This window comes from Rhinatrema bivittatum, chromosome 11, assembly GCF_901001135.1.
Source record: "Rhinatrema bivittatum chromosome 11, aRhiBiv1.1, whole genome shotgun sequence".
Classification (NCBI taxonomy): domain Eukaryota; kingdom Metazoa; phylum Chordata; class Amphibia; order Gymnophiona; family Rhinatrematidae; genus Rhinatrema; species Rhinatrema bivittatum.
This window is the reverse complement of record NC_042625.1, coordinates 90,173,188-90,240,062: the sequence shown is the minus strand read 5'-3', so window position 1 is coordinate 90,240,062 and position 66,875 is coordinate 90,173,188. Positions and strand designations below refer to the sequence as shown.

General features: G+C 46.0%; 2 protein-coding genes across 6 annotated transcripts in view; both read left to right on the top strand.

Annotated features, from left to right (window-relative positions):
* Positions 1–8,107: 8,107 nt before the first annotated feature.
* On the top strand, positions 8,108–53,918 carry MAN1C1 (mannosidase alpha class 1C member 1). Of its 3 annotated transcripts, none has more exons than XR_003859199.1 (13): positions 8,108–8,503; positions 10,066–10,829; positions 29,548–29,644; positions 32,448–32,563; positions 32,920–33,000; positions 33,903–33,997; positions 36,900–37,023; positions 39,873–39,966; positions 45,068–45,183; positions 46,485–46,704; positions 47,608–47,680; positions 50,261–50,376; positions 51,379–51,517. XR_003859199.1 is itself a non-coding variant. In XM_029619844.1 (13 exons), the coding sequence occupies exons 2-13, from the start codon at positions 10,203–10,205 to the stop codon at positions 51,497–51,499; spliced, it is 1,980 nt and encodes a 659-aa protein (XP_029475704.1). In that variant the 5' UTR covers positions 8,110–8,503; positions 10,066–10,202; the 3' UTR covers positions 51,500–53,918. The 3 variants fall into 3 exon arrangements, 2 of the variants coding, with proteins under 2 accessions (XP_029475704.1, XP_029475705.1); XM_029619844.1 differs by having other exon boundaries at positions 8,110–8,503; positions 47,608–47,780; positions 51,379–53,918; XM_029619845.1 differs by lacking the exon at positions 8,108–8,503 and adding an exon at positions 9,353–9,880 and having other exon boundaries at positions 47,608–47,780; positions 51,379–53,918.
* Positions 53,919–65,169: 11,251 nt separating this feature from the next.
* Positions 65,170–66,875, top strand: part of MTFR1L (mitochondrial fission regulator 1 like) — a 10,229-nt gene continuing 8,523 nt past the window's right edge. For 2 of the 3 annotated variants that reach the window (XM_029619417.1, XM_029619415.1), the window contains exons 1-2: positions 65,170–65,291; positions 65,557–65,666. In XM_029619417.1, the coding sequence (XP_029475277.1) occupies positions 65,598–65,666 (69 nt within the window). In that variant the 5' untranslated portion in view covers positions 65,170–65,291; positions 65,557–65,597. The other variant, XM_029619416.1, reaches the window with a different exon arrangement.

The window sequence follows — 66,875 nt, the reverse complement described above, 5'->3', positions numbered from 1 at the left end:
TGACTGCTGCAGCACGCTGAGCTGACAATGTCAAAATATTATCCAGTGTGATGCCTAGGTCTTTTTCCTGGGTGGTAGCTCCTAATATGGAACCTAACATCGTGTAACTACAGCAAGGGTTATTTTTCCCTATATGCAACACCTTGCACTTGTCCACATTAAATTTCATCTGCCATTTGGATGCCTAATCTTCCAGTCTTGCAAGGTCCTCCTATAATGTATTACAGTCTGCTTGTGATTTAACTACTCTGAATAATTTTGTATCATCCGCAAATTTGATAACCTCACTCGTCGTATTCCTTTCCAGCACATACTCTGTAAAGCTCACAACTCTACTAGAGACTCATCTGTTTGGTGCTGCCAGATGTCACCGATGTGTAATGGCTAATTCATCCTGCTATTTATGGAAAACACAGTTTATGGGAGCAAGCTTGCTTTCCTGCATGCACCCACCTTACTGCATTGCCCTATAAGATAGCTAGAATTTAAAAAAGGAAAAAGATGGAATATGCTTGCTAAGAATGAATCAAAAATCAAGATACTTGCTCTGACTACAGCAAGTATTGTTTTGAGTGAATCAGAGCAAACTTGTGGAAATGTGTACCTCTGGTATACCAGATGTTAACACTGGATGAATTATGAATTTTTATTGGCGTCAGAGCTACACTCAGAATTGTAAACTACCACAAATGGAGTATTGCAATTGATAAATTTGTTTTAATAAAAAAAAAAAAAAAGGGTAATACAAAGTATTAAGACAAATGATTTGTATTCCACTTTTATTCAATTTTTTTTTAAAGTAAATTTGTATTCTTCAGAGCTCTAGCTGAATGGAAAAGCATAAACATTGCCATAACCTTGACAGTGAGCATTTCACCTGCTGATGATACAATACTTCTGGTATATGATAAAGAACTCAGCCAAGAGAAACACTGTGACCTGTAAGGTCTATATTCTGAGTGCGTATGTGCAGGAGACAAATTTATAAGTGGCAACAAAAGAAATATTTGCTGAAGGAACAAGTTAAAGAATACAAAGATTGATGGAAAATGTTTAACAGAGTGAAAAAAAATGGGTAAAACTGAATTGGGTGGGGGAGGACCATAAAAGGTTCCTTGGAAGAACTTAGTGCCTTGTAAAAGTCATTACATGTGTGTGTGTGTATTTTCACATTCTGCTTTATTTTGCACTTTGAAGAAAAGATGGATGGTAACATTGTAGCTTGTATCCCTGATCTAAACATGTTAATTGTGAAAGACCAATTATAGAAATATTCTAAAAGTAATTAAGACTAATAAAACAAACAAACCCCAAAGTCTTGATTGCAGGTGTCTTTGCACCGTTTGACCCTATGCTTGGTGGAAACTGTTTGCAGCGATAATGGGCCTGGGTCATTAAGGAGTATCTATCTACCACCTTTGTACTGAAGGATGGTGTCGTTTTTGCTCATTCTTCTTGGCAGAAGAGTTGAAGCTCTTTCAGTTTGGTTGGAAATCATCTATGGATTGCAGTCTTCAGGTTTTGCCACAGACTTTCTATTGGATTCAGGTCTGCACTTTGCCTAGGCCACTTGATGTTCACTTTCTTCTCACAGAAGCACTATTCTTGCTTTTGCTTTGCGTTTAGGATCCTTTTCCTATTGGTGGAAGAATCTTCCTAGTTCCAGGGCTCTGGCAGAGTGGCACACGTTTTCTTCCAGGCTCTGGTTGTACAATGAGGGAAAGATGGATGGTGCAATCTTTGCAAACCTCCCTGTTCCTGCTGCTGCAAAGTATCACCACGATATTTATTTATTTTTAACTTTTATATACCGGTGTTCCTGTATGACACACAAATCCGGTTTACAATGAAACTGCAACTTCGCACGATGGCAATACATAGAACATGAAAAACGAGTAACAGGGAAAGGAACTCAAATGGTATAATCTATACAATGAATCGGTCCATGAGACCTTCTAAAAGATTACAGGAGAGTAAATATAATCGTAAAAGCTCAGGTAAAATAAAATAGAGTAGTAGTTACATTCATTAAGCTACGGGAATGGGTAAATACATTTAGGAAAAGTAATCAAAGGAGCAATGGGTAAATACATTTGGGAAAGTAATCAAAGGTGCAACATTAGAAACGAATCGAGAGATGGATTACATTAGTAAACTTTTGACAACGCCTAATATAATGCTTAACATAACAAGTGTGTGGCTATATATATATATATATAATGCTGCCACCCAGATGCTTTACTGTAGGGAAGGTGTTAGCAGGTTCATGTGATGTTTTATGCCACACATGTCGCTTAGGATTGAGACAAATGTTCCACTTTAATGTCAGCATCTCCCACATGGGTGCATTGTCTGAGTGCATCTGTGTAAAGTCACGGTGGCACGTCCTATGGCTTTACTTCACTAGTAAGTTCCTTCTTGCCACTCTCCCATGCAAGCCTTGTTTGTGAAGAAAACTTGAAATTGTTGAGCAGTCAGAATTTTCTAGGGATGTGCATTCATCACATCTATTGCGGTGGGTATGGGTGTAGCTTGCCGACTTTCTAGTACACATGGTAAATGGAGAGTACGGTAGGAGTCTAATTTTAATAATGATACATGCATAATGCTGTCTCACTTATACCCACCAAAACTATTTTGTTCCAGAAGTTTTGAGGCTTCTCTAGGGTGCTGTCTGGCATATTGTAAGTGGGCTGTTTAGTGGTGATGGGGCAGCAAAAGCTTTTTTTTTTTTTTTTTTTGGCAGCTCTACCATGCAGCCCATTTTTGTTCAAGTAGCTCCTTGTTGTACACGCCGAAACACCCACTCACCTTTAAGAGAAGCTTTTATTTCAGTAGAAGTTGCTTGTGGGTTTTTATTTGGATCCTGACACATTTTCCTGGCAATTGTCTGAAATCTTTCTTAGTCTAGCTTGGTATTAACCAAATCCAGAATTTTCCATTCTTGAGCAGAGTTTGAGCAGTACTGATTGGCATTTTCAAATCTTTGGATATCTTTTTATATCCTTTTCCTGATTTATAAAGTTGAGTTAGTTTGGCTCGCAGATTCTGACAGTTATTTTGCTTTCCCCATGCTTCAGAAACCAACAAAGTCAGTACGGCTCTGGGTGAAATACACAAGGGTTTCTCAAGAGCTAAGAAACTCATTGCAATTACTGTGTATAAATAGTCAATCAAACAAGGCTCAGGGGTGGATACCTATCCTTTATTGTCATCTCAACGTGTGTGTTTGTCAAATTGAATGTATATTATCAGCCCAAACATTCAAGAGTATACAAACTTTTGAACAGGACCGTTTTATTAATTCCTTTATTGCTATGGTTTGTCTAATGTTTGTGTTATTCTGTGATGCATGCTAGTTTAATTTGGAACACATTAAAAATAGATGTTTTCTGACTGCTCATGTTTTCTTAAAATGCTACACATTTTACAGATTCTACCAGGGGTATGTAAACTTATGAGCATAACTGTGTAGGCATGTTTAGTTGGTAGGGCTGTGGCCAGTTTTTAGTGCATAATTTTGAAAAGGTGTGTAAAAAATGAAATATACAAGCAAAACCACACACCAATGAAACATCCAAAAACCCCTCTGCCTACTCCTACTGCAAATGTGAGGGAGAATTTTGAAGAGTGGCTGGAAGGTCATGATCTCAAATGAAAAGGTGCAGAAGCTGATGGAAGATCTGGTCAAACTAAGATTTGCGGGTTAGGGTTGGAGTGTAGGCCAGAGGCAAGCAAAGAGCATTTGTAGATAAGGTTAAAAAAAAAAAAAAAATTGTCAAGATCTGGAGAAACGGGTGACACAAAGAGGCAGGTTTCCATTTTCAGCACTATGCCGGTTCCCTTTAAAATAAGTGCAGCTGCTGCTGTTGTTCTACTTATGTGGTTGCAGCAACTCCATATTACATGCTGTGTTTGTGTTGCCCCATGTAGAAAGCTTTGAAAATCCTTCTCCCCAAACCTGTCTTTTGAAAGATGCTTTTAAATTTATAAATCATGGCTCTTCCCAATCAGCCTTGTCAATTTTAACTATGTTTAATACATTTTCTGACTCATTTTAGCAGCATGGTTTGAGATTATAAATGTCATACAGCAGGGATTGTCTCTAAGGTGTATCTGTGCAAGGCTGTGTACATCTAGTAGTGCTATACAAATAAGTAGTATTAGAGCGGGTAGACAGACTGGGGAGGAAATGTCAGGTGTAGCTCTTTGTGGTGCTTCACAGGATTTTGGAGAGGCAGGTTTTGCTATTAGCTGTGCTGTACCAATCTATTTCTCTGCTGTGCCCTAGCTAATCAGGGCACCTTCATTTTTTTTCTTTGTGCATGCCATATTCAAGGGAGAAAGAACATTTTTGGCAAAGGATGTGCTTGTTTTGTTAGTTTGGTTTTGACTAGAAAATAAAATATGCGAAGCACACAACAAAAGAAGGGAGGGGAAAAATGAATGAAAGCGCAGAGAAATAATCCTCCTGCTCTACTGAGCACGGATGGAGGTGATACAAGAAGAGCCAACTTCAAACCAAGCTGTTCCCATTTCTTTAGGCTCTTCCTGCTGTAAATTCCCATGGTTTAACCCTCTTCTGTGGGAAGTTGCAGTATCGCCATTTCCACTCAATCTCCCCCTGAACAAAATAAGTCCTTCGGAGAGAATAAAGTGTCATCACCACCTAGAGAAAGCAGCTGCCAAGACAAAGTGAAAGCTGACATGGTACACAGGCCCTTGTATCCTCCACCCCAGCGTATTATGCACCAGTATGGACCAGAAGCGCTTGCACACCTACGGGTTAATATCCAACTGCCCACAGCCATGGGCTGCAGTGCCAGAATCCCTAATTTGGCTCAATGCCCTGGCTGCCCATACAATGTTTTGGGAGACTGCAATACTACGGGAAGTTAGGTGAATTGAGGAAAACAAATGTATCCCCTTCCACAAGTGCCTCAACAATTCCCCTGATGGCTTTAATCACACAAACTCGACAATGCAACATCAACCCTGATGAAGTTTGGAAAAGCAAATGCAGTTCAGAGGAAATCCCAAATAATTTGTGATCATCTGTGTCCTTACTGAGTAGCTCTAAATCTTATCTGCACAAACCATGGTGATAAGGATATTTGATGCACAACTTGTGCATAGTTACCTATGTTGTTGATATGGATGTTTTATTATCTTGTTATTTTATATTGGTTATTATGTTAAATTTTGTTTTTCATTAAAATCTTATATTGTAATTTTAAATTTTGCTTATGTAATCTGCTCTGAAACTGGAACGTGGAGGAGCAGATCATAAATGCTCTACACAAATTATCACAGCAATATACTCGGCAAATCCTGATGTAATTGTCTGGCTTAGGTTCCACATAAATGTAACATTGTATTCATTTTATATCCTGCAAAATCCAATGAATTGATCTATGTGGCTTACAATAGGAAGATCATAATCATAAAACAGTTGACAATGAAAATAAAATACATATTAAAACATTGCTGAAGCAAATAAAACTAAATAATTGATCATATGCCTGTTTCTAAAGCAGAGCATTTACTTCCCCCCCTGAAACCTAGATCATTGGGATCCTCTCTTAACATACATGGCAATGCATGTATGCTAGAGTTGCTGTATCTACATCAGCCATAAGACAGAAGATCACATAGCATAGTATGACAATTTTACAATGGCAACAAAATGAAGTGAGTGTACTGAAGAAGGAAGAGCATGAGAGAAGATTCACTAAGGTATTCAAAGACTTTGACATAATATGCATTCTATGACTGATACAGACCAAGGCTTTGCTTCCCACCTTACACTGGCTTTCTGATGCTTTGTAAGAAAACCGTGGCGATCATGGTTTTCAACTTGAAGAATAGCACAAAAAGAAGAGACAGGTAACAGAGGTCTGGGGAAAGCTGGTCACCCCTCCATTCGTTCTGGATCATCTGTTAGCCCCTCTGTACACAAATACTGCCAACATCAATATCAACAACAGAATGTGCATTAAGAGGGCTGGCATTGCTCCACTCGAAGACATGTGCTGGGAATTATTCATGGCTTTCTACATTATATTGGAGATCTATCAGGACTTCTGCAGGAGATGGGATTTTACTAGTGTCTCCCTTGGATTAGTACAGTTACTGACTCTTTACAAGTACAGAATACACCAGCTGATAGCTTCTGAGTGTGTGGTTTTTTAACCCTTCTTCCCATGTTGAGGCAGCTCTGGGGTCCCTCCCAGGATGAGGGATGCTTCTTCTGAGATCCATCCTCATTGTGGCTCTTTGGCTGGCACGCTGATAGAGGTCATCTCTCCTCCCTTGCTGGGCATAAGTGCACCATCCCTGCAGGGTGTTCTTAGACCCTACTTCTTCCCAGCCTTTACCCCTATTAATCTGCAACTGAGGATCCTCTCTAGTTGACTTTTTTTTTTTTAGTCTACAGGGGAACTGGCCTTAGACAACCATCCTATCTAAGGGACTGTGTCCTCTCCTCTCCCTCCCCAAGACTTTTGAACTGTGAGCCCAATTTCATTCAAATTTCTGTTATAGATAAAAAGAGTATTGCAGGGACAGAACTCCCACTTTTCATGTGTCCCTGACTCTCCCCCACCTGTTCAGTGATAATCTCCTGTAGTAAGTTAAAATAAAAGTGTGTGAGAGAGAGAGAGATCCACACATACACGCACATGACCAAAGTGAGACGAGAAAGTGGAGAAGGTACAGAGAAGGGCGACCAAATGATAAAGGGGATGGGACAGTTCCCCTATGAGGAAAAGCTAAAGAGGTTAGGACTTTTCAGCTTGGAGAAGAGACGGTTGAGAGGGGATCTGATAGAGATCTTTAAAATAATGAGAGGTCTAGAACAGGTAGATGTGCATTGGTTATTTACACTTTCAGATAATAGAAAGACTAGGGGGCATTCCATGAAGTTAGCATGGGGCACATTTAAAACTAATCGGAGAAAGTTCTTTTTTACTCAAAGCACAAACTGTGGAATTTGTTGCCAGAGGATGTGGTTAGTGCAGTTAGTATAGTTGTGTTTAAAAAAGGATTGGATAAGTTCTTGGAGGAGAAGTCCATTACCTGCTATTAATTAAGTTGACTTAGATAATAACCACTGCTATTACTAGCAACAGTAACATGGAATAGACTTAGTTTTTGGGTACTTGCCAGGTTCTTATGGCCTGGATTGGCCACTGTTGGAAACAGGATGCTGGGCTTGATGGACCCTTGGTCTGACCCAGTATGGCATGTTCTTATGTTCTTAAATGGTTGAGAATAAAAATCTCCCTGGATAGGTCTGGGCACATTGCGATGTAACTGAGCATTTGTAAAACTCTGCTGCCATTGGTTTATGCCTGAATGTCCCCAATCGCACAAGTTTGCTAGCAAGCCACCTCTCTCTAAAGAAAAATAAAAAAAGCTTGTAATTTGTGAGGCCAGAACATATTTATGTAAACATTTTATATTTCACCCTATCCTCAAGAAGCAGTTCAAAGCGGATTACAACATCCAGACCTGCTAAACATGACGTCATCAAGGATTCTGAAAGAAGCCCTGTCATTGGGTGACACTGAGCACTTTGAAAGTTATTCTGCCATTGGTTAGCAGTCATAACCGTATGCATGTTTTGTACCAAAACTCAGAAAATGAACCTATCTAGCTGCCCACACGGCTCCATGTTTATCTAACAATATCTCACAGTGTACCCTGCTCCTTCCCTGAAGTTCCGAAGGTTATGACTTTCTCTTCAGATCGCTTAGGAGCTGAAAATCTTGCATCCGTTACTAAATAGCCGTAAATGCTGGAGATCGCGATTTTGGATGCAATTACTCCCCCTTTCCCATCGGAGCCGAAGGCCAGTTGCAATTCAAGTACAGTAGATTGCAGCGGAGGGGGGGGGAGATGCTCCGGATTCTGCTGCTCTGCTCCAGCTACGTGAGAACAAGAAAACAATGCGTTTCCTACAGCAGCGGGAAATCCGGAGTTAATTGTCAAGAGGGGGGGAAGCAGAAAAAGAGCAAACGTCGGGGGGGGGGGGGGGGCAAGGAACTTGCAGCGACCAATGGGAAGGGAGCCTGCAGGGCCCAATCGTGGCCAATGGGAGGCAGGCTTACGTCTGGACGTGGCGAAGGGCTGCTGACAGGGCTGACTGTGCGGGTCCTGCAGCAGCAGCAGCAGCAGCGGCGGCGCGCGCAGGGAGAGGCTGAGGCGGAGGGGATGTGCCTGTGAGGCGGCGGCGGGAAGGCTGTAGCAGGGACCCGGACCCAGGCAGCCTCCCCCCCCCCCCCCCCGAGTGCTGGCACCTTTCCCGGGGGAGGGGGACTTGGCAGTGCATTTCTTAGGGGGATGGTGCTCCTTGCTGAGGAGTTGCTGCCGAGCAGATCCCCCGCAGGCAGGAAGCCTCTTTTCCGCAGGAAACTTGCCGAATTGGGGTGAAGGAGGAAAGGAAATGCACCTCGGCGCTGGATTCCCAGGCTCAGCCCCCCCTGCAGGAGAGCGTTTGCGGGTAAAAACCCTGTCCTATGCACTGATGTATTGGGGAGGTTTCCGGTTTTTTTGCTCGCCCTCCTTTTCCTGGCCATCGCGTTGCCTTCTCTGCTTTCCTGACGGTGTCTGCACGCTTGGCCAGGGGGCTGGAAAGTTGAACGCCAAGCAGGCGATCGTGGTCCGGGGGAGCGGGGTCTGAACCGGCGGGAGATGGTTTCCGGGAGGGCTGACGTGGGCTTGGGTGCTGCAGCCCTCAGTCGGTGCTGCCCCCCTCCCCCTTTCCGTTTCCGAGCCCCCCGGGGGGGGGGGGGAGGGTTCAGCCGCTCTCGGTTTCTGTTCCACTTCGCGTTTAGCATCAGAAACCTTCCTGGGCTGGACCAGCCTTGAAATAAAGACCGAGCCGGAGCCGCTGGACCGTGCTGACAGCTCCCAGCATCGGATGAAAGCTTTCTCTAATTGTCCTCGCGCGAGACGGGGGGGACGGGGGACGACACCCCCCCCCCCCCGCCCGGGCTATTAAAGAAAATCCGTGGCGTTTCCCACGGCGAACGTCAAATGCTGCCCCGTGCTTGCCTCTTCCTTCTGCCTCCGGCTAGATGGAGCCCCCCCCCCCCCCCCCGAGCCCTGCCCGTTTTGATCTTCGATTCGTGCACTTGGGGGGGGGGGGTAATAAAAGTGTGCGCCCCCTTTCGGGTGTTCTCATTCTGCTTCCTTTCCTCTTGAGGTCCTCGCTCTGCTCACCCTGCCCAGGTGCCCCTATGCCAGCACCTATGTTAAGGCGCAGCTTGCCTAGCTTTATAGCAGGATGAGGGTTCAAAAACTTTAAAGGCTAATATAGCCCCCCCCCCCCCAGGAATTCAATGCAGAGCAGGAGCAAGCTCTTACTTTGATTTGCTTCAGCTAGCAATTAAAATATCTGGGGGACACCGTAACTGGCTGACACTGCTGCTCTGAATGAGCCTGGAAAAGCAGGTATTGAGAGCAGGAGGTGGCTTCCTGTGTTTCCTGGTATCCCCTGAACTCCAGAGGTGCTTGTCTCAATCTTGCTTTTCTCTGTTTCACACCTGTAGGAACTGTGGTTTCTTTTGCAAGTTCACCTCCAGTTCCCGGGATCCCCTAGCTACCTCCCCCTCGGGTTTCTCAGCTTATCTGTGCTTGCCCGTTTCTGAGGCTCTCGGCGCACCTGAGGAAGGTGGCGGCGGGCGCTCTCTCTGCTTTCCACGCTGCCAAACAAAGGCAGGAGAGAAGGTTCCCTTGCTGGAATGTTTGGGCTGGCAGCGGTTGCTATGATGGAAGCGCAGAGAGCGCGGCTCCATTTTCCTCAGCTAGGTTGGCTCTGCAGTCGATGGCAGTAACTAGAAAGCAGCATGGATGCGAAACCCAGCCAGCCCAGCAGGTGAGGTGGAGAGAGGAGGGATTCCTTCCATACCTGGCTCCGAAACTCCACAGCGGGCACTTCCTCGTGTTGCTTCCCATTGTCGTGTGTGTGCGTGCGTGTGTGTGTGTGCGCGCGCGCGCTCCGCATTACATTCCTGTGGGATGCGTAACAACCCTGTGTGCTATCTGTTTCCCCTCTTACAGCATGGACCGGCCTGGTCTGACGTTATGGGATGCCAGAAACGGTGGGCGCGATAAGTGATGTCCATTGACTCCCAGAGGCAGTGGCCGCCTCACCATAGACTGCCAGTCCCCTTTTAAATGTGACGGGTGAACAGGCTATGCAACCAGTCCCATCCAATGTGCTTGAAATTATGCTCATCCGGAAATTTTCCGGGATGTCTCCGGCTGGGTTTGGTCTCCGCCTCTCTCAGAAGTTTTTGTTCCTGCTGTTCCTGTCCGGATTGATCACCCTCTGCTTTGGCGCACTCTTCCTTTTACCCGATTCGTCTCGCTTTAAAAGGATATTCCTGCCCCGGGCACAGACGGCGGAGGGCGAGCCGGACACCTCTGCCAAGAAGGTTCCCGGGAAGGCGGTAAAAGGGGTGGACAGAAAGCACGAGATCCACCCACATCAGTGGAAGACCAGAGACAGGCTGAGGGACAGCTCAAAATTCATCACCAGTGCGGAGAAACTGGGTCTTAAAGTGCCACCGTATGGGCAGGAGGGTGGCAGCCCCAGGAGGGGCAGACAGGAGGAGGAGGAGGAGGAGGAGGCGGCGGTGGCTGAAAACGGGGCCGGGGCTGCCGCCGCGGGGCAGGACGAGACGCCCTGGGCCCAAAGAAAGAGACCCAGCTTCAAGTTTGATTACCAGAGGTTCCGACAGGCTCTCCAGAACCCGCCGCTTGGGAAGGGAGCCGAGGCCGAGGACGCGGACATCTGCACGAAAAGGCTGAAAATCAAGGAGGTAAACTCGCTGCTTCTGCCGGCTAAAATCGCCTGACTTTTGGGATGTTTGCATGTCTGGCTGTATGTTTATCTAACGTGGGAACATGTATGTCGTTTGTGTGCGCACAGTGTTGGAAAAAAAAAAAAAAAAGCACTGCCTCCGTAGCGTTCTCATTCAGATATTTTAATGTGAGGATGTTTGGCTGTGGTGTAGGATTCTTATAATCCCTTTCTAGATGCAGAATTTGATGCTTTACACAGGAAGGCCCTTCCTCGCCTGCTTCTGGAAGCAGCACACAGCCGAGCTCTCTGGCAGGTCTGAAGCCCCAGGCTGAATCCTGCCAGAGAGTTGCGGCTCCGTGAGAAGTATAGGAAGGGTAGGTTGCCCACCTGGTCGACTGATCCGGTCCACCCTCTCCTTTGAGTCTCTAGTAAAGGCAGGAACTACCAGCCCCTCGATGTTCTGGGGCAAAAACCCAGGACCGCTTCAGCTGATGAAGTTAGCAAAAAAAAAAACCCCCAAACCCTTGCTAAAGTGAGCACCCAGCTTCAGGTCGCGAGCACTAAGCAAGTCAGTTCTGGCTTTCCAAGCGCTCTTGGAAAGAGATTTTTTTGTTTGTTTTTTTGTAATGCAGATTTAGAAATTCTCATCATGCTCTGAAATAGGAGTTGAAGCTCCAGGTGAGACCTGAGCACTGTTAAAAAGACCAAGTAACATTATGGAAATTGAGAAAATACATTTTTTTCCCAAAAAACAATCTTTTATCTTTCAAGGCAGGGATGCATATCGCTACAAAGCGGCCCTGTTGGTCGGCTCAGCCGGGTGAGTTTGCCAGGTGCCTCCAACCTGTCTCTCCCCTGCCCCCCCCCCCCCCCCCCCATGCCCTTACATCTAAGGAGTTGTAGTCCCGCTGTCTCTACAGCAAACAGAAAGTACAAGTGCATGGATACGATGGCGTAAAGGCAAGATTGGCTCAGTCTGTGCCCTCTGACATGGCGACTGGTCAAGATTGTCCCAGAGTAACATGGTGAATGTCGGTCTGCCCAGCAAGCTTCTTCTTGGGGTAATTGTTGCTCTGTTCCCCTCCATCCTTTTCTGCTTACCCCGTGCCCTTGTCCTTAGTACCTCTCCTGGGAGGGCATTCCAGGCATCCATGGGAAAATACCTCCTGACTCCGCCCCTCTCCATTGAAAGCCATGATTTCCTTGCATTATTAATACCCACCTGGTATTTAAAATCCCTACCGTATCGCGCCTGTACTGCATACGTGTTTAGCTCCTTCACTCTCATCTCATAACGCTCTTGGTGCAGACGCCACACTATTTTGGTGTCTTCTCTGGACCACTTTGATTCTTTTTGAGATCCGGTCTCCAGAACGGAACAAGGTACTCAAGATAAGGCCTCGCCAATAACCTGTACAGGGACAATATCACCTCCTTTTTCCTGCTGGTCATGCCTCTCTGTACAGCCTGTCATCCATCGGTCACTCTCACCCCGAGGTCACTCTCCTGCTCTCCCAGCCCATGCACCCCAAATGCATGACTCTGCACTTCTTGACACTGAATCCCAACTGCCAAAACTTAAACCTCGAGGTGTCTTAGGTTGCTTTTCATCCGTACTACTCCTTCAGGGGTGTCCACTCTGTTGCAGGTCTCAGTGTCATCCACAAAAAGGCAAACCTTTCCTTCTCACCCTTCTAAGATATTAAACAGAACTGGCCCAGATCCAATCCCTGAGGCACTCCACTTATTACTCTTCATTTCTCAGAATAGGTTTCATTTACCACTACTCACTGTCATCTGCCAGTCTACCGATATCTGATCTATTCCACCACCTTGGGACCCATTCCCGGGCTTTTCACTTTGCTCATGAGCCTCCCATGTGGGACAGTATCAAAAGCTTTGCTGAAATCTAGCTAAATCACATCAAGTGGCAGTCACCCAATCAAGAAAGTCAATCAGATTTGTCTGAGAGGACCTTCCCCTGGTAAAACCGTGTTGCATTGCAGATAGTTCCCTCTCCTTTCCTTCTGCAGAGTCTCCATTAGCTTTCCCATCACTGAGGTCAGGCTAACAAGCCTGTTCTTTCAGGCTTCACCACTGTCCTTCTCCAATCCCGAAGCACCACTCCTATTTGCAGGGCTCTATTGAGCAGGTCCTTCAGCAGACCCATCAGCACCTCTCTGAGCTCCCCCAGTAGCCTGGGATGTACCTCATCCAGCCTCATGGCCTTGTCCACTTTCAGTTTCACTAGTTCCACCCCAAAATTCTCTTCTGTAAATGGAGTGGTATCTACCCCATTCCCATCCATCTGTGCCCTTACTCACCAGCAGTGGTCACCCCTCCCATCTGTACCCTTACTAGCAATGGTCACCCCCTTAAATCCATGCCCTTACTCACCAGCAGTGGTCACCCCCTCCCATCCATGCCCTTATCAGCAGTGGTCACCCCTCCCATCCATGCTCTTATCAGCAGTGGTCACCCCTCCCATCTGTGCCCTTACAAGCAGTGGTCACCCCCTCCCATCCATGCTCTTATCAGCAGTGGTCACCCCTCCCATCTGTGCCCTTACCAGCAATGGTCACCCCCTTAAATCCATGCCCTTACTCACCAGCAGTGGTCACCCCCTCCCGTCCGTGCCCTTACTCACCAGCAGTGGTCACCCCCTCCCATCCGTGCCCTTACTCACCAGCAGTGGTCACCCCTCCCATCCATGCCCTTGCTCACCAGTAGTGGTCACCCCCTCCCGTCCATGCCCTTACTCACCAGCAGTGGTCACCCTTCCCATCCATGCCCTTGCTCACCAGTAGTGGTCACCCCCTCCCATCCATGCCCTTGCTCACCAGCAGTGGTCACCCCCTCCCGTCCGTGCCCTTATTCACCAGCAATGGCTCTTCCTTATGGTCTTCTTTGCTTAACACTTATATGAAGGGCTTGTTTAATGTTTCTGCTTTTTTCTCCTCTTTTTGCACACCATGACCCTTGTCTCTTTCAATCTTACAAATCTACCTCTGGCCTCCCTCCTTTCTCTGATACATCTGAACAATGTTTGTCACCTCGCTTTACCTCTTTGATGATCCTTTCTTCTGCTTGAGCTTTTGCCATCCTGATTGCTTTCCTCGTCTCTTTCAGCTTCACCAGATATCCTTCCCTGTGAGCCTCTTTTTCTGTTCCTTTGAACTTTTTAAATGCTGATCTTTTTGTCTTTATGTTTTCAGCCATCTCTTTAGAGAACCAGATCGGTTTCCTTTTCCTCTTACTTTTATTCACTTTTCTTACACAAAGATTTGTTGCCTTTCTTATAGCTCCTTTCTTATAGCTCACTTTTCCCATCTCCTCCCAGCCTTCCAGTTCCTCCTCAGGTAGGCACTTCCCCAATGTAACAAAGTCCTGTATTTCTGAAAGCCATGGCTTTCATCTTCGTCTCTCTGTCTTAGCTGCTAGATCAAACCAGACCAAAGCGTCTGATCACTGGCGCTCGATGGGCACCGACCCAGACGTTAGAAATACTGGCTCCATTTGTGAGCAGCAGGTCCAGTATCGCTCCTCCCGTCATGGTTCTACTACTACCATTTGTCTAAGCAAATCCCCTTGAAAGACATCCACAGTCTGTCTATCCCCTACAGATTCTGCAGCAGGGATGCTTCAATCCACATCCGGCAGATTAAAAATCTCCCTTTTACCCACCTTTTGGATGCCTTCGGCCAGATCTCTGTCCAGTTCTTCTGTCTGATTTGGAGGCCTGTAGACCACGCCGCTGTAAAGGGAAGTGCCGCCATCTTTTTTTTTTTTTTTTTTTTTTTTTTTTAAGACGGCCCACAGCGCTTCCTCCTTCCCCCAAACCCCTGCATTTCAGTTCCTAAGATATTGTTTTTGACATAAACTGCTGCTACTCTCCCTTTTTTGCCCTCTGCATCTTTCCTGAACAGGTTATAGCCTGGGATGGCCGTATCCCGTTCATGAGCTCACTGAAGCAATGATATCCAAGTCTGCCCCCAGTGTCAGGGCCTTGCCGATCTGGAACTCTGTGGCTCAGGCTGTGAGCTTTCCAGCTTTTTCCCTTGGCTTGCTGCCATTCTCAGACACTTTGGGGGGTTTGATGGTGCTGTGAGGGTCTGCCCATGAAATCATGAAGCAGGAGCTGAGAGGGCAGAGGAACGATTCACACTGGAGGGCTGAGCACGTCTGAGCTGGAGCTTTTATATTGCGGACAGGCAATTAACACAAGCCCCTGGATTTTACGGTGATGTGAGGCATCACAGAGCCTCGGTAAGCGTGATTTCATGTTGAAAATAAAAGTAGAACAGGGGACCTGAGGACTCTGGGCACAAACATACATGGCCAGTCACCTCTAGGACTGGAGGGCTCAGGGATGAACACAGGGAGACAACGCCTGTCACCTCTAGGACTGGAGGGCTCAGGGATGAACACAGGGAGACAACGCCTGTCACCTCTAGGACTGGAGGGCTCGGGGATGAACACAGGGAGACATCGCCTGTCACCTCTAGGACTGGAGGGCTCGGGGATGAACACAGGGAGACAACGCCTGTCACCTCTAGGACTGGAGGGCTCGGGGATGAACACAGGGAGACATCGCCTGTCACCTCTAGGACTGGCTAGCTTGGGGATGAACACAGGGAGACATCGCCTGTCACCTCTAGGACTGGAGGGCTCAGGGATGAACACAGGGAGACAACGCCTGTCACCTCTAGGACTGGAGGGCTCGGGGATGAACACAGGGAGACAACGCCTGTCACCTCTAGGACTGGAGGGCTCGGGGATGAACACAGGGAGACAACGCCTGTCACCTCTAGGACTGGAGGGCTCAGGGATGAACACAGGGAGACAACGCCTGTTACCTCTAGGACTGGAGGGCTCGGGGATGAACACAGGGAGACATCGCCTGTCACCTCTAGGACTGGAGGGCTCGGGGATGAACACAGGGAGACAACGCCTGTCACCTCTAGGACTGGAGGGCTCGGGGATGAACACAGGGAGACATCGCCTGTCACCTCTAGGACTGGAGGGCTCGGGGATGAACACAGGGAGACATCGCCTGTCACCTCTAGGACTGGAGGGCTCGGGGATGAACACAGGGAGACATCGCCTGTCACCTCTAGGACTGGCTAGCTTGGGGATGAACACAGGGAGACATCGCCTGTCACCTCTAGGACTGGAGGGCTCAGGGATGAACACAGGGAGACAACGCCTGTCACCTCTAGGACTGGAGGGCTCGGGGATGAACACAGGGAGACAACGCCTGTCACCTCTAGGACTGGAGGGCTCGGGGATGAACACAGGGAGACATCGCCTGTCACCTCTAGGACTGGAGGGCTCAGGGATGAACACAGGGAGACAACGCCTGTCACCTCTAGGACTGGAGGGCTCGGGGATGAACACAGGGAGACAACGCCTGTCACCTCTAGGACTGGAGGGCTCGGGGATGAACACAGGGAGACAACGCCTGTCACCTCTAGGACTGGCTAGCTTGGGGATGAACACAGGGAGACAACGCCGGTCACCTCTAGGACTGGAGGGCTCGGGGATGAACACAGGGAGACAACGCCTGTCACCTCTAGGACTGGTTAGCTTGGGGATGAACACAGGGAGACAACGCCGGTCACCTCTAGGACTGGAGGGCTCAGGGATGAACACAGGGAGACAACACCTGTCACCTCTAGGACTGGAGGGCTCGGGGATGAACACAGGGAGACAACGCCGGTCACCTCTAGGACTGGCTAGCTTGGGGATGAGCACAGAGACCCAGAGCCCGTCGCCTCTAGCTCAGTGCTTTAGTAGTGACCTGCATGAAATGAGTCACTGATCGGAGTCCAGTTCCCAGTGGAGCAATGTCCACCTAAGAATAAAATCCATTGCATCGGGCTGAAAAGATGTGCAAACAAGAAGACCGAGTCACCCTGTCGCCCCTCAAGGGTCGAGGCACATTCAGGCTGATGCATTATTAGCCCGTGATTGAGCGCCCTCTCTCCTAACGCACACCCTGCCACCTCTCCTGGGCGCACGATACATTATTTAAATGAGGGGTTGCGCTAAAAAGGATGCGTTAGGGATACATTGTGCATTCCTAGCGCGTCCGTGGCATTGGGTGCCCAGGAGAAGTGGCTGGGCGCCGGTTAGAAAAATGGACGCTCAGTCAATGGGCATCCATTTCCCTAACCTGTCCACAGGCAAAATGTTTTTCTTTGCGTGCTGCTTCCTGTGGTTCCTCTGCTAGGTATCGAGGCAGTACGTACAGAAAAGCAGTATTTTAGGATTTTTTGTGGCTTTGTGGGATTTTTTTTCTTTTGTTGTTAAAGACGGCTCGGAACACGTAAAGACAACGCCAGCCCTGGAGTTGGCGTTAAATTTCTGTGTTAAAACGTGCGCATCGGGTGCACGGTGAGTTTTGGCATCGGGGGAGGGAGGGTAATAGCTGCTAATATCCTCATATCCATGCATTTACATGTGATGAGCGCTTTTAGCTCCGCGCTAATCCCCTTATTGTATCGGATGCTAGCCTAGAGCATCCAGGACACCTGTCCAAGAGCTCGTTAGCCTGTGCGCTAGGCCCGGCGCACAATATATTTATTTATTTATTTATAACTTTTATATACTGGAGTTCAATCAACAGAGTTAATTACCACTTCGGTTTACATTACAACCAGCAAAAAATAACAGAGACAAAGTCTTGTTTTACAATGAACCGGGTAGAAGTAACTTGGAATAACTCATTGAACAGGGTAGAAATACTCTGGAAAAAAACATATTCTGTACAATGTACTATGGGTGGAGCAAGTGTTGAGAATTGGGACTATATAACTTGTGCGGGAGACCGCACAAGTTATATAGCGTCGGCCTGATTGACAGCGCAGTGCATATGCAAGTGAGAGGGATAAATTGGGCTTTGATTTCCAGTGCTGGCCCCTTAGTCATAAACAGGAAATCTGGGTGAAAGCAGGAGAACAAAGGATCACTCAGAGCAGTGGTTCAGAACACAAAGTTAAGAAAAACATTAATGATTATTAACGACCTTGTTTAGTAGCAGTTGAAGCGTTTGTCCAAGACATTGTTGAAAGTGTGTTCCTTGGGGCTTAATGCATGCAGTGTGTTGTGGTGGTGATATTTTGTACTTAAATGTTGTTGCCGGTGCAGATCTCTGATGCTGATCAGCACAGCAACACCCTGGTTGCCTTTTATACCATAAATGATGTCTGTGTCAAACGCAGGAGGTGCTTTTGAGAGCATCACTCAATCATTTCAGCTCTGAAATGAAAATTGGAAGGGAAGCTAGGGAACCTTAATAATTTCATTTGCTCTAACTGCTGACTGAATTATTAAAAATGGTTTTGGTAGCTCTGCTGTTACAGCATGCATAATCAATTTAGACTTCACCTGAGGCTTGTTTTTCAGGCAGCTAGTGCTGCAACGCCAGATGAGCAGAAAACAAGGGCTGAATGCATAGGCTTTCTGAGGGCAGCCAGCGGGTTTCCTCACTCAGTGTTGAAAAATCACCTCCTTTGGACTGGCTACAGATGTTGGGGGTGGGAGTGGCGATCCACAGAGATGGCTTCCCCAGAGCAGGGGTGTTTGTCAGGGTTTCCTAGTTCGTGGGTTACTCAGCTTAAAGTGGCGAGGTTAGCCGCCAGGGACAGGCTCTTTGCCACGGATTCAGATGGGCATGGCTGTGTGCTGTTGCATGACAGTAGCCCACTGAGAGGTAGCAGCTGGTCTGTGCTTGGCAATATGAGCCAGAGGTGGCAAGCAGAGGGCCTCAGTAAAACCAACAGCTTGGGTTTTTGCCTTTGCAGAAAGATCTCGAGAAAAGTCCTATTTCCATTGATTTGTTTATAGAATTTTTACAACAATTTTTTTTTTTTCTTTTTAATAAAGATTACCATTTTTTGCATGGGCTGGGGGAAGGATATTTCTTTTGGTTCTTTGTTCTATTGCTGCTTGCAGTGTCCAAGCATCAGCAGTAAACTCTCTGGGCTCACAGCACCACTGAGCTAATAAATAACTTTTTTTTTGTTGCAAAATGCAACATGAAGCAGCAGCGGAAAGCTTAAAACCAGAGATGCAGCACCACTTAGCTTGGGACCAAAAAATATTTGCTTTTTTTTTTAACCAGACTATCTGAGTTCAGGACAGGAGCAGTAGGTCTCGGTTTTGCAGGCTGTCCTGGCCGCTGACCCTGGGCATAGTCAGGACCCTGTCCGGTTACTGCTGCTGTGCTTCGGCAGTAAATCAAACCCCTCACCACAGCCGCCCTGCCAGTCGGCAGTACGGCTCCACTGTTGTGAAGGAGGAGCCGCTGCATGTGTGGGTATCGCCCAGGTCAGGTACCCTGGGTTCCTCCAACTCGGAGCTGTACTTACTGGTGAGAACCCCAGCTCCTGGATCGGGGGAAATCCTTACTCTGGCTGGCAGGCCGCGCCTGAAACTCTGTTTGGGATGCGACGGCTTTATTCAGGATAGTGACATCACAATTCTTGCAGAGAGCTGGGAGCATGGGCACAGACCTTGGTGGCATGCTACACTATCCGTTCGGCCAGTTCGAGGTCTGTCTCTTTATTTATAATCCTTTGATAGTCCGCTTTTTACCAAGAATGGCCTCAAGGCGGGTTACAGTCAAAATTGAATCAAACGGTTTTACAGTAACCGTGATTGAAACGGTGGGGTTGGCCAGCTCCCCTGAATCTTCTGTCCGGATCGAGGCACTCACAATTCCTGATGTCTGTGATCACCGACGAGCTTCAGTCACCTGGGTCAGGCTGAGCCAGCCCGGTTTTCCACCGAATGCATCTCTGAACTTTGGGAAGGGGGGGATAGGCCCAGTCGCAGCTCACCCCCCTCTCGGATGGAGAACGCCGCCATGGTCTTTCTGAGCAGCGAGGAGTGGTTTGTGCGTTTCAACATCCGACGAGGAGGATTTTCACAGTATGTTTTTGAAGCTATCACGGCACTCCCAGGGGCATAAGCGCCTGCACCCCGATGGTGTCTCTCCGCTGCGAGATCTCACCCAGGCTCTGGGCCACAGGCACCGAATGGAGAGATTTTAAGACACCTTTTTTTTTTTTTTATACAATGATGTCTTTTCCACAGCACAAATGCTTGAAGGCAAATCCACAAATGCCTTTTGTTTTTGGATTAAGCTTCTGGGTTTCTTCTCACGGAGACCAGAGAGCGTGAAACTCTGGTAACCGTGCTGAAGTTATACAAGATGTGGAAAGCGAGAACATGGGGAGTTGCTGTCCTTTGTCGCTCAGCTTGGCTGTTAGGTTGAGGGGCACAAGGCTCCTGCTTCTAGAAACTTTTCTGAAAGGTTTGTTGGGAGGTGACAGCTTATAGGGAGGGAGCTTCAGATCCTTTGGACATGACTGTGCCAGTATTTCAAAATGTTAAAATTCATGTTCAAAAATGTGAAACTAGTCCAGCAGGAAAAGTACACGTTTTGAAATAGATTTTATTTTGGGACTGTAAGCTGAAGAATTAGTGGTTTGAGCTCTTTGGGGGAGCTGGGCGGAGAGCCTCGGTGGAATGGGACTGTGAGTGCTTTCAGATGCTGAGCTTCACGCTCTGCGCTGTGCTGTATTTTCCCTCCAGTGGTTCTGGCCAGGTGGCAGGTTGATTCAGTTTGGGCCAGTCATAAGAACCTAAGAAGAACCTGTGCTGGCTCAGACCAAGGTCCATCGAGCCCAGCATCCTGTCTCTGACAGCAGCCAGCCCAGGTCACAAGTACCTGTCAGATCCCCAGTCGTCGATCCGGTTCTTGTATCGCACGCCCAGGTTTAAGCGTCTGCCAGCCCTCTTTTTGACCCCCACTATGTGAGTTGCCTTGAGCACGTCCTCCGGCAACAGATTCCAGAGCTCGATTGTGCATGGAGTGAAAAAAACTTGCTACAACTTGTTTTTTAAATCTGCTCGTTGCTAATTTCATTCAGTGTCCCCTAGTCCTACTGTTGTATGGAAAGGTAAATAACCGTTCCCTATTTACCCATTTCACCCCACTCGTGATTTTATAAATTTCAATCCTATCCCCTCTCAGCAGGGATGAATTTAGGGTTTTGCTACCCCTAGGCACTATTGGTGCTTTCACCCCCTCCCCTACCTCCTGTAAGGCTCTGTTGCAGGGTAGCAGAGGGAGGTTCTCAGCTGAATGAGATTCTGCTGCCCCTAAATGTTTGCCACCCTAGGCACAGGCATAACGGGTGCCCATTGACAAATCCAGGGCAACTTCTCGGTCTTCTGTATGCCAAGCTAGGCAGCTTTTCCATCCCTTTTATCACTTTTGGTGACCTTCTCTGTTCCTTTTCTGCGTCCACTCTGGCTTTTTTTTTTTTTTTTTGAGATGGGGGGTGACCAGAACCTCATGCAGTACTCCAGGTGCGGTCGCATTGTGGATTGTGATTCTCGCCTTCCACATAATTCCTAACATTGATTGTCGCCACTGCGCACCGAGCCGAAGGTTGCAAGGTGCTGTCCAGAAGGATCGGGTTTCGAATTCTCCTCTCCCAGGACATCGTGGAATACAAGACCCAGGAAAGCTGGAGTTTCAAATCCCGCTGCCGCTCCTCGTGCCCTCGGGTACAGATTTAGCCTGGGGCAGGGACATAGCAACGGCACCAGGAGGGAGTGTCTAGGAAGAGCAGAGCAGGAGGCCTGGCAAAGGAGTCCCCAGTACCTCTGACCACAGCCGAACGGCAGCACAGGCTCCAGTTATTGTAGGTCTCGCATTTACCATTAAAGGTCCAGATTGATTTTTAATTTGCGGGAAATATTTCCAGGAATATCAGAGGGGCAACTGCTTCCCAAGACTGCAGCTTCAGATGTTGAAGTGCTTCTGTGAAAGCTGGAATTAAAATAAGTGCAGCTTTCAGAAATGCGGTTAAAACAAATGACAGCCCTTGAATGTCCTGTGCCGACGGAAGGTAATGCTGGCACCATTACTGCTCCCCTGCTATAATTAAGCACACAAGACCTTAACATGAAAGTTGAGCTGATTTAGTAATGATCCACTTTATAATTAAAATAAAAAGAAGTGTAGGGGAGGATTAAAGCTCTCCTAGACCTTTAGCAGACATTTATCTACTCAGGTTTATCCTGGCAAGAAATTAACTGCGGCTCTCTGAAGCTCTCATTGCCATGGCTAAGACTGATGGGGTCCTGAGTGTTGCACTGCTAGGACGTCTGCCTAGCATTCTTTAAAAAGAAAAAGCCAGATTCGAAAAACCTTCCAGGCCGAACTAATAGCCGGGAAGTTTTACCTTTTAAAGGCCCACAGTTCCTTGTGGCGCTGCAGGCTGGCTCTGAGGTGGAGCATAGGGGTGTGCAGAGGAAAGAAAAATGCCATTTCAGTTCATTCATTCATTTCTTAGGGCTCCTATGTTTGGTTCATTAGCTTAAAAAATGAAAAAAGATGTACGTTCATTTTATTTGTTCACTCATTTATCGTTAAAGTTGATGAGGGTAAGCACTGCAACCTATTTTGGGCTCCAAAATTGCAGTGGGAAATTATCTTCAGAAAGCTGAAGGCATGACAACGCATCAAGGCTATGCCAACCTGGCACCAAACGTGGCAACAGGATACCAGCAATGGCAGGAGCTATCCAAGGCATCGGCAGAGGAGCAAATCAGCAGCAAGAACCCCCCCAAGGCTTCAAAAGAGGGCACCAACAACAGTGGCATGAGGGGCAAAGTGGCACCAAGAGTGGCTGCAAAATCTTAAATCACCATGAAAGGAGAATGAAGTAGAAAAGGTGGCAGGAAAAACCCCGAGGCACTCATAAAGGGGAAAAGCAACAAAAAGAGTGGCATCAATACATCAAAGCAGCATAAGAGGTGCAAATCAGCCCCCTAGAGTGGCAAGAACACCCCAAGGTGTGGCAGAAAGATGCCAAGTAGAGCATGAGAGATCTAGCAGCAAGGCAGAATGGCATGGGAGATGTTAGATTTATTACAAGAGAATGATCTGTCACCACTTTTATGACCTAAGCATTTCTTACATTCCCTACTTGAAATTGGTCTTGCTGCTGGATGAAATTTTGGGTTTCTTGTGAAATTTCCTTTCTGATTGAAACTTGTATCACAGTCAGAACATGGATGTGGTCTTTCATCAGTGTGGCTTTCCTGGTCATTTTAGAGGTTTGCTTTATTCTTATATTCTTGAGCTGAACACACTGTTCCCTTTGTTGATACTCTGTTGCTGTATTAGTTCTATCTTCCTACTGAAATCTTTACCACATTCAGAAGATGTAAAAGATCTCTCCTGTGCATCTTTTATCTTGTGCCTGCATTAACCAAGAAAAAAGAAGGGTGGAAGAACTAGGCTGGGATGCTAGAGATGTACAACAAAACAATTAGGTAGAGAACCAGAAAAGAGATGGGGTGGGAGGAGAAATGTGTAATTTTTTTTCAATTTTTTTTTCTGGGGGAAAAACGCCCCAGCATAACAAACAGGATGGGAGAACTAGGCTGAGATCCAAGCAGCAATCATGGAGGCACCAAAACTCCTATGTTCTACATAATAGGTAACTCAGGTAGGCAGAGTGGTAGCAGCAAGAACCCTGAGGTGATGTAAGGGGCATGGCAGGTAGGGATAGTGGCATCAAGGCCTTCAAAATGCTTTCAGTCATCTTGCCACTCAGATGGAAATTCTGGAAAACCAAGCCAAGTAAGATTGATTTTCAAAAAGATCAGCTTTTCCATCAATGTTGGCACCAGCATTGAGTGATGAGGGCTCACAATGTCCCCTGTTATTGGTCTGGTCTAGGTCTAGTCAGACTGCGGACTTGTGTGCCAGCCCGTCAGTGTCCATGTCCTCGATGGGCTCTGTGAGATAGGGCATCACAGGAATTTGTGCTGGTATGTCCTTTTGCTGGGGTGGGTCGAATGGCTCTCTTGCCAGTTGCTTTAACGATAACCTCTGTCAGGAGAGATGGTTCTTTGCAGGCATCGTGGCTTTGCCATTTTGAGGTGGAGGAGGAAGTGGTAGTTGACAGGGTGCTGCTCCTGCTTGCACTATTCTCTGAGGTGGCCACCCTTTCCTGTGCTACATCCCCACCGTGCCTCAGCCTTTGCTGCTTCTGTTCACATGCTCTAGCTTACCAGCATTGCTTTCATGAATGTGATATGCTGGAACTGGATACCCTTTCACCCATGGATCGAAAAGTGAAGCAAGCATGTATGTATTGTTTTGTGTGAGAGATTTTAGCCTCGCTTGCACCTGGATGCATCTACAGCACTGGTTGTACAGGGTGGGGATGATCTTCCTACTAAGTGAAGTACTAGAAGGCACTTTGTAACTGGGGACTAACACATGCAGCATTGTGAGCTTAAAGCTCACATTCTCCTCTACTTGGTCATCGAGGGCAATCATTTCCCTGCTTGTTCTTGTTACTATTTTAGATGCTGTCTGCCTCTTGTCCCAGGACAGTGCAACGGAACACCACCCCGTTTCCTCTATGGTGGGTTGCCACTTCAGATGCATGGCTGGGGACTGCTGGCTTGCCACCTGACTTCTGGAAGGGTCCATGGGATCAGCTTGGAGAAAATTATCTCCCTTTTCCTCTGGCTTTTTCTGGAGTGGCAGAAGGGATCCCCATGCTAGTACTGCCACCCTCCCTGATGCCAGTGCTAGCAGGAGTTGCTTCTGCAGGTGATGCTGCATATCAGCATTTGTGAGATGCCCCACTTGCTTCCCTCATGGATATCTTTCCCTATAGTGAATATACTGAGCAAAATATGGGTCCTCCTTTACTTTAAAGTGCTTGCAGATCAGAGATTTCATCTGCACTCCCTTCTCTACATCCTTAGAGGCTGATGCTTGCACTGGAGTTGAGGTAGAGGGTGGTCTCTGAGGAAAGATGTCAGAAGCATCGCTCATGCTTTCTACTTATGCTGCTTGCTCTTCCTAGGAATTGCTCTCAACATCGTCAGTATCATCTCTCTCCCAAATCACTGAACTGGAGGCTGAGATGCTACTGATTAAAATTCCCAAATTCTCTTTGGCTACTAGCTCTTCCATATTTTTAGATTCACGGTCTAAATTCTTCCTCTGAATCAGTTGGTGCAAATACTGTTTTCACTGCTTCAAAAATAGGAACTGATTTTGGGTCTTGCACTTCTGCTATCCCTGCCCTGCTAAGATGGATAACTCTTCCATCTTTTCCCTCTGCTATAAAACAAGAGGGAGAGAAACAGGCGGCGGTGGCAAATGCTCTCCAAATGTCAATTTCTTTCCGCATTGAGCTGCCTTCCGTCATGCCATTCTGAATCTAAAAAAGTCCCTCTTTAATTTTAGGAACTGGACTGCCTTTTTTTTTTTTTTTTTTTTAATTTATGTATTTGTTTATTTTTTTATTGCTAACCCTGCCAGGATATTCTCTTCTCTTTTCCTGACCTGATAGAATTTGCTGATGTGTACTGCCTACTGGGGTTTGGATATTACAGATGAATTTAATGATACTGTAACTGTACCCCCACTCACAGTATCACTCATTACAGTATCTCTCATACACACACACACACACACATACATACATGTGTTTTGCTGTGCTTTGCTGTGTGTAGCAGTGCTGACTCCACACACAAAAAAAAATGTTAAAAACAGACAAAAATACTGGCAGCCTGGTAAGAGTCCTTTTCAATCTGAATGTACTGTGCTCAGCACACTGTTCAGAGACAAAAAACATTACTAGCACTGCTAGAACTGTAGTCTCCACAGTGTCTCCCATCCTGACCCTCCTCCAGTGAAGAGAAACATCAAAATCATCAGCAGGGAGACCACTGCAGCACGGAGATTAGACGCAGCCCTTTACTAGTGCAAATCCAAAAGTTAAGCTTTTTTTAAATTTTGAACTCTGAGTTTCTCCTAGCATGTCCTTCTCTGAGAAGAGCTAGAGAGGAAATGCAGACTGCTGCTAGGGATGCGATTCATCGCATTTGTTTCAGTGGGTATGCGCGTACCTTGCCGATTTTCTAGTACACACGGGAAACAGAGTATGCGTGAATTTTTAATAATGAGATACACATGTACTATCCGTTTTCCCATGTGTACTAGAAAGTCGGTGAGGTACATGCGTACCCGCCAAAACAGCTGTAACAAATGCACATCCCTGACTGCTTCTTGCACATTACAGTGGGAGGATGTCAGTGTTTTGATCCAGATAGCAGCTATAGTTAAAGGCGTTGCATCGTGATTTGTCCTCTGAGTAGTCTCCTCGCCACCTTGTCCTGCCTTGGCTCTGATCAGGTGGTAAGGTCACAGAGGCAAAGCTGGTTGCATAGATGCCAGTTGTTGTTGTTGTTGTTGTTTTTTCTCAGCAGTACAATAGCCATAGATTTCAATGTGCCTTTAAACAGAAACAAATGCTAAGAACATTTTTATTTCATTTGTAAGACCCTCCCATATATTATTTGGGGGGTCCACAAATGAAAAAAAATATGGGCACATTCGTTATGTTTTACTCATTTGTTTCAAATGAATGCACATCTCTAGTGGTGTATTGCAGAATTTTAGAAGCCATATGGGCCTTGGAGAAAGGATGCTGTGCAGCAATTTTTTACTGGACTGACAAAGATGATGGACATGAGTTATTTAGATTTCTACTCCTTAATTGCGTAGTCAACAAGTTACCCCAGGTTAGAGACCCAATTCTGGAGAAGGCACCTGTAGGGCCTCATAAGGACATCAGAAGATAGGAGCTGTCTGATCTTGGTAGGTTAGGCATGGCACTATCTCTGGACGATTCTTATGCTGCTGACCTGCTGTGAGCCAATATGGTATTTTTTTTTTTTTTACTGGCCTGGCAGTTTCCTTCTAGTTCAGTTAGAACCAGGGCTGGGATCCTGGTGCCATGAGCCTTCATTCATAACTACCTGAGGTTTTTCCCTTGTTTTAATAGATCCTCCCACTGGTCCTGGTTAGGTCATCTGAGGCCAGGAGCAGTGCACCAGAGCTCCTAAATCCAGCCAGTAGGCATCCCCTGTAATGAAGGCCATAATTCCCTCTCCTTGGGGACTGTAAGCGCTGCCTCTGCAGTATCCCTAGCTGACCTGAGTCGTGGAATCCAACTGGAGCTGGCCCTAATATGTATTGTCAAACTACCAGCCGGAGAAGGGGCATTGGTGCATCTGAGGAACTGAGATTGGAAGATTCTGGCTTGCCTGCTGCATGAAGTCTTTCTAGGGTCCAACCCTTGCTTTCATAGACTTAAGACATTCATCAACAGTAAAAAGTAGATTTTCTCTTTCCTTTATTGCATGAAGCATTGTAACTAAGAATAGCTGAGTTTTGGGTTTTTCTGTTTGTTTTTTTGCAGGGGTTGGGTAGTTTAATTTGCTGTCAGCATTTTCAGTGACATAAACAGGATGTTCTGGGCTGTGAACAAGGGTCCAAGATATGAAATGTTGTGTTTGATTTTATTCCAAAGAGGAACAAAACCTATTGTAATGGTGCATCCGACTCAATGGGTTTATATTGTACTGCCATCTAGTGACATGAAATGAACAGACTAGCCCTTGGTGGCATGGTGACAACCAGAAAGCAGTGACTGTAAATGAGGGGCCCCTGAATTATTTGTCCTTGGTAGCGAGAATGAAACCTTCCAGCCGGTGGTAGAAACCCAGGATGAGTTTTGCCCAATGAACGATGTTGGAAGACAAGGAGATTGTTCACTTATTTCTTGTGACCACAATATTGCTCTGTTGTTGATTGTGAAGTTCTAGTAGCTGCATGGGATGCCATTTGTGGGCGCAATTCCTGCTGTTGGACAGTGTACGGGAGCTTTCAAAGTCCATTCTTCCGATATGTCACTTTATTATAGAATGGATTAGCTTTTTGGTCAAAAGGAAGACATCTTAGACCTGAGCTGTGTCTGCTGGTGCCTGTTACTGGTTAAGTGTTTTTGTGTCTTGAGGAAAAACAGAGAACCCGATTCTTTAAATGTTGAGATATCTTTGGTTGGAATAGCCTGAGAAACATTCAAAGATGATGATTTATGCAATGTGCTTGAGATCACACAGGCACCTTTTTGCAAAGAGGCCTAAAAAGTGTGCTCAGGAAAGTTAATGCCCAGCATTGCCTTTGCATAATTCTCATGCTGATTGGTTTAAAAAAATCACAGTCCGCACAGAGTCCGGTTTATTATATGGTATGAAAGATATGAATGAGCTTTGAGAATGGGCAGAGACATTAACTAGTAATGACTGGTAGATTGTGTTCTGCTTTGGAGGGCAATGCACTTGTAAGAAAGAGGCTAAGGAATGATTAGACAGGAAATGCTAGGAGGGAGTAATATATTGTGTCTGAGATTATTTCAGGCTGAATAGGACTTGGGCTGGTTTTGGAGGGCTGTCATGCAAGTGGCATGATTATTGTATACATGGTAGGAAGCAAATCACAGAAACCACCAGTAAGATCCCTTGATACTGGGACCAGTTGTGAGACTATGGAATCATTCCAGATCCTAATAATAATAAAGTTTTTTTAAAAAGAGCACTGTGTGTGCATACGCAAAGCTGATCACAAATGTCTGCTGGGATGGATGGTTCAGAGATATCGGGGAGTAAAGATAAATGATATTGAATTCAACTGGTCTTGTGTCTCACTGGTGTGAGATGATCAGTCCTGGATCCAATGTTGTTCGTCATATTTATTAAAGGCCTAGTACAGAAAGATCCAGTGCTGTTTACAAGCAAATGTTCTGGTCAGCATGGCGGAGAGAGCCCAGAGACTTCTAAGTGACCTAGAGCTGGGCTTCCCATATCTGTCCTATGGCCCCACAGCCAGTGGCATTTTCAGGAGAATTCACAGGGACGTACATCGGAGACCCAGTATATCAATGTGTTGCAATGGAATAAAGAGGATGGAACAGCTCCCCTATGAGGAAAGGCTAAAGAGGTTAGGGCTGTTCAGCTTGGAGAAGAGACGGATGAGGGGGGGGGGGATAGGATAGAGGTGTTTAAAATCATGAGAGGTCTAGAACGAGTAAATGTGAATCGGTTATTTACGCTTTCGGATAATAGAAGGACTAGGGGGCATTCCATGAAGTTAGCAAGTAACACATTTAAAACAAATCAAAGAAATTATTTTCACTCAATACACAATTAAGCTCTGGAATTCATTGCTAGAGGATGTGGTTAGTGCAGTTAGTGTAGCTGGGCTTTAAAAAAAGGTTTGGATAAGTTCCTGGAGGAGAAGTCCATAAACTAATATTAATCAAGTTGACTTAGGGAATAGTCACTACTTATTAGTAGCATGGGATCCGCTTAATGTTTGGGTACTTTCCAGGTAGTTGCAGCCTGGATTGGCCACTGTTGGAAACAGGATGCTGGGCTTGATGGACCCTCGGTCTGACCCAGTATGGCAATTTCTTATGTTCTCGGTGTGGATATTGTGAGAGTCTGGCTGACTTGAAGGGTCACCAGGACAGGTTTGGGAAGCCCCAGAATCCATTTTGACTGTGGGTGGTGCAGTAGCGCATGCCTGGCACATTGACTTTGCCGAGTTGTCAGCACTGAGAGTCTCTGAGCCATCCAGCTCTTCTCTCCCCACCCTCCCCCTCCCCCTCCGAAAAATGTTTACCGCTGTAAATGTGGCGCTTGCATGATTCATTTGAATTTTGTGTTTAACCAAAGCCTGGAGAAACGAGAAGCGGGGGTGGGAAGCTGCACATTGCCGCTGCCTCTTCCTGGGCGTCCGCGTTCACCGCTGCGCTCTTCTCCCTTTTTCGCTGCAGATGATGAGGTTTGCCTGGGATAATTACAAACGCTACGCCTGGGGGAAGAACGAGCTGAGGCCGTTGACAAAGAATGGGCACGTCGGCAATATGTTCGGTGAGTTCTGTTCAGCTATTCTGCTTGCGGAGAAGTATCCGTCCGTCCTGCTTTAAAAAGAGAAAAGTGTAATTTTTGGATGGCGCAGACTTTTTCCGTTCCTTGTTCTAAGTATGCATTGTTTTTTTTCCCCCAGTCTGTTTTGAAGCCTGGGGCAGAGCTCAGGGCGTTGCACTGTGAGTCAGGCCACGGCCCCCCCTCCCTTTGCCACTGTTGGGCCAGTCACATGACTCTCTGTGGCCCCGGGGGACCCAGTGGAGGACAGATGCTTTTTGTCTTAAATTGGCTTTCCTGGTTAAATGCCACCCCCCTCCCCCCAAAATACAGCGCACCTTGTATTGAGAGAGGGCTCTCCTTTTTATGCTAATAAGGTCTCTCGTGACTTCCCCCGCCCGCCCTCCCTCCCTTTCTCTTCCCACTACAAGTGGCTCCCTGACTTCCCCACAGGTGCAGAGTATTGCGATTCCACTGTCCCCTCGCTTTTGCATTAGTTATTCCATTTCTTGGTCGGGTTTATATTCCCTGTTGAAGAGCCGGCCCGGTGGCAGAATGTACTTCTGGGTCGGATTAGCTGCTCTCTGGGTTGGCCGGGGCTGGGGGTGCCGCGGAGGTAGCGCTTATAGCCCTCCCTGGCTAAAGGGAGCCCCGGTTATCATGCAAAGGCGCCACCTAGTGCCTGGACATAGGCTCTGCGATTGCAGGGGTCTGGAAGAAGGCCCTGCCATGACTGAGCTAAGCGAGTCGGGACAGAGAGAGAGAAAATAGGAACAGAGTCCCAGGTTCGTTGTGAATGACCCAGGACTGATCCCTGACGGTCACCTTCAGCGCTTCCTAACTATTCATCCTTGTAGACCTCGGGCCTTTCTTCCAAACACGCTGCCTCCATTCCGCCTGCTCAGGATCCCGTCATCTTTAATTACCACTGTGCTTAGGTGCTGTTTATTAATCCTCTTAAGCTCCCTCGCTGGGCAGCTCTACCACCTTTTTTCACTTCCTGCCCCTGTGGTTTTATTCTCACTCTTCTACAAAATGGAGTCCTTTGTCACTTTTATTTTCTCTTAATACTTTCCTCTGCAGCATGCTGTGTGCTGATGGCTAGGAGGCTTTGCAGGAGCTCCATAAATCCCGTCCCGCTCTCCAGCGCCGTATGGAATATGTTAGAGGATGCAATCGTCTGCCGTACGCTACGGCACGGGCTATTGAGTGTCATGCTGCAGTGGTAATAAAGGAGGCAACCTGGCATTAATCTTCGGAGCCTAGAGTCAACAGTTCAGGAAATTATGGAGCATTTTGCAAATGGATATCCTCCTGGGTGCAGTGTTAAATAACCCTGAAGCAAAACTGGGCAAGTTGTTTGCAGGAGAAAGATAGGGGCTGCTGCGGCTCTGGGGGAAGATGGTGATTCAGAGGCTTAAACTGATGACTATGTTTGGGGTCAGGAAGGAATATTTTTCGCGCTATGGCTGAGTTGATTACGGGTGGTTTTCATTTCACTTCCTTGGGGACTGCCGCTTCCGCTACAGCAGACAGAATAACTATAACTTTTACCAGTACTCTGGTCTTTGTTTAGTTGAGCTGACTTGCGCGATGATAACCACAGCTCAAGTCTTCAGGGTGCAGTGGTTTTACTTAGTTCAATTTCTGGATCTGCAGCTATGCGACTGCAGTTTGTTCTGTTACGTTCAGTGTCCGTTGGGTATTTCCACACCTCCTTTTTACGTAGGCATGGGGAGGGCTGCAAAATATGAGACCACAGGAGTTTTTGTGGGCTGATCATTGTGTTTGAAAGCCCCCAGCTTCAAGATTTTTGCATTTACAATAAGAATTTTGTGCTTGGAAATGCCCTAGACAGCAGCAGTTGGAGTACCTGAGAATTTTGGGGGTTTTTTTCATTGAATTAGTGATTAGATTTTGTCTTTTTTCTTCATCCTGATTGCCTTCATTTTGCATAGACTTCATATTGTCTGTTCCAAGTGTTGACTTCCTTTGGGCATGGAGTCATTGATTAGAGCAGGCAGAAGCAGTCATTCCTGTCACTGGCAACAGTATAGAACAGTCTTCTACAATATTGCAGGAAATAATCTGCAGACCCGAGACCTACTTTCTCAACCCAGATTTTGTCATTCATGTCCCGGATTTTAAATGTTCATGCATCAGAATGCTAGGGATGTGCATCGTTACATCTGTTTCAGCAGGTATGCATGTACCTTGCTGACTTCCTAGTAAACCTGGAAAAAACGGATATTTTCCATGCATTTTTAATAGTGAGTTTTGTGCATAATATCAGGTTTTTTTGCGTGTACTAGAAAGTTGGCGAGATATGTGCCTGCCTGCCAAAACAGAAGAAACGAATGCACAGCCCTACAAAATTACTGCTCCAAAGCAACTGGTGCGTTTGGTGGTCTCTTATCCCAGGCCTGGTGGTGTTTCGCTAGACCTCTTCCAGCTCTGTGCAGGGTGGGAACATGTGGCTATCGGAAACCAAGATGTGTATTTCCTTGTTTTTTTTTTTTTAAGGGTTTCATTTTTAAAACCATTTATGCAAATATATATCTGTGTTCTCTGCACGTAACGGGCTGTTAGAACATCATCCAGGGCTCCGTGTGCGCAACCTGATTACATGCACTGCAGAGAGGCATTTCGGAGGGGAGGGGGTGTCATTCTGGGCCAGTTACCTGCGAATATTCAAAGCAAATCTACATGCATAGGTTCACTTTGCAAACGTCGGCTAAGGCTGCCCAGTTATGAAATTCCCCTTCAGATAGGAGATTAAGGTTCTCTTTTTTTTCCTTTGGCAATGCAGGGGGACTTCGAGGGGCCACCATCGTGGATGCCCTGGACACTCTCTACATCATGGGCTTTAAGGAGGAGTTCCAGGACGCGAAGGAATGGGTGGAGAAGGGCCTCGATTTGAATGTGGTGAGACGCCGAGGTTGCCAGGGAGGCCTGGCTTGCAGCCCTTGTGGGGGGTGGGGTGGGGAAGGTCAGCAGCCATCTTTGCTTCGTGTGGACACTGCATGCACAGTGAAGGCAATTAAGACTTTCCCTCGTGTTAACCTGGTCGCCTTTTAACTTTTTTTTTTTTTTTTTTTTTACTGCTGGGAGGTATTGGCGTAGAAACGTACATTGCGATTAACCAAATGTGGAGGCCCGTCTGACGTTATGGGATCATGCAGTCGTCTGCCCAGCAGTACACTGGGGGCCATGGTGCGCGTGCAGCTTAATGCACCTGTGCTGTTCGTTTATCCCTTTCTTTTTTGGGTCTTTTGGTTTAGAACGGAGAGGCGTCTTTGTTTGAAGTGAACATTCGCTACGTGGGAGGGCTGCTCTCCGCATATTATCTTACTGGAGAAGAGGTAAGGTTTTAAAGCCTCCTGCTGCCGGGGTGGTCCTGAGACAGACAGGGGCTCCTGCAGGTCCTGCAGTAACGAGCTGGTGAGGATCTGCCACCACCTCCCACAGGAGCAATGAGCCAGCAGCTGGCCGCTGCCTGGAGGGGATAGGACCCCCTTCTCCGTGGACTGCTCAGCTCCTTCCTGCCCTCTCTCTCCCTCCCCCTCAACCTGTAAATCACAGTGGGATGATAGGTAGATAAGCAGTGCTGCTCCTGGTTATTCCTGGCCACGCGTTTACTGCCCGTATCGCAGCCAGACCTGCATAAAACGATGCTCCCAACACCTTTCTTCTGTTTGTCGGAAGCCATTGCCCCTGTCTGTCCATAAGCACAGTATCACCTGGTTCGACAAAATGACTCTGATCAGATATTTAGATCTGTCTTTTAATTCCGAGATGGGAGGGGATTGAAGGCCACCAGGAGAGAGGCTGCAGGGCTCGTCTTCCTGCATCTTTGCCTCCTTCGTGTCCACCCCCGTCCCCGTCAATAGAAATCGCTATGCCAAAAGCAAGACTTGTGGGCAACAGCTGTGGTGTTGTTGCCCTGAGCAATTCCCAGCTCGCATCAGTTCAGTGTACAAGTTCAGATCCCAGCTCCGCAGGCTTCCTGCCTACCGGGGATGGCACTGGCCACTTAGTGGAGATGGTTGAGCACCATCTGTCCTATTACTTGAAGCCATCATCAGCCGAACACGTCCAGAGCTTCAGGTGCCGTGTTCTCTGTGCAGTATCTGGGTATGCGACAAAGAGATTCTAGCCAGCTTCCAATATCTTGGTTCTACAGAGATTCCCTTTTTAAAAAAAAAAAATGTTACCAGCTGAAAACTTTGAGCCATTTTGCTGTATTTTTTTTTTTTTTTTGTAGGTGTTCAGAACTAAAGCTATTGAATTAGGAGAGAAACTTTTACCAGCATTTAATACACCGACCGGTATTCCAAGAGGCATCATCAACCTCGGAAAGTAAGACGCGATCTTATTGCTAACGGACTAAAAGGGACAATTGTTTACAATTTGTACGAGGCCTGTAAGTGAAATTTCAAAGGGAAAACTCCCTGTAGAGTTTCCCTTTCAAACTTCCGGGGCCGATGGTGTGGTGGGTCCTTCAGTGCCTGCGGACTTTGCATGGTTCCTGCACGTGGTCTGCCAGCTTCGCCCTTCCCCGCCCTTTAACAACGTGGGTACATCTGTCCTCCCGGGGGAGGGGGATGCTAACTTTAAGCCCCTGATAGATATTTTTTTTTAACCTGGGCAAAATCTTTTGAAAATTGTTTTCAGAGCGATAGGAAATGTTTGCCTGGGTAATTTCGGGGTGGTTCTTGCTGCCTGTGATGTGGCAGTATCTGCGTATGGCTGTGGAGACCAGGCCAGGATCTGGATTCAGGAGAGCCTGGGACGAGCGAGAGCAGGGCAGACTGGATCGGCCTTCATGAATCTCTTTCTTCCCCGGTATCTGGTGATATCCAGCATCACTTGTTCTTCTCTTAGGAACTCGGATAGGCTCGATATATTCTCCTTCCATTGCTTCTCATAAGATGTGCATCTGAAAAATAGTACAGTAGTCGTGTAAAATTAAAAAAAAAACTATGCAGGTTTGTTAAGGAAATGCTGAAACTGCTTTTGGGAAGGGAGGTTAGCACAGAGTGCAGCTCCCTCTGGAGTCCGGTTCATGTGCACCCAAGTTTAACTACCCCCAGAGGATGTGAGTGCCGTGTCCCTAGGCAGCAGAAGCTGGGCCCAGGAATCAAATGTAAATTTTATTTTAAAAGCCATGTTTGAGAGAGGTTAAAAATACCAGCTGGCTCCTGTGTGGTTTGATCGCTGTCTTCTCAAGGTATGGCTTAATTTTCCTGTTAGAACAGCCAAATTACTATTCCTATAATGCTTTAAGGGGAGAACTTAACCCCCTCGCTCCCATATAAATTGGCCCAAGATTACTTAAGTGAACTACAGGTGGAAGGTATCGCTGCCTTTTTAAAATCTCTGCTGTAATTATTACGCAGTTATTTATGTAAAAAAAAACCCATCTCTAGCGCTTTCCAACCTCAAGTGGCCACACACTGGTGAACATTAAAAAAAAAACAACCCAGATTCTTAAAAAGCACTCCGGAAGCGATTGAATTGCTGTATAAAAAGCAGCTCCCGTTCGGGTCTCGCTCTGTGACTGCCAGAACCCGAGGCTTCTCGCCGCAAACAATAAACACACGGCGTTCCTCCGCAGTTCCTGTGGCTCTGCGGTGCGCCTATTGCTCCACAGTGCAAGAGCTGTGAGGCACAAAGCGGAGGTGTCAGCAGGCTTGCAAGGCCAAGAGGATCAGCAAATTGAAGTTCTGTACAAGGCTGGCATTCGGCAGGGCCCTCAAAGCGTTGAGACAGCTTTCTCCGTGATGGCGGGCGAGCTGCAGGAGACTGCAAGCATTTTTCAGCCTCTGCTGTCTCTCTGTCACCTCCACTTTCATGTGGCATGGGTTCCTTTCAAATGCTGAGGATTGGACACCTCGCAAAACCCAAAAGGCACTTCAAGAGCCCAAGGAGGCAGTCATGGGTTAGATTCCTGCTTGTCTGCCTCTGAGAGTACCAAGAAGGTTCGAGAATTGCTCAGCCAGAGGATGGCGAACAGGCTCCGTGTCATGATGAGCAAACTGTACCACTCCTGGTTTTATGCCCTACTGCATCTATGGATTTCTTGCTGCAAGTTCATGGATCCTCCTCTCTCCAGGGACACAAAAGGACCAGCTTGGTCAACCCCTTATGATACAGAGTTTGCAGCCAACCTCAGCCTGCCAGGACACTTGAGAGCTCTGCCTGATCCGGCTGCAGAGTGATCCTTGGCTTGTGGTCATCGGTCTTTGCTACGACACTTGACCTTAGCGTCTGTGAAAGGCTTTATGGAAGATCGGTTGACCATGAAGACAGACTCGTGGCACCTCTGCTGTGGTCAGCACAGCAGTGCGCGAGGTGAAGGAAGTAGCCGTCCTGCTAGAGTGCATTGAGTGCACGTGATCCAGCGTGAGAAGAAAGGCTTGAGGCGAGCAGTGCATGAGTGCAAAGGCACAGGAGGGTCTGAAGACCTCCTGGTTTGTAATGAGCCTATGCCCCCTGAGCACGTTTCTGCATATGCCTTATAGGGATGGGCGTTTGTTACATCTGTTTCAACAGGTATGCGTGTACCTCGCCAACTTTCTAATACATGTGAAAATACAGATATTATTATGCGTGCATTTTTAATAACGAGTCATGCGTATAATATCAGAGTTTTTGCATGTACTAGAAAGTCGGCGAGGTATGCGTGCGCTGCCGAAATGGAAGAACCTAATCTGCATCCCTAATGCCTTAAAGCACAGAAGTCCAACAAGGTACAAAGCTGAATAACATTAGTAAAATAAGAGTGATTTTTTTTTCTCCGTGTCCTTCCCTGTAAAAGCCCTCTCCTTAGAGCTCAGTGGGCTTCCCACTCTTTCCTGCCATTGGCCATGGGCAGTCCTGCAGAACCCAGAACAGAGGAGAGAGCAAGATGCAGCTCGCTACAAAGCCACTTCTTCTGCTATGCTACTCAGACAGTCCCATGCTCGGTGGCACTGAGAGATCCAACCACAAAGCCACCATTGCTTTTTTTTATTTTTATTTTTAGCACCCTGTATTCGTCTCACTGTGCCAGAATACTCCAGCCGGAAGCAGAGGCAGCAGATATTTTCCATTGTAGAACCTCTGAAATCCTTCATTAGGTGTAGTGATGCTCTCCCAGAGCTGGACGGTGGGGGGGTTTGTTTGTTCCAAGACTGTCCTGATGTGGCCCAGTGGTCTTTGTATTTCTCGCCTGAGTCTGATGAATGCTTAATTATGCTCTTGTTTTTCTTTTTTGCAGTGGCATGAGCTGGAGCTGGGGCTGGGCCTCTGCAGGAAGCAGCATTCTGGCAGAATTTGGCACCCTGCACTTAGAATTTTTACAGCTCAGTCAGATCTCGGGAAACCCATTATTCACTGAGAAGGCAAGTGGCTGACATTGGACTATGAGAGAGAGCAGTAAACCTTTTGAAGTGTGTTGCATTTTTCCATAGGCAGCATGTAGTGAGTGTGTGCCTAAGGCAAACCATGCAGCTTTAGCATACATTATACGGGCGCAGGCTCCAGGAGGAATGCCTCTGATTGCTGGGTGTCCCATGGCTTTCTGGGATTAAGAAGCAGAGCATGGGACAAGCACATGGGCCCTGTGAGGGAGTGGCAGGGATTGTGTGGATGGGAAGACTAGATGGGGCGGATGGTCTTTTTCTGCCGTCGCGATTCTATGTTTCTGTTTTCCCTGCATGTGGACCATGGAGCACCGCTGAGCCCTCCTGGAGGAGAGGTGAGAATGTTCCAATTCCAGAACCATTTTCTTATTGATTAAGAATCAATCAGGCCAATGCAAATCAGGGCGCTCAGCTGAGCGCACTGCTCAAAACGCGCATCCAGCCACGGGTTAGACGAGTGTCCAACCCCCGGCGAAACTAATAGCGCTCATCATATGCATATGAATGTTGATTTATTTATTTTATTTATTTATTTATTGGTTTTTATATACCGCCGCTCATCAAAGATATCACGTCGGTGTACATAGAACAAAAATACGCAGTTGCGTGTACATATAACAGAATAATAATAGCTGAATTCAACAATAAATTAAAACAGTAAAATACAATATAAAGAAAGAACAACTTATTTAACGGAATATTAGATAGTAATATAGAGTAAAATAAATGTGATTGCATAAATGAATCTAGAATTAAGGCTAAAAAACTAGGGGTATGGGAGGGGTGGGGAGCAAAATGGAACAGGAGCAAAAAAGGGGAGCAAAATGGAACAGGAAGGGAAGAGAAAGGGTAAGGAAGGAAAGGGTTATATACATAACCCTTTCCTTCCTTACCCTTGATGAGGCTATTAGCTATTTTCCCCAGATCTAAAAAAAAAAAAATGTGCGCCCGACCCGCACAATTTTACGCAATTTTACGCCAGCCCAAAAAAGTGTACAGAAAAGCAGAAAATGCTGCTTTTCCGTACATCCTCCGACTTAATATCATAAGTTGGGAGGAACCAAAAGTTTAAAAAAAAAAAAAAAGTGCCAGAGGTCAGGTTAGGGAAATAGGCTCTTGCAAAATTGAGCGTCCGTTTTCCTAACCCGCTGACAGCCTCCTGGGCGCCCGCTGCTAAGGAGGTGCTAGGGGCACACATTTGACCCTAGCGCCTCCTTGGCAGTGCGACCCCCTCATTTTAAATGTTCAGTCTCGGGCCCAGGAGAGGTGGCTGGGTGCATGGGAGGAGGAATAGCCTAGTGGTTAGAGCACTGGACTATGAACCAGGAGACCAAGGTTCAAGTCCCGCTGTCGCTCCTTGTGACCCCTTGTGACCCCTTGTGACCCCTTGTGACCCCTACATTGCCTCAGGTACAAAAACTTAGATTGTAAGCCCTCTGGGGATAGTGAAATACCTACAGTACCTGAATGTAAACCGGTGTGATGTCTCAATTGAGATGAATGTCGGTATATAAAAAAAATAATAAATAAATAAATAAATGTTAGGAAGGCGGACGCTCAACACTGAGCGCCTGTTTTCCGCGCTGATTTATTGCATTTGCCCCATTGTTGCAACACAATCCCACATGGCGTGGGGGACCGTCTGGGCAGTTGATTTCTTTCAAATCCAAGGCCCAGTCATGCGGAAGGCGATTTACAATTACATCTCAGTCTCAATACTAGATAACAAGCGCATGCAGTAATCCTACAAATTATGGTACAACAATCATTTAAAAATCACAGCTAATGACAGATGTCAGAATCTACATTTCAGGTGTGAAATCTTCTGAATAACCAGGTGTTGATAGCCTTCCTAAAAGACAAATAATCTTATTCCAAATGTACCTCATCTGGGAGGCCTTTCCAGAATCTAGGGCCGCTTTACTGAAAAAGCGTGATCTGCTGGCAGAGACGGTCTTTCGGGCTTGCCAAGATCTAAGTCTGTAACGGGAACGATTCTCCTACCATATCATGAAGAGCCTTGCAAATCATCCTGGCTTCATCTTGGTTTTTTAATTGAAGGACTAAGTGTTCGTTTGGTTTTTCGCTGTGATGCAAAGGTTGCTGCGAGGTGAGCCCCGGGCAAAACCAAAGGCTGAGCGTCTGTGCTGCCTGCTGGAGACAGCTCGGGGTCTCTTTCTGACTGGCTGCATGCACGGCTCTGGACATCAGATGAGTCTCTTTGGGCTCCTGTCTGCTGATGTCCACTCCTGGACAATGCTGTGTCCTGCATTCTGGGGGCATTGCCCTTCTCCATGTGATGGGCCACTTTAAAATTCTGCTTCTCTTAAGTGATAACAGTAACCTAGTAAATGATGGCAGAAAAACACCGAAAAGGCCCTGCCAGTAAAATCTTTAGGGTTGTGACTGCCGCTCCGTGCAGGTTACCCCCCATGCCTTTCTTGGAAGTGCAATGTGATCATTCCAGTGTGATTTTGGGGTTGAACCACTGCTCGGATGAATATTTCTGCTTTTTACTTTCCAAGCCATGTGACGTGACGTCCTTTTTTTTTTTTAATGGCGTCAGGTCTGGGTTTTAACTCCCAATCACTTTTTTGTCACTTAGAAAATGTAAACAAAAAACATCTCATACAGCTTTTCATGGGGGATGTGTTTTTGTTTTATTGTATCTTAGAAGAGTTTTAGCATTGATAGGATGCTGAAGTTACTCATTCAAGTTACTGTAGGGCAAAAATCTTATAAGATGTGCTCAGGCACTTCTAAGGATGGTTTTGCCCTTTCTAAATCATAAAAAATATCTGGTCTGTCTTTTTTTTTTCTATTTCTAGGTAATGAACATCCGCCAGGTATTGAAGAGGATTGAGAAACCTCATGGCCTGTATCCCAATTTTCTTAGCGCTGTTAGTGGAAACTGGGTCCAGCGTATGTACAGAAATCTGCTTTTCCTATGGTGACGTTAATTACAGATGAGGGACTGATTTAGACGCCCAGCACTTCTCACATGTCTCCTCCATGCCGACAGCGTGGTCAACCCATGCAGGAGACGTGTTGGGTGCCAGAGACTGAATCGGGCCCGGGGTGTGTGTAAGTGTGGACGTTACAGCAGAAGGTTCTGGAAGGGCCTCATCCCAGGCATGTTGTGAGCCCACCTCGCCTCTGGTGCTGGAGAAGGGCAGTCAGGAGACCCAAACACGGACATTCTCGACTGCACATGTGTTAAAACATCTGTTGACGCCAAGACCTTGTGTTTGTCACTATTACACAGCACCAGGGAGCAGTCATCCAATTAGCTCACTATTTTGGCTTAAAATTCAACACTGGTGGGGCTGCGGGAAACCCTTTTTATCTTGCATGCATTGTTTCCACCTAGGACGTGCAAATCCGTAATTCAATGCCTTCTTTCCCCCAGCAGCGTGTTGGTAATTGTAAAAGATGCAGCATGAAGTCCGATTTATCAAACGTCGGCAACTGAAGTTTGGTTTGCTTATGGTAAAAAAAAAAAAAAAAAAAAAGAGGAAGGTTTCTTTTTAATTGCAAATGAACAGTTTTAATTTAAAGCTGGTAAACACCGTGCTGGAGGTTTACAGTGTAACATATGGTGGGAGAACCTCATTTACTCAATAAGCAGGGGAGGGGGAAGGGCATATATTGGATGTAATTGAGATACCGTAGCTGCCTTAATTCCGATTCTTGTAAAGTATTCATTCATCCAGAATGAGTCATTTTCTTGCCTCGGAGTGCCTGATTGGCATATTCTAAATATACTCGTTAGGTATGCAAAGCTGGATCTCTCTGGATTAGCAAAACATGAGGTTATGTGCCGGGACTGGCAGTGGAGAAGGTGGAGCCAACGAGGTGACGGGCTTTAGAGCAGAAGCTTTAAAACCCCAGCAGGCTGAATAAGTCAAGTTTGGTTTTTTTTTATATCTCGGATGATAGTCAAACAAGATGCGGCGACCCTCGTGTGTGTCCGTCCGTCCTAATGGCTGCTTCAACAGCGCGCCCGTGTCAGATCCTGCAGGACATCGTGGTCCATGGGTGGCAGTAACGCTAAGTGAGGGAGATTCAAAATGGAGAGAGAGGACCTAGAAGCCCTATAGAAACATAAATGATAAGTAATAGGGAAACAAAGCTCCTCTGCATTGTAGCCCCAGCTGTGACAGGTCCCCATTGAGTTGGAAACCCAAAAGAAATGTCCGGAGCTCACTCTGCTCTCTACATCATGTGAAGACTTCTTGCATTGGCCTCCCACCTCCCAACTCGAGCACCTAAGAATATGTAAACCGTAGTCTATTGGGAAACACCTCTATCTGTAAGATTTCACTGTGGGAGACCAGACTTATTTGTTTGTTTGTTTATTGCATTTCTATACCATCAGTCGTAACGGTGTAGAGTTATACAATAAAAGAAAATATAAGTGTTATAGGCAATACTTGAGGGGTGAGGCGGAGTTAATGCACTGGATCGCCGTTCATATGTCCGGACCCAAGGATGACCCTCCGAAGGCTTGCAGAATGAATCCAAGCCGGGCTAACTCTGAGCAGCAGCCTGGACAGCCCTGCTGCAGTCCTCTTAGATTCTGCAGAGAGTGGGCAGGCAAATCTTCAAACGTTTGCCATTGGTGACCAAGAGGGGGTGGAGGAAGAGCGAGACCCAATAACCCTTCAGCTGATTTCTCAGTTCCCAGTTATTTCAACTTTAAGTTCCACTTTTTTTCCAGGAGCATCCGTCTCGCCTTCCCCACTGCTCCCTTCATGCTTAGTGTGGTACAATTTAGCTGGGTCATTGCATCCAAAAAGGGCTGTGTGCTGGTGCAGAACCAAAAAGAGTGCCCCGAGTTTCTTTCTTGAACATTACATTTAATACGTGAACCTGATTCTGCTAACCCCATCTTTGTGATACATGTGCCCGAGGTAGTATTTTACACTGCAGTTCACGCATGCGTGCGTTTTGCGTTATTTTAGATGGCCACCCAAAGCACGCTTTAATATCGGAAAGAGACAGAGAGAGATGCAACGATTGTGTCCATTTAGACCAGAGAGAAGTCCAGGAAGGACTACCAAAAGTAAATTTGAGAGACTTATGGAAGAAAGGCGAAGACTGTCTGGTCGGATCTTCCAGATCATTCCAGGCAAACCCCCCATCCCTTAGCCGCTAGGGCACTCGAATTTAAAGAAGTAACGTAATGCCGTAACTGCAGATAACGAAACGTATCCACGTTTTTTGAGCTGTTTAAGGTCCAACATGACCTTGAACAGTGTAAATCAAAGACACTAACAGCAAATAAACATTAAAAAGTGCCGTGGTGGTCCTTCGAGCGTCCGGGTCTCCTGCAAGTACCCAGCAAATCCCAATGTGAAAACGAATGTCCAATTGGAAAATTTAAAATCACGAAGCTAATCTGATAGGACGGTAGTGCCGCTGACGGAAAAAGGAGGATCCACATTAGAAAAGGCGGCTAAAATAAAATCTTAAGAAAATATCTTCAAGAGGCAAGAAATAAAAGTAGCCAGCGAGGAGAAAGGAGATCGAGGAAGAGTGGGAATACAAGGAAAGGCAAGAAGAAGGAAGTGACCAGGGAAACCAACAGGAAAGTCAGAGAGGGAAAAGCAGGCCCAGTAAAGTGAGCGGAGCCCGGAGGGAGGCAGCTCCGGCCCTCGGGAGTCACAAAAGCGATCTGGCTGTCGGGGCGCCCTTGATGACCCTTCATCAGCCTCGTTAGTTCTGGTGGCGGTGGGGAATTTTACAAAACTTGGCGGTAGGATATGGAAGGGGACTTGTAAGAACCACAAGAGAGGAGGGCTCTAGCGCAGGGGGGGGGGGGGGGGGGGGAGGGGGGATGGGATGAGGGTGGAAAGGGGGGAGACTCAGGAGTAATCTCAGGAAATATTTCTTTACAGAGAAGGTAGTGGATGCATGGAATGGACTCCCAGTGGAGAGGGTGGGGACCAGGACAAGCACAGGGGATCGCCGAGGGAGTGTTTAGGGATGGAAAAGGTGAATAGCTGGTGTGGAGGGGCAGACTAGATAGGCTGTGATGGTCTTTTTCTGAGAGGAAGCCAATAAGGTCTGGAATGGCCCTGCTGGCAGAGGTGGAATTTACAGAGATCGAGGGTGGAGGATAGGTTGAGGGTAAGAGACGCTGGGAGAAGCCGGTATTGATTTATCTACGGGATTTTCTATGCTCATCTAGCCAGAGAGGAAGACGACCGTGCAGACAGGATGGGCCGACGGCTCGATATCTGCGACGGTGTTGTGTTATTTGCTAGTGTCCAGTTCAGAAACCCGGGTGATACTTTCTGGCTCTCCAGGGCGGACTCTGCCTCGCCTGTGCTGCTGTTCCGAACGCTCTCCTGATAGTCGGCTTTCCCTTTGGCTTTCTCGCCAGCTCTTCCTGTTCCTTCTTTCTCCAGTCTTTGCCTCACTTTTTTTGCTTCCTACCTCACTGTAGCTACTTTTTATTTCTGTGCGCGCTGGTTTGTTTGTTTTTTTTTTTATAATTGAATTCGACCTTCTTTTCTGTTGTAGGACTTTTTGGGGATTCTCCCTTCTCCATACGCCAGGTTCACAGAGAAGCCTATAAGGTAAAACTGAGCCATCAGAAGACTGGTCTGGCCTCAGCCAAGTCACTCCCGTCCTACCCGATAAGAGATGCCGATAAGCATTTTATTTTTATATTTTAAGGAAATTTTAGTGAGCGGCAAGAAATCTATTTTTTTTTTTCAGTTGCTGTTAGTGGCTTTCTTTTAAATTCACAGCTTTTCATGCTCAGTTAAGTTCTGGATAATCCTCCAGTGAACCAAAGACTTAGAATTCAGGCAAGCGCACAAGGCATGAATGGGGCAGACCGCTCTGCGATCCAGTCTTACTTTCAGTATATCAGCAAGTTGCCAATTACCCGGGTGCACCAAGAAAACCTGTGGAAATGAATCCCATGCAAATTTCTCGTGAATAGCCTGTGAATCGGACTGGCAGGACACCTCGAGGCCCAAACCCTGAGAAACCACTGCTCCGGGGGATGCAGTTTCTAATCCCTGCTGTCCAGCTGCATCTTGGAGTCCTGTTGTTTCCCTCTGACTTGCTTTGCCCCAGATATTTTGCTTTGTTCCTTCCCCTTTTACCAGGCTAACATGCAACCCAGATGTGTTAGAATCATTGATTAGAATTCAAATCGGGATCCTGCCTGGATGAAGAGGGTTTTATGATTCTGAATTATTCATATAAGTCAGGTGACTAGACAACTCCGTGTCAAGGGACAGGGCATGCCAGTCCTGGTTTTGCCCCATTGCATCTATGAACTTGTAGTTCCTGCTGGTTTCAGAGATTGGAACGGCTTGCGAAGGTTTAGAGCCAGGACTGGCTCGGCCCGTCCCTGATGACCCAGAGCTGTCTGGGCACCTGAAGCATAACTCTGAAAATGGAAGCTGAATTTAGCTACCCTGAAGATGCTCACAGGTCCGTAACTCCACCGTGCTGAGATTATTATTGTCCGTGTGTTGTCACCACTGGCACACGTGCGGAGAGAATGGCGAGATGGGATGCCACCAAACCCGTGCACAAGTGGAAATGCTCTTTCACAGTAAGAGGCGCCTGCCGCAGCGCACTGTAATGTCTCATGAAAGACCCGCTGTCCTCGCCATTGCAGACACTTTATCTTTGTTTTTTTAAAGGGTGGGTTAGGCTAGGTCCATCGCCCTGAAATGGAGTTGTCCCACTTTAACACTGTACAGAAGCTCCAACACGGGGTTCGGGGGTAGTCGTGGCCTCTCGCCCAGTCCAGCAATTTGATTGGTCAAATGCCCCCCTGGTGCTTTGTAATGGAAACCCAGTTCTGTGTCTCTGCCCAGCTTTGTGCTTTCTTGGTTGAATGGTCACACTGGGAGCTGTTAGTCCAGGGTCCATGGGTTGGGGGTCTCCTAGGAAAGCATCACTGTTCGGTCACTGTCCTTGATTCTTGCAGGTTACGGACGGGGGAGAAAGGCCCGTGTGAACAAATGCCTCTTGTGCCTTTCTGTTTTTCCAGACCACGTCTCAGTTGGAGGACTCGGAGACAGTTTTTACGAATACTTGATCAAATCCTGGCTGATGTCAGCAAGGACGGACAGGGAAGCGAAGGAAATGTACTACGAGGCACTGGAGGTAGGATGCCCACCCATGCTGTACCTGTTTTGTGCATCTTGCATGCCAGGGGCCTAATGTGTGACAGTCAAGCATGACATATGGCCTCTGCTTAGGAAATCTAAAATTGACTTTATTTTAATTTAATTGATGTAGTGTCTTTTTGACCAATGCTCATTTCAATATCTGTACTCAGTAACCAATAACAAGGTAATTGTCAGCAGGTAAGCCTTATGGTCCATCCAGTTGCCCCCTGCATGTGGTGTCACCCTGCTCAACCTCCCTCCCTTGCCTTGACCACCACCTCTCGGTAAAGAAATCTTTCCTCGTATTTTCTTTCAATAGCCCTCCTTTAGCTTCATCTCATGATCCTTGTCCTGAGCTGCTTTTGTTCCCTAGTGCAGTGGACACAAAGAGGTCAATATTCAGCAGCATGTAACATAGAAACATAGAAATGACAGCAGAAGAAGACCAACGGCCCATCCAGTCTGCCCAGCAAGCTTTCACACTTTTTTCTTTTCATACTTATCTGTTACTCTTGGCCCTTAGTAACCTTTTGATTCTGTTTCCCTTTCCCCCCCCCCCCCCTCCATTAATGTAGAGAGCAGTGTTGGAACTGCATCTAAGTGAATATCTAGCTTAATTAGTTAGGGATAGTAACCGCCGCAAAAAGCAAGCTACACCCATGCTTATTTACCCCGACTATGTAATTCAGTCCTTGTTGGTTGTTGTCTGTATATAGATCCACTTTTTTTCATTCCCCCCTGTCGTAGAAGCAGAGAGCTGTGCTGGATATGCATTGAAAGTGAAGTATCGGGCTTATTGGGTTTGGAGTAGTATCCGCTGGATAACTAGCGAGTTTTCCAGTTAAATGCTAGCTTTTGAATATTTCCCCTACTTATCCAGCTGTGTGTTAGCTGGATAACTTGTTATCTGGCTAAAATTGAGCTGGATTCAGTAGGGGGCATTCTTGGACTGTTGAAAGGCAGAGTTAACTTAGCTAGGTTATCTGACTAACTCAGATATTTGGAGATAGCCAGATAACTTAAAGGGCTAACTCTGCCATAGAGTAGTCCTAACGCTAACCGGATAAACTCTATCGGGATAACTTTGAGATAACCGGGTATATTTAGCAGCGTGGCTGCATCCCTGAATATCCCGACAAAGTTAGCCAAAGTTTATCTGGTTAACTATGCAATCCGGCCAGTGACTTAATATCGGCCCCAAACTTTTTCAAGGATCTAACAGAGTGATAATGAGACGCTGAAGGAAGGAGGTGGCTGTGCGTAAAGTCTCTTCAGATTCCATGTTCACATTTCTAGGCAATAGAAGCAAATCTCGTAAAGAAGTCTGCTGGGGGACTGACCTACATTGCGGAATGGCGGGGAGGGATACTGGACCACAAGATGGGGCACTTGGCCTGTTTCTCCGGGGGCATGATCGCCCTAGGGGCCGAAGACGCCGCAGAAGAGAAGCAGCAGCATTACCTGGATCTGGCCGCGGAGCTCACGCGCACCTGCCATGAATCCTACGTCCGCGCAGGTAAAAAAAAACAAAAACAAAAACACTGCTGACCGGCTCCTGCCCCGTATCGCAGTGCAATGCCTGGGGACCCTCTGCCCGAGAGTGGATAACGTGCAGCGGCCAGGCCCTGCGGCACGAGTCTGCGGAAGCGTACTGGAGGTGAGCTGTGCTGCCGCGCCAAGGAGCGTGGATCTGCGGTATTCCACTCCTCCCCTCCCCCCCCATGAACCCCCTTCTCTGTCAAACGTGGTGTTTGTAGCGAATAATTAAAAAAAAAAAAAAAAAAAAGACTAATTGAAATCAAGCCGCGCTTGGTGACTGGGCATAGCTGGCAACACTATAAGTTGTTTCTGTGGTAGAACATATGGAGGCGGTCCGTACTCAGCACGGCGTCATGGCAGGGCTGAGAGGGAACTGAGAGGCTCCTTTCAGCCTCTAGGATGGAATTTTGGGGGACACGAAAAGCACTGTAAACGCAGATTGGACGTGAACCCGCAATGACCGAGCTGTGCCGTCGGCTGGGAGCGGATCTCTGGCGTGAACGTCATTCCGTGGCAATGCACACTGCTCCCGTGCCTCCTAAATCACCTGATATTTATTGGGAAGAAAGCATCGTAATATTATTTTACAATGGGACGCATGAGGGGAAGGAGAAGGGTTTTCACTTGTGGTATGAAAGCAGAGTGCCCTGTGATAAGATACTGCTAACACTTTTCTGAGGGGCAAGGGGGCCAGTTCTGAGGTAGTGAAGGCAAATGCACCCTGGCTCCCCACTTCCGCGTTACAAGGTACATAATTAAATCTTCCCCCATACGACACAAAAGTGATCATTAGAAAGAATGTCATGACCACATTACAGAGCTGGCGCTAATAAATGTGACGGACTACTTTTTTTATTTTCTGTGTTTGCTACATCTTTAGATACCAAGCTTGGACCGGAAGCTTTCCGGTTTGACTCCGGGGCAGAAGCGACAGCCACCCGGCTAAGCGAGAGGTATTACATCCTGCGGCCAGAGGTGGTGGAGAGCTACATGTACATGTGGAGGATGACGCATGACCCCAAGTACAGGGCCTGGGGCTGGGAGGTTGTCAAGGTAGGGACGGCGCGTACCGCACGTGAACGTTGGTTGCCGAATAACTTTTGTGTTTGCTCGTAAATAAATAAATGAGAGCCTGAAAAGTGAAAATGTTTTCCTGAAAGCCTGGTGGGCCGGCTCGGTAGCGGGGCTGTGCTGGGCTCTGCTACGTGGAAGGTCCCTGGCTCAATTCCTGGATGCGGCCTTTTGCTCCCTGAGTTGTCGCTGGCTGTAGAGGGAGGGCGTCCTGCTCCTTGCTTAACGGCGACCCCTAGTGGCCGGATTCAGGGCCCGTGATTGCAGAGTCCCAGAAGGAGCCCTGGTGTATGGCCCCTGACCCAGGACCTCCACTGCGCTGACCAGGTGAGGTCCACTGGGAAAGCGGGAAGGTACAAAATACGAGGACAAATCCCCAGGGAGTTTCGAATGAAAGGTCATGGCACCGGATCCTAGTTCTGACTGAGCTGGAAGTAGAAAGGAGCAGGAGGAAACTTCACAGTGGGGGAAAAAAAGAAAACCCAAACCCTGGCATGGAACATTAATGCATGTTAAGCGCAATCTCGCGTTCCCTTTTCCTGCTGCTAGCCAGAGTTTCAAACTTGAGCAAATTCCTCGGCTTTCTTTGTGTCTTCTCTGCTAAAGGTTTCTTTTCACTGAGACTTCAATATGTTGCAACGTTCCTGCAGAGCCTTTACTTCCGCAGGGCGCACGAGGGTCTGTTTCTGTGGTAACTGCAGTAATACAAAACTTTGATTCCTATAATTGAATCATTACCTCCTGTGACGGAGGTCGCTAGATTTGCCTTCAAGTTTCACGAGATGGCTGTATTTAGTAGGGATTTGCATTCGTTTCTTCCGGTTTGGCGGGCTCGCACATACCTCGCCGACTTTCTAGTGCAGGTAAAAAAAAAAAAAGGATATTATCCCTGTATTTTTAATCATGAGTTATCCATTTTTTCGCCTGTACTAGAAAGTCGGCGAGGTCCGTGCGTGTTGCGCCAAACATACGTGCTCTTGGAGGTGTGGTTGAGTTCAGTTCTGTCTTTGACTGGGGGAGTGGGGCCTGGATAGGAGCCACCGCCCTGGACCCTGCACTTTGAAGGGAGGGGGGGGACCCGTGCAATGTGCCGCTGGGCTGGCACTCCCAGCTTAGGGGTGGAGCCCTGCACCTCTGCGCTCCAGGGCTCTGCTGCGACTGATTTGCCCCTGCACCCCGCACTCTCCTAAGGTCAGCCCTGGATGGGTTGGGCTGCAGACTTTGCCGATTTAATGCTGAAACTTCCGTGCTAGCCAGCTCTGCAGCTATCCCTGTACAGGAGGCTCTCTGGCTTAAACCAAGCAGCTTACTGAGAACCCACTCCTAGGTGATGCCCTATAACCATGAGTTAGATTTGAGCAAGCAATAGTCACACGTTATACCTCTCTTCTATTCTAAGTGTGTTAACAGCATGGTGCTGTGGAAATGCCCCACTAGGGACCTGGAAGGCTGAAATTCAGCTCCTGAGCTAGATTTTGGCTGCTGGAGCAGCAGCATGCTCAGGAGCGCCCTACGGTGCCTCGTGACACTGACTGCGGAGGCCACGCAGATTCCCACAGGCAGACTGTGGATCTACCATGGCCAGCTGTGCGTGGAATCGCCTTTCGTCTGCAGTAAACCCATAGCAGGAAGCCTGAACCCTGCAGCTGCTTGTGTCAGGTTGTTAAGAGGATCCTGTGGGATGGATGCCTGGCAGCTCATGTCGGGTACCTGGACCACATTAAAGCTTCTACAGTTGAGAGAGGATGAGTCCTGTTACTTGCTGTTATCAGTATACGTGAGGTTGCTTGTGCAATTTCCAGTGGCTAAAGAATCCACGAGGTCTATAGCCTTGTAACCTGTGTATTAAGTTCTGATGTATATAAATATCGGGAATTAAATGGCCTAGTACTTTTGTAGTAACACAGGAGATGACAGCAGAAAAAAGGACCAAGCAACCCATCCAGTCTTCCCAGACTGCTTAGGGTACATCCCAGCCGCCAGCCTTGGAGATGAAATATTACATTTCCTCTTCCTGCCATAAACACCGGGCATGTTACAAACCTCTATCTGACCAAAGAGTGAACCTTGATTGCTTACTTTTTATCCAGGACAGTGTGTGTCAGCTTTGTCCTCCGCTCTCTTGGATAGATGAGCGTTCATAGTTTACACCCAGTATGCCTCCTATATCTAACCATGAGTTGTTGCCTGAACATGTCTTCCTAGGTTCCCTGCGTAGTCTGTCAGACAGACCTGGCTAAATGAGCACCCGTGTTTCTGCCAGGGCTTCTAGTCATCTCTAAGCTTTACCAGCTGCCAGGCAGAACCAGCTGCTAGTCTAATTGTAGTCCCCCCCCCCCCCCCCCCCCGGGTAGCCTGCCAGAAGGTCAGGGCTACGTGAGTGCTGCGTTACCGCAGCTCTGGCTGTAGTGGCATCTGGCCAGTAACAGAATTGTTTGGTGTTTTTTTTGTTCTGTTTCTAGGCACTGGAGAAGCATTGTAGATTAGAAACTGGTTTTTCTGGGATTCGGGATGTTTACAGCACAACCCCAAGTCATGACAACGTACAGCAGAGTTTTTTCCTAGCAGAGACCTTAAAGTAAGTACAGAACCCACCAACATCGCCTTTGAAAATAACACAAAATCCATGTGTGCAGCTGCATGTCAAATCTGCATTTTCTGCTATATTAATTTAAGACATAATTTATTTACATATAAACCACAATTCCCGCCCCATTTGGTGCGAACTAGGCAGCGTAAAATCATAAACTATAACATTCCATGCCATGAAACAAACTGCAAACACCTAGAACAAATGTAAATAACATTGTGCCCCATTTGAAAACCTACTAATGCCATAATAGCAACCCAAGACCCCAAGTCCAACCCCTCCTCCACTGAGCAGTCCCACATTCTTCAACCAAATGCTCAAGGGACAACACCACAGCCTGATCATATGTGTCTGGGACTTTCCGAGCAATGGCGAAGATCCGTGGATCAAGGCTGGAGACAACCGTACATGAAGGGGTGACTTTTCACAAATTTGTATGTCATTTCAAATGTGCACGGAGCCAGCTCAATTTTCAGGCGTGCCGTACGCGCACCAGTTGACTTTGCAGGGCTGGTAGCTATGTGGCTAAATGCTTGCTTGTAACTTTGCCCATTGGCAAATGGGGCTGGAAAGCCGTGAATGTACATGGCATGCCATGACTGCACACAGCTTTATGAAAATTCAGGTTACGTGCCCTTCCTCCATCGCAAATTGCTAATGCCATCAGAACATGCACCTCCCTCCCCAGAATACCGTGTTGACAGATCTATGTGTGCAGCGCAGCATGAAATCCACATTGGGCGAATGAAGCTGAGTTAATGTGCATAACTCCTTATTTTACACACCTAAGTCATGACTATGGTTTGGAAACCTAGCCCTTCCTGGATTCTTAGATACTGAAAATTATGGAGACGCCATCTGTAATGTAGAACACACAGGGCAAAGCCAGTGGAGAGCCTGAAGAGAGACAGACAGCTTTCTTTGGGGAAATACCAACCGCTGGCCTTCTAATTTCTTTCTTCTTGTTTTGTCTCCCATCTATGGATGCAGGTACCTCTATCTCTTATTCTCAGAAGATGATCTGCTGGCTCTGGATGATTGGGTATTCAACACAGAAGCCCACCCGCTCCCTATAAATCACGTCACTGTTAACATAGGGGAGCAGCAGTGAGCCCCACTTCTCTCTGCAAAGTTGGCTAATGAATTTCCTTTCCAGTAAAGGATTTTTTTTTTTTTTTTTTTTGCTGTTCCTGGAATGGTATTTTGGGGACAAGTTCATGTCGGGATGGTGTCACTACAGTATAGAAGAATGCATCCTTCTGTGAGGAGACGCCATTAGCTGGATAATGCATTTGCACAAATTGACTTTGGGCCATGTAAAACGGAACTCATTACATTTCTTATTATATGATAAATTTCTAGAAAACCCACTGACCCTCTTTTCTCCAGAGGCTGAAGGGCTGGAAGTTACCCATTCAATAAACTCCTTTTTCCTTCTTTTCAGTTTTTTTTTTCTTTTCCTGCTGTAGACGTATTTGAATTTTGGCACTTTTTTTTTTTTTTTTTTTTAATGAATAGTTTTCCAAGGAATGCATTTTCCAAATGGAGTCAACCTCGTAGCTGGAAGAAACGTCATCCTTTAGGACCTAGAAGTTGATGTGTTTCCTAAAACGACGTGCTTTCAAATACGTTTACTAAAGCTTGTACTGCGTTTAACCGTTTATTTCATGGATCTGTTGGGGGGGGGGGGGGGGGGAGAGAAGAGCGCCATTGCTGTGAATCTGTCATAATTCTCCCTTTCAATGGTAAAATCTCTGAAAAAGGCACACTATTGTTAAATGGCTTGCCTGATGTGGTTGGTTAAACCTCTGAAGCACTTGCTATTAAAATGCTAATTTAATATAAACTAGACAGACTGATTCCCTTGTTACTGTAGCAAGCGTGTAGGCAATAATTTATCTTCTAATTGACTTTACTGCAAAATGTGTTTTAGGGACTCTGATGTTCGGTCTTCACACGCAGATACTTAACCAACCAAAATAACTTTGCTTTGAAAGCTACCAGTGTGCTTGCTTCATCCAGACATCTGGACAGACAACACAAACTGCTGACTGATCTTGTAACACCGCGCTTAACATGGAAATCATCTCTCTGGTGATTAAAAGTCCTTGTGCAGAACGGAGATGACATTCCAGTCACCGGCGTGGTGCTTCCAGCCCCTGCGCTGCTCAATTTACTGGTTAATTTTCTCTGGTTTGCACAATTGGAGGGTCATTTTATAACCACCCTTGGAGATGGTAAATTATGTGTGTAAGTTTCCCCATCCCCAGCTCTGCCCCTGCCCTCTTTCTCATACACACAAAAGGATGCACAGATCACTTTTTTGCACATTTGCACATTCCTTTGTGTACAACCGCCCCCGGGCCCATTTACACACCCAAGCCCTGGTTTTATGCATGCAAATCCCTTTTGAAAATTCAGCCTTTACTGGACATTGCATGTGGATGATGAAGCTTGGGATGTGTTCTTTCTGCAGCTGACGTCAGACAATCGGATGATTGCTGTCCTGTGATGTCATATAAGTGTCTGATGACATCAGCTATATAAAAGCACATCTTGAAGTTTTTATTGTATTTTCCGCCTGAAGTAACCAGTAAACAGAGGAGGGGCAAGCAGGGTGAGAGAGGATCTGTAGCCAGGCCTCTTTCTTTCTTTCTTTTTTTAGTGCGGGAGGGAAAACTATAAAGAGCAAGGCACTTGCAGATATATTTTATCATGAGTGAAGTTGTGCACCCCGGACGTGGAGGTGTAAGCCTTGGGCAGTGCCAGCCTCCAAGAACCACGAGCTGATCTGGTTTTCAAGGTAACAGGAGACAAGTAGATGAACAATGCAGTCTTAGGGCGAACGTAGGCAGGAAGACTTCACTGCGCCGATCCTGAAAACCAGACCCGCCTGGGGCTCTCTGGGTCCAGAGTTGCCCGCTCCCATGCTTGCTGAATGCCGTAACCTCTGTACAGCGTGTTTGCACTTGAATTGCCAGCAGCTGACTCCCACTGCCATTGTTGAACTGTGACTATAAACTGATTTTTGTTTCAGTAAAAAAAGGCTTGTTTTATAACTTTTTTTCACCATGTAGCAGGGGTGGGAGCAGTGTGTATGTGTGTGTGTGTATACTGTATGTAATGCAATCCAGGCACACGCATGTGCCCTGCACGTGTGATATAGCTCTGTGTCTCTGAGCCATTGTCTTATTAATTCTCCAAAAACACAGTTTACCAACGCTCTTACCTGTTAATCGTTTCTAACAGATTTTAAAATTGGTTTCTAGAATGTGGATAGAACTTCTTGCAAAGTTGCCTTTTGTTCTTGCTGTCCTGTGCTCCCTTTCTTTCCCCCTATGCCCTTCACCGGTGCATAAGTGGTGAGTGCTTTGTAAGCGAAAGGCATTAGGACTGTGAAACTGACAAGGACAGTATTAAATCTTGCAATTCTGTCAATGCATATAATTAAGAAGTAATCTTTGCTTTAGCAGCCTGCATGCTTGTAAATGTACAATTTTTATAAATAAAATTTTTTTATTTCATCATTAGTCGGTCCAGGCTTTGTGATATTTGAGGCTACTTGGCTGTTAAGAGGGGGAAAACCTATGAAGTCCTCAGTTGTGAATCTGATGGGGATTGCAGCCAGCACTGGTTATTGCTAGTCTTTTTATGGACCAGGGGGACTAACTCTGATCTCTGAAGTCTTTAAGGTCTGGCTAGCAGGAGCTCTTCCATGAGCATTTACAAGAAACATTTTGCAAAAAACTTCCTGTTTCAGTAACAAGATTTCTTTGCTGCTTGTGCATCTTCTGAATGCTGCGTTTCTCTGTAGAGTAGAACAGAGCAGACTAAAAAAACCAGGGATGGGAAAAGAGGCGCTCTTAGTCCTGGGGGCGACTGCCTTTTAGTCAAACACTACCCAGAAACAAAACAAAAAAGATACCCGAGAGGCAGAGGCTTCCTACAACATCGAAGGTGCAAGGTGACCTTGTAGGAAGAACATTGACCAGTGCAATCCAGAATCCATTGTAAAGTATTATTAAAAATGAGTATTATCATCCACTCCATAAACCCTGGCAACCATACACATCGACCACTAAGGGCCTCATTTTCCAATATCGCATTGGATAACAAAAAGGGGTGTGCCTTATGCTAATAAGCATGTGTATTGCAAATTGCACTATCACCTATGCGAAAGGCTGTTATTGCAAGCTGCACTATTAGTGCAATTTGGGCTGCATTGCCAGTATATATTGTGGTTCATGATGTCTCCTGACAGGCCTGTTTCAGTACAATATGAGAGAGAGAGAGAGCACCTTGCCATAGTGTTCCCCGCCCTAGACAGGTATTTGTATCCCTATGGTAGGCCCACCTAGTAACTCGAGGTGAGGTTTAAGTATTAGTGTAGGGGGTTAGGGGCCTCTTTGACATTCAATGTGAGACGTACGAACAGAACAGTGGTCTCTTGTGAGGAAACTCACTCCAAGATGAGATTTGTGCAATGTTCTCTCCACCTAGCTTGATGTTACCCAGGTAGAGAGTCCATCGTTGACGTATTGTACGAATGAGATCTTCATTTGGAACGACGGTATATAAAATGTCTAAATAAAATAAAGAAATGCCTCTTAAGGGGGACCTTATGATGGTGAATGAGTTGTCCCTATTATGCAAATGAACCCAATAATAAAGTAGTGATTCTTGCTTAAGCATAACTATGTTAGTTCCTTTGAGTTGCATCATGGGACTGCATGATTAATTCTCATTAAAAATTCCTTTCAAAGCTTGCCACATCTCTCCATTGAATTCTTATATCTGGGGCTGCAGTTCTGTGCATTTCATAACCTGCGTTATCAGGACAGAAAGACTAAGAATACCTCTAAAAAGAGCTTTCTGACCTTATCGGGGGCCCTAGAAGTAGTGTAACCATATACCTGCAGTCCTAGTTTAACCCCATTGCGTTCAGAGAGATGTAGCCCTGCATTTCTTACAGAACTCAATACTACCTGTGCATGCACTGGGGTAAATCTAGGACTTAATTGGCTTATCCCCCCCCCAACCAGGGAACTATGATCACCCTACCTACAGAAAGAACAATGTCACAATGAAATAACTTTAGCTCACACTAATGAGTTGCACTGAATAAAAGAAAATGGTCTCCGTTATTTGGATGATCCAGATTACCATCTGCTCACTGAGCGTTCCAGGTCTCGGCCTCTGTGACACCACCTGTACAGAAAGCTGCTTTCTGCTTTTGCCTCTGTACTGGTAAATTATGCAGTGCTAAGAGTGGGAGGAGAGGGTGCTACTGGGCTGCCCGGTCTTTGGCTGTGAAGAACTGCTTTCCTTCATCGCCTGGCAATGGGAGATACTGGGATGTAGCAGGACTTGCCCCAAAATATCTGGCTTGTCAGATTCACGGTCTGTTTCTTTGTAATCATCCAGCCCTTGAAACTCTCGTTGGTGGGTTTCAAACATTGGGACCATGGGGCAGAGCACCCTTATCAGACAGTGTGGCACATAATAGAATGGGGTACAAGAAATTCCTCTTTTAAAAACACACCTGTAGCCAAAGAAATAGCACAAGAGCTAGGAGTAGATAAGGACCATTTGGCCTGCAGGGTTACCCCTACCTATCTTGCTTTAGACAAGGATATTGCCCAGCTGTCAGCTGCACAATCTGCCGGTCACTCTTACAAGAAATGTGCTTGTATAGGATGGAGCACGCTGAGACTTCACAAAAATGTTTTTGTAAGTGATCTGTTCCTATTGCAAGAATATCCCTGCTACTTAAATACTGTACACCAATAGCTGATAGATCAAACTATGTAATGCAGACATTTCTGGGGCAATAGTTGCCAAATGCAGACTTGGAGAACTTCCAAGAAGTCTGATTTTCAGAATGTAATGAATATTCATGTGACATTTTATATGCATTTTGATGTAAGAATCCTATAAATCTGCAAAAACTGGTTCCCCAGAACACCAGGAATGGATTTGTCCTAGAATAAACATGCCCCCACTTTTTCTTTTTCCCAGTGCTACAGTATTTCTCTTCTAGGCCGAAATCTGGATCAAAAATGAAATTGGGGCCAATGAACACAGTGTGCCGCTTTCAGACGCTGGTTTGCAGGCTCACTTATTGATCCACTATTGTGTAAAAAGCATGCTTTCTTTAATATATGTTGGAAAAGCAGTTTGATTTTCAGGCTACATAAGGTTGTGTAAAATAATCTATTTATCCAATATTGTGTAACTGTATTTGCATTTTTTTTCCCTTATGTGCATCAATTTGCATTTGGCCACTTCAAATTTCATCTGCTATTTAGATGCCCAGTCTCACGATGTCCTGCACTTCTTCACAGTCTGCTCATGTTTAAACAACTTTGAATAAATTGTAGCATTTGCAAATTTGATCAGCTCGGTATTTGCTCCTTTTTTTTCCCAGAACATTCATGAACTACTTAAACTGCATTGGCCCCAGTAAGATCCCTGAGGCATTCCACGATTTACCTTTCACCACTGGGAAAATTGACCATTAATCCTACTCTATGTTTCTGGTCTTTTAACCGGTTACCAATCCACAATAGGACACTGCCTTCTTAATTTCCTGAGGAATCTTTCAGATGTGACTTTGTGTGTAGAGTTTTGAAAATCCAGATATACTATATCGACTGGTTCACCTCTATAGTATCCACATGTTTATTAGCACCTTCAAAAAAAATCTCGCGGCTTGGCTCTTTCCTAATAGGTCATGTCTATCCATATCAGGGGCGGATCAGGCATCCCCCGGTGGGCCGGTCGCTCTAGTCATGTGGTCTGCCGAGTGCAGCCGTGACAGAGCCGCACTCGGCAAACCACGTGGTATCTCCTGGGCGGCGAATCCCCGGGCCGGTCATCATCGGGAATCCGCCCCTGATCCATATAGCCAGTAATTGTTTTTAGGAATGGCTTCTACCACCTTTTTAAAAATTGGCATTACATCGGCCACTCTCCAGTCTTCAAGTGGCCAGTCTGGGTCACAAGTACTGGCAGATCTACTGCTACTACTTAACATTTCTACAGAACTGATCTCAAATATTTCACTTCCAGGGATAAGTGCTGACTTTCCCATGTCTTCCTGCCTAATAATGGAATTTTCCTTCAGGAACTTGTCCAATCCCCTTTTAAACTGCCCTGACCACATCCCTTGATAGCAGATTCCATAGCCTGATTGTGTGCTAAGTGAAAAAAAAAATACTTCCTACAGTTTCTTTTAAATCTGCCGGTTGCTAGTTGCATGGAGTGTCCTCTAGCCCTAGTGAGGTTTGAGAAGGTTAATTATTGTTCCCTATTTATTTATTTAACGTGTTTTGTATCATCAGAACGGTTTACAGAATCGTGAAACAAGGTTAGGTAAATATCACAGCAAATTGTCAAGGAGTTGGAATTCTGGTTTTGGAATTTGAGTGTTAGTTGATTACATATAAAAATTGATGACCACTGACCAGAGGCAAGTTGGTGGCATAGACGCAGGTCATGAACGGAGCTCTCTGTCCTTGTCTGGGACTGTGAATTATTTTTTGCGAGGAAATGCCACCAAAACGCAAGGGGAAAGTTAGGGTTTTTCCTTACTATCCCTTCCTTCTCCCATACAGCAAGAGATTGTACGTTACATGTCCTCACCTGCACTGAAAACAGGAACCGAGGATCCTGCTGATTCGGACCATTTGGGAGGACGGTCTGAATCTTTAGAGGAGGCTTCGCTGAGTCCAAATCTTGGATTGCCACCGATGCAGAGAGCGAGTGAGGATCTCCCGGGAAGCACCACAGTGGAGATTACTACTTCCAGGTTAAGAACACCGTCTCCAGTAGTTGACGAGAGAGATCTTGCAGCAGAGAAGGCCGACCAGGGAACGGTGAAGGAGCAGAGAGACCGGACCTGGCTAGATTCGGCGACCGGAGGAGAAGATCAGGCTGCCGGTGGTGAATCCCTGGGAACCTCAAGTCGTCCTGCAGTGGTAACGCTGGAACTTTTGTGGGACTTAATGGCGGTTATGGCTACCAATATAAAAGGCCTGGAGAAAAAGATGGATTCTATGGCTGGGAAAAATCAACAGGATATCATGGGAATTCAGTACTCTATTAAAAACTCTGAGGAAAGAATTAAAACCCTAGAGGAAACTGAAAAAAGGAATTTGGAATTTCATGCGGCAGTAGTGAAAGATAGAGATGTATTATCCAGACGTATAGAGACTTTCGAGAATAATTCTAAACGTTTAAATTTACGTATCCTTGACTTCCCTAGGGTTGCTGGGGAAGTTCCGATGGAAACTCTTTAAAAATTTCTAAAAGAAATATTGTGTTTTTCTGAAAATGATTTGCTTGTTATAAGTTTTTTATATTTTTTGCCAAAGAAAAACTCAAATTTAAATACGTCAGAGTTACCTTTTCAAGGGAATCTTACCAATTTTCTAGAAAATACTGATAATCAAGTTATAGATCGGGGCACTTTATTAGTTTCCTTTGTACGTTTTCTAGACCTGAACAAGGTTATGAAACAATACTTTCTAATTACCCTATCTCTTTTTATAAAAATAATATTAAGATTTTCCCAGATTTAGCACTTGTCACGCAATTAAGGAGAAAAGGATTTTTAGCCTTTCGTCAGGAGGTTATGTCTATGGGATTTTCGTTTGTCTTGCGGTTTCCCTGCAGGACACCTTTTGTTTTCTTTATGCCTGAGCATTTAAAAAATTTCATTGAGCAAAGAAGAATTGCTACTTCCCTATAACAGTGCAGTTAGTGCTATGTTAAGCCTTTACTGTTACACTGAAATTACATTATTATCTCCCCTTTGGTTTCAATGCCTCTGTTTCCTATTTTGTCAGTAAATTAGTTGCTATTGATTATATAAAGTAAATGCAGTAAGGATAATTGAAATAGATGTGATGAATATATTTCCAAGATTGATGTAGTAACAAGACTGTTTGTTTATTTTGTATTGCTTTGTTAAGCTTAATGAAAATCAATAAATAATTCAAAAAAAAATGATATTACATATAAAAGGTGATATTACATATAAAATTATTACATACAGCAAAGTTATTACATACAAACTGTTGTTACATATAGGATTGGGGTTAATAAGTGATGGAGAAAGGAATGTGTATAGGTTGGATGAGTTATACCATTGGGTCAGTAACAGCAGGGGTTTAAGAATTCAAAGTATATTTAGGAGGATGTAATATATACTATGTGAGGTCAGTGCACATTATCTTAGGTCATCTAATGGTAAGAGTTATTTCATTGATCGAGGGATGTAGCATTTTTCTTGGTGTTGTGTTGCGTGGGTACTTGGTGGACTGGTTGATTGAGTGAGTTTGATAGGCTCTGGTGAACAGCCAGGTTTTCAGCTCTTTTTTGAAAATGTTAATGTTTGGTTGAGTTCTTATTTCAGTTGGTATTGAGTTCCATAGTGTGGGACTGGCGATGGATATGGCTCTCTCACGGCTTGTGTTCAGTCGTGTGGTTCTGGCGTGCAGGATTTTGAGGAGGCTTTTGTTCGTTGAGCGTAGGTTCTTTTTTGGAGTGTGGATTACGATGGATTTGCTTAGCCAATTGTTTTGTTGTCCTATGATTATTTTATGCAGGATTGTAAGTACTTTGTATTCTATTCAGTATTTTATTGGGAGCCAGTGTAATGAGATGAGGGTTGGTGTGATGTGTTCATGTTTTTTTGATCCAGTCAGAATTCTGGTGGCTGTGTTCTGTAGGATTTGGAGAGGACGGATGATAGCGAGTGGTAGGCCAAAGAGTAGGGCGTTGCAGAAGTCCAGGTAGGAGAAGATGAGTAGTTGCAGGACTGTTCTGAAATTATCTTGTTCAAGGAAGGGTTTAAGACATCTGAGTGTCAATAATTTGTGATATCCTTCCTTTATCTTCTTGGTTATGTGGATTTTGAATGATAGTTCTTTGTCAATAGTGATTCCTAGATTTCGCGTATGGGTGACAGAGGAGATTAATGTTTTTGGGTTTTCTGTTTTGAGCGGTTTCGTGAGGGCTGTGATTTTTTTTTTTGTCGAGGATGATTAATTCAGTTTTATCTATGTTTATTATGAGTTTAATACAATCATCAAGGATCAAACTGGTAATCTCAATCATATCCCCTTAGTTGTCTCTTTTCCAAACTAAGGAGCCCTGATCTGTTTAGCCTTTCTCCATAAGGGAACTTTTCCATCCCCTTCATCATGGTTACCCTTCTCTGACCCTTTTTCTATGTCCGCTTTGTCTTTTTTGAGCAGAACTGCACACAGTACTCACAGTCAAAGCCAAACTATCGGTGTAGTTCGCTTTGATTGCTGCGGCAAACCCCATGGGGAAAACTACCCATGAGGTTTGTCAGATTGCAGACAGTTTGATAATCTACCCCTGTATGTAGTGTTTAAAACATTCTGAACAGGTGCAGCTTACATATCTTAATGACATACTTTCCAGGCAGGCCTGGCGTGACTGGGTGTGCATACCGTTCATTTGCACGGGATGGCACACCCGGGGGGGGGGGGAGTGGGGCAGAGCCTAACCCGCCGGTGGCCAAAGGAGAGAGGACGCTGGCAGAAGTCGACCTGCTGGCAGCTCAGCGGCTGAAAATGAGAGGCCCGGTGTTCCTGTGCGTGCATGCCCGCACGCACCTTTACCCGCAAGCGCACACGGCTTCCGTTTCCCCCCACCTCCCCCCACAAGAGGCCTGCGGGCCCACGGTGAAGCTCATCCCACCACAGCCCAATGATAAATTGCCTGTGTGGAAACCTGTGTGACACATAGGCTCTCACAGGCATACAAACACACACATAATGTATCTGTGAGGGAGAGGGAGTGTGTGAGAGAATGAATGTGGTGTTGTGCGTGTGTGTGTGTATGAGAGAAGATAAAATTGGTTCTGCCCTACCTCCCCCAAGCCACGATGATCTCAGGGTGACAGGAAATCAAAAGATCCCAGGCATGGAGAGCAGGAGATTTTTTAATCTTTATTAGTTTTAATTATTGGCTGTAATTTGATGTTTCTACTCTTTTGAAATATTTGATTAGGGGAATAGAACATTTTTAAATTATTGGAATGTTTATTTTTCAGATGTTGTGAAATATTTTATTGGTGTTTGGGAAATTTTCAAGATTCTGTTCATTAACTGTTTTGAAATATTTTTATGAATATGATTGTAATATTATGATTACATTTCTTGATTTTATTATTTAATGTTTTATGAAGAATGGTAATGTTTCTGGTTTTCCATTGGTGCTCTGCATACAGAGGCTGGCTTGTTGTGGGTTCCAGTTCAGTTCTTCTCAGCATGTTTTTGTTGATACTTTCTGATCTCTTTATTCTGTATTTGGTGAGGGTCTGTGTTCCACATATGTAATCGAGGTGAGGTATTTGCTGGCATGTAATTTCTGTGTAAAAATCATTAGGAAACCAGGATGCTATAGTTTTATTGGTATTCTAGGGCCTGGTGTATTATATGCAGTGTTGTCTTTTCACAGATAAGGTTGTTAGGATTGTTTTGGTAAGGGAGGTTTACTATATTGTAATGGTAATTCTGTTTATTCATGGCACGCATTACAAAAAGTCTAATTCTATAGGAGTTCCAAGTGGGGTTTTTTTTTTTTTTTTTGCAGTTTTCTGGTAGGCACCACAGAAGTGCATGTAAATATAATATACAAGTTGTGTTGTTATTGCCTCAGAAGACTGTACTTTTGAATGTTATTTGCCATGTAAAATGTGTTATAAATGCATAACTTGTGTCTGTAAAGGGTGTGTGTGTGTGTATGGGGGTGGGGAGAGTAGCTTGTGTGCAAGGCTATGTTTGCCTAGGGTCAGAGGTGGATGAGGGGGGGGGGGGGGTGTCAGTTTTTTTAAATATAGATTGCAAGAAGGACCTGAACTTTATTTGATTTGCATGGGGGAGCAGCACAGAAATTGTTTGCACAGGGCAGCAAAAAAACTAGCACCAGCCCCGTTTCCAGGAAAACTTCATTTTCAAGGTAACTGTTTGACAGAATTCTCTAGAGAAGCATCCGCCTCAGAGCTCCACTTGCTTCTGTGCAGTTCCTCGTTGCTTGGGAAAGTCCGTCTAGGGTAGCCACCTCACTTGGTTCAACCCAAACTAAACCTGTTCTGTTCTTGTCCCATTGCACGTATGGCGCTGTAATTCTGGTTTCCCTAAGTAACGTAGGTCTATTGTAAATCAGAGAAACTCATAGAAACAGAAATTGGGCCCACCAGCCTGATGGAAAAGGAACTTCCAGGCAGCCATGATATGTTGCCTAGCTATAGTACATCTTATGAACCCCAGCAAGGAGCTATTTTTGAAACAATGCAAGTACTGATGCGAGCACTAGCAGGAAATGTGAGAGGCTGAGATCGTACTCAACATTCCCTACCTTAAGTGTGGTTCATTCTTTATCATACTATTTAAAAAATATATTTTTAAAAATTGACCAATAGATCATAAAAACAAAACTCTCCAAACTATCTCAACTGCAGGGAAAATTTAAATATTCAACTAAAGAACAAAATCCAGGGCCAAGGGGACAAGCAGAGCATTTAGTGCCCACTAGTTGATAAAAACGTTTAGCAAATCAATGGCCACCACAATCTATGGTTCTGCTTGAAGGTGGATGTAGTGGTGGAGGAGGATCTGGTGATGACAGAACCTTGGTGCGGAGGGATGATTGGTGCTGCATTGGCTGGCGGCCGTGTCCTGTGGAGGGTACTGGAGCTTCGCCTATACCAGTTGCCTTCCCTGAAGGTTGAGCCCTTGGGTTCTCGCAGGTGGGTGAGTGGGTCTCTAGGGCAGTACCAAGAACATGAGTCCAAAAGCCGGGCGAAGGGCAGGGCAGGCAGGTCCAAGCAAGAAATCAAGTCCAGATGGCAGGCAAAATATGGCCAAGTCCAGGCCGATGGTCAAGATCTGGAGAGTCAAGCCAAGGGAGGACGAAAACACACAAAGACAGTGGATAAGACAAACAAGATGAAGCAGGACAAGGAGGATTGAAGGAAGGCAGGATGGAACAAGGCAGGAAGAGGTAAGAAGCAGGAACAGAGGACAATAGCAACCAGGAACACTAGCAACACACACACTGCTCTAGCAGAAAACCCATTGCTGAGGTGCTGGAGAGGCATCTGAAGGGACCTTAAATAGTAAGACTGGACAAGGCCACCTTATCAGAGGGTGCTGTGGGGATTTTTCCAACTCATCCGCTTTAAGAGGGGGAGTTGCATGCACATATTAGGCAGTGCTGGAGGAGAGGTAGCACGGTGGTGTGTAGGTTTGCGCTTGGCAGGGTTGAGAGATGGTGGCATCACCAGTGCAGGGAGGTGTGACTGATGTCCTGGGCCTATTCTGCTGACGTTGGGGTGAGTCGCAAATCTTAACAGTGGGGGTGCACCATTGCCTGGAACAGGACCCCATTGTCCAAAGGTGTGGAAAGGGTTATCAGAAATTTAGGTAAACTTTGGTAACTTTCTTATTAATAAAAGCCTACTCTTCTGCTTGCTAATCTTTACTATATTTACCTGCTGAAATTGTTATAATAAAACAAAATTGAAATAAAAGTATTACTGATTGCTAGTTACTATTAATGTGTTTTAGTTAAGACACACTAAGTGATTATTGTATTGGTCATTAGTTAAAACACGGCTTTAGTTTACTAGTTTAAGAAATGTGATAAATCAAGCAATAAACTAAAAACTCCCAGCCCAAGTGGCAAGGAAATATGAAAATGTATTTGTTTTTTGCTTATTTTGCTCCAAGGAGAACTGGAATTTTAGCACTAACATTATTTCCAAACACTTTTCATCTGTTCTGATCCTTCTGCAGTTTCCATGGTAGTTGATGCCTTCATATTCTTCAACAGTAGTAGGATATGATCATGGTATCAGGTCTGGGGGCCTGTTATCAATGCTTTACCGGCAGGAATCCGGTGTAATGTATAGCCAGGATTACATAAATCTAAATGTCTTTCTGTATGGTACGAGGACCTACTTGCAACTACTGCTACCAATTTGCTCCACCTCACCTGGACAAACTGAGTAAGTCTTCCTTACTCAGTGACCTCCCTTTCCTTATATTAAGGAGATAATTATTTTGTAAATTGTTCATTCTCTTGTTATGGTTCTTGTTTCATTGTTCCTTTTAAACTATTCTTCCATACTGCCTTTGGTTCACCCCCGGCCCAGTTCTCCTTCCCTGTTGATATGTATGTCCAAGCCTTTTGTTTGTATGTGAACCGGTATGATGTCCCCACTAATACCGGTATATAAAAGTTTCTAAATAAATAAGTCTTAGTTTTGGCTCTTTGAATTTATAAAATCGTAGTCCTGCTTTTTTTTCTTAGAAAATACTGAACTACAACTATGAAATGGGATAAATGAGGACTGGCTTGTTCTATTCAGATGCAATAGGATCCGTTAATAAACCTATCTTCAGCTATCATTATTTGCAAGGAAAAGGAAAAACTAGACATGCTAAAAGGATGGACAGTGGGGGTTAGGACGACAGTGTTATAACTTCTGCTTCTTGTAAGGGGGATGCCATGTAAGCGCTGAAATTTGCAGCTCTCTCTTCTAAGGCAATGAGTCGTCTTATGGCCTCAAAACAGCAACCTCTCCCCACTACTTCCGAAATAACGCCCGGCTCCCTACAGCCCCCAGCATGGCTTCCCAGGGCCGTCACCATGGAGACGTGCCGACTTTCCTCTTTCCGCCCAGCACCCCTACGTTAAGGCAGGAAGGGAGGTGTTACGCGGAACGCGGTGACGTCATGTCCGTGACAGAACACGGAGGGTCCTTGCGGCCGTTTGGGGGCGGGAAAGAGAGGGGCGCGAGAGGTGTGTGAGCCGTGCCATCGGCGGGTCTTGCGCATGCGCGCGGGGCAACGGCGGCGACGGTACGTAAGCGGCGACTTCCCCTGAATAACAACAACAAAAACGGAAAGGGCCCCCGGAGGGCGGTGCTGAGCCACGCCCCGACTCGGTGTCCCGTTATGCTGGATGGTTCTCTGTCCGTTGCTCGGCGGCGGCCAGCGCGGCTTTGCGGGCCCCCGTCTCCTTGATCTTGTATTAAGTTAGCCCGGGGACATGGTCTCGCCCACAACTTTGCTGCTTGACCTCTATGTCTCCTTTTTATTTTTTATTGTTTCCCTCCCCCTACAGAGCGAGGAGGCCGAGCTGGAAGATGAGCTGAGACGTGGCCGATGCTCCCCGGACTTGTCCTCCGAACCGGCCGGCGCTTGCAGTGCCTGGAGATGGACACAGGCGCAGCCGTAAGTGCCGGCGACAGAGTGGAGGCCCTTCCCTGGTTTAGACCTAGAGAGCCGCGGCTGCGCTTTGAGGAATCCAAAAGAAAGAAGTTCGCGTGTGTGCTGGCTTGGGCACCAGGGTCCTTTGTGGTGGTTTTTTTTTTTTATTTATCTAAGCTTTGCTCGCTTTTTTTTTTTTTTTTTAGTTTGAGATCGTAGAAAGATTTCAGTGGCATAGGACAGCACCTGACAAATATCAAGCGTCTTAAAACATTGGTTTTAAATTTATAATATGTTTACAAATTATAAAACTTTTAGGATGTTTATAATGCAGTTAAACTAAATCCTTGATTAGGGCTCCTGATCTACTCATTTTTTAAAAAAACGGACTCTGCAAATGCACTTTCTTTAACATAGAAACTGCAAACTGGAACTTAGTGGTTGTAATATCAAAAGAATAAGAGAACAATTTTATGATTCTTATGGCATGGGTAATAGTATACAATAGTATAGACTAGTAAGTTTTTCCACAGGAGTATGTGCATTCTGCACTGTCTCACTGTCTCCATTTCCTTCTCCTCCAGTTTAAAGCGGGTCTCATTTCTATATATCTGATAAATGTTAAAATGTGCTGACAGCTACATGCAAGTAGATTGAGTTGGTAGGCTTAAATGTATGTCAAAATCTGCTGCCATATTTTCAGTTTTTTTTCTGTTTCTCTGTCAGTTGGCATGTAATTGACTTTCATATAAAAACCCAATTAGGGCAATTTTGATAGCTTTTTCTGCAGGATAGCAGCTGTGTATCCAGGGAAAAAGCTCCACTAAAAATACCCATGTTTTTTTGACAGAGTGGGTTCTTTTACCAATGGTGAAAAAGAGTAGTAGTGGCAGGGCAGAGCTAGCTAATCACACACAGGAAATTTATTTGAAATCCTTGCAGTTAGTTTAAGCCATAGAATTTGCCCCTGCTCAAAACAAGTAAAAAAAAAATCTGTAGGTAATGCAGGCTCTCACATTTTCAAAGGGAAACTCTTCAGGGAGTATCCTTTGAAAATCTGCATGTAGGCCCACAAGAACAAAGCACCCAAGGGCCTGCAAGCACCATGTAAGGTTTCAAAATTGCCCCTTTAATTAACTTGAACATGAAGTTATCTTATTTGTGATGGTCATAGTGGTCCAAAAAGACCTGCTATATCAGGGTATGCATAAGGCTGTTAGATTAATATTTGTG

What these genes read in the sequence shown, in the direction of transcription:
- MAN1C1 (XM_029619844.1), top strand. Translation starts at nt 10,203, where the DNA reads ATGCAACCAGTCCCATCCAATGTGCTTGAAATTATGCTCATCCGGAAA. An exon ending in ATTATCTTACTGGAGAAGAG is followed by an intron (nt 33,001 to 33,902) that starts GTAAGGTTTTAA and finishes TTTTTTTTGTAG; the next exon opens with GTGTTCAGAACTAAAGCTAT. An exon ending in TGTACTACGAGGCACTGGAG is followed by an intron (nt 45,184 to 46,484) that starts GTAGGATGCCCA and finishes TCACATTTCTAG; the next exon opens with GCAATAGAAGCAAATCTCGT.